This window comes from Pieris brassicae, chromosome 10 (genome assembly GCF_905147105.1).
Source record: "Pieris brassicae chromosome 10, ilPieBrab1.1, whole genome shotgun sequence".
Lineage (NCBI taxonomy): Eukaryota > Metazoa > Arthropoda > Insecta > Lepidoptera > Pieridae > Pieris > Pieris brassicae.
The window spans coordinates 2,236,847-2,297,794 of record NC_059674.1 but is presented as its reverse complement, the minus strand read 5'-3'; the positions used below and the strand labels follow the sequence as shown (position 1 = coordinate 2,297,794).

General features: G+C 34.1%; 3 protein-coding genes and 1 long non-coding RNA gene across 5 annotated transcripts; 2 read left to right on the top strand and 2 right to left on the bottom strand.

Moving 5' to 3' along the window:
- Positions 1-683: 683 nt before the first annotated feature.
- On the top strand, positions 684-2,366 carry LOC123715845. Its single transcript, XR_006754488.1, has 2 exons — positions 684-1,681; positions 1,802-2,366. It is a non-coding gene; the product is annotated as an uncharacterized LOC123715845 (long non-coding RNA).
- Positions 2,367-3,264: 898 nt separating this feature from the next.
- Positions 3,265-11,274, bottom strand: LOC123715844 (heat shock protein beta-1). Of its 2 annotated transcripts, XM_045671189.1 has the most exons (4): positions 10,937-11,274; positions 9,106-9,159; positions 4,531-4,711; positions 3,265-3,813 (listed from the first exon to the last, which is right to left on the bottom strand). In XM_045671189.1, the coding sequence occupies exons 1-4, from the start codon at positions 11,122-11,124 to the stop codon at positions 3,619-3,621; spliced, it is 618 nt and encodes a 205-aa protein (XP_045527145.1). In that variant the 5' UTR covers positions 11,125-11,274; the 3' UTR covers positions 3,265-3,618. The 2 variants fall into 2 exon arrangements, with proteins under 2 accessions (XP_045527145.1, XP_045527146.1); XM_045671190.1 differs by lacking the exon at positions 9,106-9,159 and having other exon boundaries at positions 10,937-11,250.
- Positions 11,275-24,596: 13,322 nt separating this feature from the next.
- On the bottom strand, positions 24,597-26,292 carry LOC123714946 (synaptobrevin-1-like). Its single transcript, XM_045669644.1, has one exon. It carries the CDS (start codon positions 26,091-26,093, stop codon positions 25,728-25,730), a length of 366 nt encoding a protein of 121 aa, XP_045525600.1. The 5' UTR covers positions 26,094-26,292; the 3' UTR covers positions 24,597-25,727.
- Positions 26,293-26,368: 76 nt separating this feature from the next.
- On the top strand, positions 26,369-35,350 carry LOC123714945 (T-complex protein 1 subunit beta). The gene is made up of 10 exons (XM_045669643.1): positions 26,369-26,513; positions 26,666-26,839; positions 26,906-27,041; positions 27,115-27,334; positions 27,777-27,915; positions 28,568-28,776; positions 30,397-30,571; positions 32,366-32,543; positions 33,585-33,788; positions 34,438-35,350. The coding sequence occupies exons 1-10, from the start codon at positions 26,511-26,513 to the stop codon at positions 34,608-34,610; spliced, it is 1,611 nt and encodes a 536-aa protein (XP_045525599.1). The 5' UTR covers positions 26,369-26,510; the 3' UTR covers positions 34,611-35,350.
- Positions 35,351-60,948: the final 25,598 nt, after the last annotated feature.

The following is a 60,948-nucleotide window of genomic DNA, read 5'->3' as shown; positions in this document are numbered from 1 at the left end:
GAATAAACATGGGCGGCAAAAACTTAGAAAATTTGTAAAATCACCACTAGCTCTACGTTACGTAACTGTATACTTATAAACAAATGTTTCTAAATTCACGAAGGACTGGTTAAAACATCCGCCTTGTCATTACATCGCCTAATGTTTTGTTTTAGATTGCCCTAGAATGAATATAAACATAATACACGATCTCTCGACAAACAATTTAACCAATTTATAAATGACACTCGAAACGATATTTAAGATATATGCTAGACCTAGTTTAAACGCTAGTGCTCATAGAAGTATATTATGTATAAGGTTAAGCAAAATTATTAGTGTATCTCAACGATTCGTTACCTATTACGTTTAGAATGTAAATGTTTTTGTGTAAAATAAAGTAATTTTTATTTTTTTTGTTATCGCTGCGTAACTTTTGGATTATAATAAAAAAGGAAACATTCTTTCACACTTCTGAAGTTATTCTTCACTTCTTTTAGCGAGTTAGAGTAAAATGATGAGAGAAATTTTTACTATGCGCGCGCAAACTGTCACTAAAAACCGACACTTTAAGCCGTGCAGGCCAAGAAAGGGGGAAAAAAAGTTATATTTCCGTTGGCGCAAATTAAGGAAAAATAATGAGTGTAAATTTGTTCTATTGTTAGTGTCGTTTTTTTTTTACAAATGTAGAATAAGGCAAAAGATTACATTTTAAAAAAGATTTTTTCTAACGCGTCTACATAAACACACACGTTTTTGTTGCAGTACAGTGTACTCAGTTATTTTTAAGTAGATAAACTTATTTTTTAAAAGAACACTGGTCCTGGCTTAAGGACGTAAGTTCGAGTCACGGTGTACCAATAGATTTCTTGACTTTTCGCACATTTAACAAACGCTAATGCAAAATATTGTCTCTCGTCTACAAAAAATAGATTACCATTCAATACTGGACCAAATATGCGTTGTAGCACCCCTGGAGAGCCTCGATTATTTACGAAAAGATAAAAAACATTTTCTAAATTGAGGAACACTGAACATTGGCACTTCGATTCGATTCGAGAAGGTTGATTCGATTGCCTGTAATTTACTGTAATTTCTATATTATTTATTAGTTATTAGCGCTAATGTGAAGGTTTTGTTTCTTCTTTGTACTATATTTTTTATAGAACAAGGAGCAAACGAGTAGTAGGGTCATCTAATGTTAAACACTTTCAATGACAGGCCCGCGATTGCGTTGCCAGCATTTTAGAATTGTTACGATCTTTCCTTGGAACCTAATTCGTAATGGAAATACTTCAGTGCGCAGCTGGTACCACATAGCGGTGGTGCGCGGCAGAAACTGCCTTAAAAACGCTCAGTTATGGAACAACGGATATCGGACGTATGTAGTTTCGTATTCTACCTCGACGTCTGATGATGAAACTCAGCTGCAGTCTTTTTAGCATTTTTTAAGCACATTTCAAACAATTTCCTTAAACATTCTAGACACATTTCTGTGCCATGACAGGAAGTAAGAGATTGCTATCAGCATAAAATTCTATTGTTCAAATGAACAATGCAACTGCGTCGCTCACAGAATTGTAACCTAACCTAAACTGTTGCCGTATCTTGCAATTTCCAGACTCATTCATAAACGTTATCTTAAAATATCGAATAAAATGTACGACAAAGTCATAGTGTTAAAATTCTATCTAAATTTAGCGTAAGTAGATACATTTTTCATTATTTAATTCGTCAAATATTGTTTTTATTGCTTAATTAGCTAGATTATTTATATATATACCATTTCCGTTTCCTCTACACTGCCCCCTTTGTTAATCAGCTAGGGACCTTGGACTGTAGCCCAAGACATACTGGAGTCATTATTCGCACTATAGACTCTCACTCTCCGTTCAGAAAACTTAGCGCTGACTACCGTACGCCAAAATGTATTAGATTTTAAGTTACATGAGGACAAAGTTCGCGCCAGGAGTTGTTTTCGAATCTCACTCTTAACAGGTTTTCTAAATTTAAAATCAGAATACAGTGATAGATTATTTAGTTATATTTTTGAATGTTACATCCATGTGTCATAAGTCGCGAATCAACTTTCAATATTTAATTTCCCATGAGAATATGGATGGATGAATATCTATTTGCAATTATGTAGTCGCATCGACAAGGTAAAATGTAGTGTAAACTAAAACTGTGTGGCCTCGATAATAGGACCTATTTACACCTGGTGTAAACAGCGTGCAAAAACACAATACTTTTATTATTCTGATTCTGTATAAAAAAACTATAAATCAAAGAATGTCAAAAGAATTTTATCCGATCTAGTGATTGTAAGATTAACCAAATGTTATAGATTGTAAGTTTTATAATTTAATAAATAATTTTATTCGTGTTTTTAGCATCTTAATTAAAGGCGAGATCTTTAATAAATTAGACATTATCAATCCCAATCATTACGTTCTAGCCTACGTAGGCTAGAACGTAATGATTGGGTTAGGTAACCCAATAAGTAATTTTAAATAAACTACTTTTAAAATTAACCTAATTTACTAAAAAATATATTTTAGATAAGAAAGTCCAAGAACTCTACAGTAAGAGAAAACCACTGTTCTTGTGTACAATAATTTCCACATATCAATGTTTAGCATTTGATACCAACGTGTACTCACAGTAATTCGAATGGTTTTGCCATTTTTAATCTGCTCACTAGACTCGCCGGAGGGCTCGCTAGTGCGTTGCCGACCTTTTAAGAATTGGTACCTTTCATCCTAAGTTGAATTGGTATGGAAAAACATCGGTGGGTAGCTGGTTCCACACTGTCTTAAAACACTCAGTTGTTGGACGTTCAGATGATACTGGTGGAATTTCGCATTCTGCCTCGAGGTCCGCTGATAAAACTCTTCGTGGTAAATGCGGTAGAAAATGCAGAGAAACCCCAAGCCCCGTAAGCGCTATAGAGGGGGAAGATTTTCTCATTTAGTGATTACGTCAACAGTAATTATTGACTTTTTTACACATTATTGTCTATGCTTGAAAACGAAATGCATTTTCGAGGATTCTTACAAAAAATAATACATTTATGTACTATTATTTTTGAGAGGTTTGCTTACTTTTGCTGACAAGAGGAAATGAGTGGGGAGGGATAAATTGCAATAAATCTGCTCACTAAATACTACGTAATACTTAAACCTCCCCAAAGTGACTGTTTGTTTGTTCTTTTCGTATCACTGTATATGATACGCGATTCAAAACTACATGGCTACGAAATAAAACAACAAAAAGTTTTTTTTAAATATTTTATTGACATCTAAAATTTCTGTAACAATTTTGTACTAAAATATAAATGTGTTTCAGCAAAAGCTTATTGTGATTCAGTACACTGCCTATTAAATTAATTCTATGCGAACGGAGTTTGTAAGTAGGCATAAAGGCATTTAGTTCCTATTAATAATTAGGGTCCATGAACACACCCAAGCTCCGTGTTAGCCGCTCTTTGCGTTTGCGTGAAATTCAATCACAGAGCAAGCATAACAGTATGTACGTATAAACAAAATTAGTACATACATTAGAGATTCACAAAATATCTCGATACACCTAATAATAAATAATTATGGAATAGCTGCTGTCAATTGACCGCTGAGATTCTCAGTGTTTCTGGATGGGGATGTTCCTGTCGGTGATCGCCAGTTGTGGTAACGGGGCCTCCACTGTGAGGACACCGTCGCGAGACAGTGACGACTTGATTGCTTCTGGGTTCGTGCCTTTGGGGAGGAGGAACTCTCTGTTGTACTCCCGGTATACTGACTTGGTTTCAGATTTCTCTTCGTGTTTGGCGTGTACCTGTAATGAAGATTTGAATTTAAAAACTGCACATGTAACCTTTTTGATCTGTCTTTGGCACTGTGCCAGTGTGTATATTTTAACGCTGTTAGCGACCTTTGTGACCGTAATTCTGGAAAATTCGAGATAACACTGTGAGATTCTTGATACATAACTACATGTTATGTTGGTAATTAAATAATTGGTGGAAGCCTGGCTAATATTGCAAACATTGTTAAACTGCAGAAGTTACTAGAAAGAAATTTAAAAACAAATGACAGTCGAGCGGGTGGAAAATGGTCACATAGAATGTAGAACATTGTGCCAGACAGAGTCCATAGCCCACCTCTGTTGGGAGGCTGGTAATAACATTTCTTTGTTGGGTTTAATAATGATATCATACCGAAATGTTAATGAATATAAAATTTATTCTGGACAGAAATATGAGACAAAATTAGGGAGTCCTGTGTTGTGTGTATATTACACATTATTCCGTGGTAGGTACATTGTGCACTACATTTTTTAATAAAAATAGTAATGTTACATTTATTCACCACAAGTCGTATGACATTATGTGTGAATTTATGAGTGTGTGTGCAGCTGAGAGTTGCTATAAGCGTACCCTGTGTTTGTGTTAGTTTGAACCTCAAAGTTAGGCCAAAATACGCAGGAGGCCTATGTAGAATCTAAATCCACTTCGGTAGTGAATTTATTCTTTTCAATTAGAAGTATACTTACCAATAATTTGTTGTCAACAGTCTTGACGACGATCTCCTCGGGGGTGTACTGGCTGACGTCAAAGCGGAGTTTCAGGCTCTTGCCATCACCTTCGTCTTGGATGAGGGGAGAGTTCAGGCTGTCCCAATGGCTGGGCTCGGCCAACTGTCTGCTGTCACTGTGCTGTGTTGATGTGGTAGAGCTACAGATAAAAAAGACATAGATTAAAAATACGATTACAGCTAAAACGTAGAGGAAACTAAGTCAATATTATCTAATAATTAATGCCAGCAGGCTTACTCAGTAATTTTCGAAAAAATCTTAACTGTATATTTATTACTTGAAACCCGTTCCAATATTTAATCGTTATAGTTTCAAGTTTGCGACATCAGCGCCAGAATAACCTTTACAGACTAACCCTGCTGGAGCTTAGAAATATTCTACGTTTTCGCTAGAACTACGATGTTTCTAAACTACGTGATTAAGTGGGCTTAATGCATTTCAGACACACATTGCATGTACTGTAGGTCTGGAATATGATGATGATACTGTGTGATGGCGTACACATCCAGTCAGATAGCTGTATACCAGTTATTTAACTTAATTAATTCTTAAAAGAAGTGCCTTTGTTACCATGGCAACGATGTGAAAAAAATTTATGTGGCTAATTTAGTTTTTGGTACCTAAATTTGGTTGCGGCTTTTAGGTAATTTCGAACGGTTTTAGGCGATTCCATTCGCTTTCGGTAAACACAAACGCATTTATGTAAACGAACGCTTTTAGGTTAATACGTATGCCATATTAGCCTCATATTTTGATGTTTGAATAAACAGCTTGGTCAATCGATTGGCAGATGTTTTTCATGATTGACCTAATACGATAAAATAAGAGTGTATATGTTGGGAAATTTTAACTTCCTTTTTATTACTATTTATTATTAGATATATACTAACCCAAGAATAGTTATTGAATCGTTGTATAAGTGAATACATATATGAAACACATTTCTTTGTGTCATATAACATTTTAAAGAGAAAGTTTAAACTGATAACGATAACCTCGCATCCAAACTCAATATCGAAACAAGACCTTCAACATTGTATATATTAATTTTTTGTCGATGACGTTATCGTGTAACTATAGATGTTTACTTCAAAATTGAACGGTTCAAAGCGTATTTTATTTACAACATTTTATAACTTTGCAACAAACGTGTTGGTGAAGCATTCGAAACGGCGTATTTTCGCGTTTTATATTATTACGACCTAGCCACCTATCACAAGCTTTGACACTAAAATGTCATTGGGCTGGTCATGTAACACGACACCTGGGCAACAGATAGACAACGCACAGGAAGGGAAAAGAAGAGTGGGCAGGCCAGCATGATACTTGATAGAAGTAGCAGGACAAGACTGCCTGACTATTGGCAAAGATGAGAGACCTCTGGAAAGGGTTGGAGAAGGTTTACCCAAGAGTGGGAAGTTGAAAGGGGTTCATATCCTTAAGGAAATGGACATAATATTATTATTATTAACTATTACTACAGCCATGTAGGGCTGGGGTTTTTACGAATAGATTGACAAGGTTCACGGGTTAAACACCCGTGCGAAGATAATTAATTCTAGCAATTCATTTTCGTTTCTTTGTTTAAAGCAATAAAGAAATTTGGTATATAATTTGGAAAATTGTATAAAAATGTAAATGAACAACATGATGGCGTGTTAAAGGACGTTGCACCGTCCAGTTGAATTCCTAAAAGGTTTTATAAGGCTTTTTAAATAACATCGTTTGCATGAATCTGATAAATATACCCCTTTCGCCAATGCGAAAGTGGCAATTCACATGCTATTTTGAAATATTCTGGGAACTGTCTAGACGTTTCATATACATTTTTATTTATTAATTAGTCGTGTATAGACGTGGACCAACCAAGCAATTACATTTTTGCGTCTCTATTACACTGATTAAATAGCTTATAGATGTGGTACTTTTGAACATACCAAGAAATCTTAAGCGAATCTATCTGGGACTGTTTCATGGACTTTTGATCCTTGTGGAACGGCATTCAAGACTTATTAACGCTTCAGTACAGACAAAGGTCAGTTAACTGTCTTGACATATGTCTCTGTGTGACATTTAATTAAATTAGTAAAGAGGCGTATCGGCCAAGTCATGAAATGATTTCCTTTATCTCTTGGGCCGCTAATTCACCGCGATGCTTTGGCTCCGTCGCTGGCTACGTATCGAAACAATTAAATTTGAAATGTATGGCAGTTAACTCACTTGGCGACAGTTCGGCAACGTCGCCAATTTGGAAGCACAGCCATTGCTTCAAAAACCTTCTTTTTTTCTTCATTCTGGAACCTTCGCCAAGTCAACAGCCATACATTTCAATACAAATTGTTAGGATTGTTTGTCGGCGACGTCACCATGGCATCCCGGTGAGTGGTCTTGATCACTAAGATGAACTAAATTATAACAAACTCATCCCTATAGCTTTGCTGTGTATTTGGGTGAGATTTCTAAAACAAAATAAGTATATTTTTGTTATAGTCAATGAAATCATATATCAATGCATTTAATTATCTGATACAACGGCAATTAAATAAAAGCAGAATTTATTTAGCTGACTATTAAACGTAATTTATATTGAAAATATGACTTGCACGCAGTTGATCATTGGTTTTATTTTTTTCCGAGTTTATAATCGTGACCAGTGCTGATGTCACTACGAGTTCACACAAGGTTATTGTCAACGAAATGATCTCATCAAAACTTATCCCAACAATACTTAATATGGTCATTATCGAAAACAAAATATTGACCTTAATGGAGGCAACAAAATATTTAATTTAGTTCATCACTTGAAAATTGTTTATAATATCCATAGCACAAGAGTTTGGCCGTTTGTCCACCGCCACCGTCACCGAGAACGGCCAGTCTCAATAAACAATGTATTTTGTTGATCAATGTTTAATAACTAGTGGCGCTACTTGGACATGGATTTTCGACATAATTTGTTTTTTCTAACAGGCAACCCAGTGGTGGTTTCTGACTGGCATAGGCCTTTTTGGGTCTAATGCGTGCCATTTATCACGTATTATTATATGTAATTTATGTAATATTTTTTTATGTTATAGGAGGCAAGCGGTCAGGAGGCTCGCCTGATGTTAAGTGATCCCTCCGCCCATGGATGGACATTGCCCAAAAGGCTCCCAAATGCGACAACGCTACCTTATACGAATTATTTAAGTAACTACGCCATTGCTCAGCTGGTGTTTTCGTTTGCGTGAAACTGTCATGTGTGCTGTTAAAGGTGAGCAATTATTTTTTAACGAAATGACCGTTGACTAGTTTTACAACGCAAACGCCGATTTCAATTTTAAAGGATAGCGTCTCCATTACACATTTTGTGTATATCGTAAAATAAAACGTTGTTTGCAGTGTTTTAATCATAATTTTCACAGTTTACTATCTGCATATATTGATTATAAACTTAGTCTAAAGCAAAACATTGGTATCGCTTTCGATATAAAGTCTTATCGTGGTACATACGAATGCTGTTCAGTGTGTACCGAGAACTAAGAGAAAAGAAGAGATTCTAACAGAGCCATCGTAGGGTTTGAGGTCGGTGGTCCTTTTTTTATGTTGATCATCATCATCATTATAGTTCGACAAATATTGATATTTGTATGAAAAAATAAATGTAAAATGTTTTTGAATAAATTAATTAACGCGTAGCAAATAAGAATTATGTATATTTCGTTTACTGCACGGTTTTTTATGTAACAGGAGGCAGACGGGCAGGGGCTCACCTGATGTTAAGAGATACCCATGGACACTCACATTGCCGCAAGTGCGTTGCCGACCTTTTAAGAAATGATACGCTCTTTTCTTGAAGGACTCTAAGTCGAATTGGTTCGGAAATATTTCAGTGGGCAGCCGGTTCCATGTAGTGGTGGCGCGGCAAAAAAATCCTTAAGAAACGCTGAGTTGTGGAACAACGGACGTCGAGGTGCTACGGATGGTATCATGTAGTTTCCCTTGACGTCCGATGATGAAACTCAGCTGCAAGTATTAGACCGAACAACTCCTGTGAACACTCTCCATGGTAAATGTGGTAGAAGATGCAGATCGTTTGTATAGTTCTTAAGATATCCCATATATAGATAGCATTATAGCGTCGCATAATATACATTTATTCATGCGTGTAGTAGAAATAAATGGTATAGTAAATATATAGAAAAATACAGTTAAAACTTAACGCATTACCAACATATATTGGTAATTGAAAAGAAGAATTATGATAGAACGGAAAACGAAAGACGAAAAATGGCGCGTTTCGCTTGCTGTCAATCAGAACGATGCCGTTGTCAAGAGCGAATGTCGCTGAAGTGATGGTGTAGACAGATCAACGATAAATCAAATTTTCATAACCTATAAAGGTTATAAATATATTAATGGTAGGCGAACCCACTTAGATTCCGCGCTGGCTTTTTGGCTACTATCTAATCAAGCGAAATGTATTTCGTCTTCCATGTTTCGTATCTACGCATTACTAAATAAGTGCAATGTGTAATACATATAAGCAGTTACCTCTCTGAAGACTTCGTTACTCCACCGGAGGAAACAGATTCGAAATTGTAAGACATGCAAAAAGCAATATTAACTGTTAGTTTTATATTGGAATTAGCGGGTTTGCAGTCGCTTTCGTAAAAGCGCGGGTTTTAATGGTTATTTGACAGTTAACATTAGCGGGACCACAGACTAACGCACTGTGACAGGCGTGACTCGCAATAATTATACGGAAATGTCATTAGCTGTCCAATCACTTCCATTAAAATACGACGGGTTATTTGGTCATAGATATGTTTGTCTGGAAGGCCAAAAAAATATCGATTTCATGTCTTTTGCGTTAATGCGTAAGGGAAATTACTTAAATTGGGACAATTCTCATTTAACGCCTAAAGGGGAGGTTATGTATGTAGTTCCGAGAACAACCATTGGAAGAAGGGGCAGACACATTTCTGCGTCTGCTTTGTTCAGCAGGTTCATGTTTTCTGTCAGCGATAGCAACTCGTTTGTGTTTGTTAATGTTGCTTTTTTTTAAATAGGTCTAAGAGTGATTTTTTTTTAATACTTAGGGTACTACTCTAGTGATTACCATAAATATGCGTAAACTCAAACTTTATGTAACTGTGTAATAATTTAGGTCATTTCCCTTTTAAATTACACTATTAGCAACCATCAATCATCCGACAAACTTTTTCCCTGAAAGCGGAAATTCCAGATAATAAACTAATTATAAATTATTACATACATAACATGAATATTGTAAAGTATAAGCTCAAGCGATTTAAGCATACAATAGTAATAAAGAAATAAATACATATTATGACTATTGGCAGGTCGCAATTAATCTTGCATTTTTTAATATTGAAATATAGGTAATTATGAAATATTGTTATATATTTGGTGCTCATAATCAGCTTTATAATTATTTAAGCAAAATTGTTGCTGGTAAATAATTGAAAATTTGCAATATCTCAAAAGCATTTAATAAAACCGTAATTCAATACGTCACGTTCCTACTACTTTTAATATTAGTTAATAAGGCATAAGAATGTTTATTATTATTATAAAATATTTAACGTACTAAATAAAACTTAAGTGGCAAGAACTTTGTTAGTCTGACGTAAAGTGTTTACATAATCGAGTTCATTAACCAAAATCAATAAAGGTGATTTAAAACACGGCTTCACAATTATTGCCAACACTGAATTCCAGTATCCAACATCTCTTAAACATATGTTCCAAGTAGGTCGAAGTTATAACCATTATTTCATTTTACGACAATGCAATATTGATAGCAAAAGTAACCTGATTTTGATATTACCTTCAATACTATATATAATATAATATATCGCTTTATAAGTTGCAATCTATTTGTTTTATATCAGTCAACATTTTTCTATTGATATTTTAGCGATTACTTACGTTTACCGGCTAAAACTTTAAGGTTATTTTGATATAACAAGCGTTTACAAATTAAATTAGACGAACCGTATCTCGTATTGTCGTGAGAATTGCGCATAAAATTTACATTCTTAACAAACTGTTGGAAACCGCCGGCTATTTCTATTTATGACATCATCCCGGCTTACGTATCGTTGCACGCTTTAAATGGGCCGAGATGTCTGCATTTTGCCGTTCCGCGGAATGCTCCCGAATAATATGTTTTATAACTTTCATGGTTTTCGAGGTCGTATCAAGTGGGCGAAACTTACGAAAGCATATATCATTAATTCCACTCCCGTTTTGGTAACTTGGAGCGGCGATGCAATAATATAACTGGAAGTTGAGACCTAATTCTTATTGCATAATCGCTCCAAGATAATCGTATTAACTAGTAAGCAATACAAAATACCTTGTGGTGCTCTTGAAGAAGTTGTTGCTCTCCCTGTTCATAAGTTCCGATCGGAATTTGCTCATCTCTTCCTCCATTTTATGCATTTCAGCGTCAAATCTCTCCCTAATGCTAGAGAACTCCGTGTCTATTACGGAAAAATCTCCGAGTTTGATTGGGATATTCCTCTTAAGACCACTGTCAGCCATTTTCACGTAACTGTCGTAACTAAACAAACACTGGTAACGTGTAAACACAGATCACGCTCGCGTCGCGTTGGAAGACAAGGCAACACTGATCATTAATTGTCGACTCGGCGCCAAGGGGCTTGCGCAGAGTTTTAAATAGGTACGTGGCTGAGTCGCTCGGCGTCATTCGTCCCACACTGTTTCTCGCTCATTCCACTACTCACAAGTCACTCTCATTGTATGAAACAAAGCTAGTGATGAATCACTTGCTGTTTATGGCATTCATCCACGTTATTTGTTATTGAGACATTTATTTGAAGGTTATATGACGAATTTTGATGTAGGTCAATTATAGGAATATCCATATTAGTACATTTTGAAAAATGGGTGAAGGATTTTTGGAATTGAGACGCTGATCCTATAACTTTATTAGTTACTTTCGTCAGCGAAGTCTCTTAACTTAACTAGGCTTATTGTAATCTTAAAAGTTAAGCAATATAATTTGTTTATAATATTAGCTGACCTTTCATGAAAACCCACACTGCGTAGGCTTTGCAGATCATATCCGGGCTTTTGTATTATAGGGCTTGAAGGACCCTGATTTGAAGTCTCAATAAAACATGTCAGGTTGTTCAGTCCAGCCTTTTATTACTTTACTTTTATACTTTTACTTATTCATATTTCTATCATCCCATTATTTTTGAATATCTTTGTGACCTTTTCGGCAAAGGCCTCCCCCAAATCCCGCCATTCCTGTCTACACTGTGCCACTCTCTGTCATATACCACCAGCTGTCTCTCCACCATCTAAATTGTTTTCCTCTATTGCGGTTATTGTATCTGTGAAAAAGGTCGTACTTTCTTAGTGGAGCACTACAATCTATGACCTTGAAATCAAGGATTTGTAGCTTCTTTGGTAACTTTATAGACCTGAAGTGAGCCGCCATCGATTTTGGGTTTCAGATGTGGTGTCCTCACGATGACTTGAAGTTTGCGTATTGATCAAAAAATACAACATTCCTCAGGTTCGGTTAAGGCTTTTTAATTCTTTAGACCAGATCGGTTGCCACCTGAATTTGTGCATTTTACTTTATTAATCACTATAAAATAATTGCTAGCAAATAACTTTTATGTAACTGATATATTTAGTTGTTTCTACGACCGCTATAAACATTTCCATCTGTTTTATAGGTATGACGTCTGTGATTACGTAATTTAGTACAAATACAGTGGTCCTTGAACAGGTGACATAAATCAACCTCCAAGCAAACAATTTGTACAATTTATAACATGTATTGTAAATCATTATTGGACATTTTATCACCGATTCTCCTTCACTCGGGACAGCTTGGTCGGTATGGATCCGTGAAATTAGTAATTAATTTTTAAAACATGAGCTCAGTGTATTTGGAAACTGTTGACAACTCTGCATGCAGCTTTTTGCCCAGATCGGCCTTCTTTTTACCAAGGAATTATTTCGTGTGGAATCAGGCCCAGGTTTCTCGGACTACATGCCATATTTTTTTGTAGAATAGAGTCAAAGGGTGCCCATGGAGTGTCATAGCCACAGGGCTCGCGTGTAAGGCCGTTATTCGTACGCTCTTTACTTGACTTAGGCTCCTTTGGATTGGGTCAGAAATACTTAAGTGGGCAACTGGTTCCACACAGTGGCGCTTTGCAGCAAACAGCGCCTTAAAAATCGCTCAGTTGTGAAATGACGTGGACGACGTGATACGGGTGGAATTTCGTATCCTGCCTCGACGTACGATGTTGAATCTCAGCTGCAGGTATTAATCCATAGAACTCCTAATATGTCAACCGCTAACCAGAGGTAGGTTTTGATGTTATACTCTTGCAAGCTTTTTTTGGTTATACACATAACTTGAGTTAACGTACCATTTCAAACAACAAACTCCTAAGGGAAATTAGAGAATTACCACTGATGAAATGCAAAACTCTCGTTAAATGTAAATTACCCAATAAAGCTTCTCATAAATTTGACAATTATTTAAGTGATCCTAATCCTTGGCATTGATTTACTGGAGCAAACAATTTGTATGACTCAAAACTTGTCGATTAAAAAGAATTGCGGAGAGTTACTGGTCGTTGCTTCTTGTCTGCTCTACGCCCTTGACTTGCAAACTGGTAGTAATTGTTAATTTAGAATCAATTTAACATCTTTTCTGTTGACGTTCATAAGTATAAATATATAAAATCGACTGTCAGAAATGACGTCATGTGGTTCTACGGTGCCAATTCCATTTATGAATAATGAAGCTTTTATTGAATCAATTTTAAATTCAATAACGTTTTTATAAGATAGGGGACAAACGGGACGAGAAAAAAGGTTTCGCATCCCATGGACACTGATGTTAGTGGGTGCGTTGCCATTGATGAAAGACCATATATGTATACTCTTTTTTAAAACAATTGGAGGTCTTTGAACTCCCAGGGAAAACCTCAACTGGGAGTCGACTTCTCAGTTCCACTAGTTGCAAAGGAAGATGTCTAGTAAAGCTGAGCGTGGAAGACTTCCTGGATGCGGAGGAAAAATTAGGCTAGTACGGTGTTGAAACGGGGTTTGGGATCAAACCTTCAGAACTCTCTCCACAAGATACTACGTAGAGGAAAAATCAGGCCGTTCATAATACTTTGGACATTGACAATCCGACAAGCCCTTCGCTGAATTAAGTGAACAGGAAGAAGTTGGTATTACGGAGCATAGGCCTGAGCCACAACTCTGAAGTTGTGAACAGTATTCCATATCAAGTCGTACTTGAGTTTTGTAGAGCATTTGTTAAGTCACTTAAAATATATATTATTATTTAAATCAATGTTATTCCTTCCATTAATTGTCTATATAATATATATCCGTATCCAGCGGCTTATTATTATTATTTAGATTAGAGAAGTTGGCTCCAAAGACAACTTCGCACCCACTCCAAGAACCGCCAAGAAAAGCATGAATCGCAGATGAATTTTGTAGATTGCGTCACAATTATTATCGTAGGTGGTATTTACATTAATATTTCCTTGAAATTATACGTTAAATAGAACGGAATTTTTCTCAATGAACCGCCCACAAAACATTCTTAAGCTGTTACAACTCGCCGAGTCGTTTTGGCCACTTTTAATGTACTTTGATGAATTGTCACTGTTTTCGTATATTCGCGACATACTGACAAACAAAAAACTGGTTATGTTTTTGACTAATTTGTTAGTTCCTAGTACAATTTTTGTATTGGGAGAAGGTAATTCGTTATAATAAGACGGCTTAAATATTTTACTACTAAATATCATAAAAGAAAAACAGTCGCGCTTAAAACCATTTAGGTCTGATTTAGATGTCTACTTTGTGTGATTATTTATTATTAACAAGTATGTGATCAGCCTGCTGTGCAAGAAACCATCGACTTTTTGGGTCAAAGCTTGCCGGTTTCCTTACGATGTTTTCCTTCTCCGTACGAGCGAGTTTAAATACGCACAAAAGCTCCATTGTTCCAAAGGACTATCGCAGCCGGGGATCAATCCTACAACCTCAGGGATGATAATTATACGTTGCAGCCACTAGGCCAACACTGCTCTAACATACAGGATACCACGGCTCGCTGATAAAGAATATGAAATACAAGGATCACAAAATTCACGATTCAGCGGGATAGGATATGGTTATGAAACGTTTATATATATTGAGGGTTTTCAATAATCCAGTTTTCCAATTAAACACGTTTAAATTTATAGTTGTCTTATTTACAGAGGTCCCCGCTTACAGAGGTCGAAATGTGCCGTTATTCCATTTTTAGGGGTGGAAATGTCAATAAAAATGGGTATTTTTGATGTTATGAAAAAACAGGTCAACAACTTTAGCAGTATATAAATTCATACAGGAAGCTCTTAATATAACAAATAATAAAGAATACGCAATCGGTCTGCTCCTAGACATGACTAAAGCCTAAGACAAGGTACAATATGAAATATTGTTAAATAAACTCTATGGGATAGGTATCCGCGGAAAAACTAACGAATGGTTCAAGTCCTATCTTGAAAACAGAAAACAATTAGTAGAAATAGAATTTTATTATAATGAAACAAAAATTCTCCAAAATTACCGCTCTGACAGTAAAACAATAAAAGCCTCAATACCACAAGGAAGCGTTATTGGGTGCCTTCTTTTTCTCATTTATATAAACGACCTTCCAAAAACCATAGAAGGACCTGGTCCATGTGTTTTATTCGCTAATGATATTTCGATTATAGCCCCCTGTCATGATATCACTAACATACACTCTACACTCAATAATATTCTAACAAAAACTATAACCTGGATGAATGCACACAATCTTGAAATCAATTTTGAAAAAACCAAAACAATAGCATTCCATCCCCGTCAAAAAAAGCCACTTTCTCTAAATTTCTCTTTTAACAACCACACAATAGAACAAGTTAACGAATTTTCATTACTAGGTATAACAATAGACACAAACATAAACTGGAAATCACACATGCAAAAAATAAAATCAAAACTATCAAAATTTTTATATGCTTTCCGGGAAATTAAAAAGACTACGGACCTGAAAACCGCTCTAACTACCTACTACGCCTATGCGCATGCATGGCTAAACTACGGTGTAATAATGTGGGGAAATAGCACCGACGCACCAGCACTATTCACAACTCAAAAAAAGTTAATTCGGATCATAGTTAACATAGAACAAACAGACAGCTGCAAACCACATTTCATAAAACTAAACATTATCACTCTACCCTCATTATACATATTGGAAATCTGTAAATTTGCCCATACACACAAAGAATTTTACATCACACGCGAAGACATACAGGACAAGATATACACTTCGACACAAAAAACGCCTAAACCTACCATCTTCCCAATTACAAATACATGCATCAAGCCCACTAGTCATGTCAATCAAAATTTATAATAAACTACCGGAGACACTAAGAAATGAAAAAAAGATACATATATTTACAAACAAACAAAAAAATCTTCTTATACGTAAATGTTATTATAGCGTTAATGAGTACCTAGAAGATAAAAATATAGCTTAATTTCATGATTATTAATCCCTAAATATACAAAATTCAATAAATAAAAAAATGTTATTCTATGTAATTGATACTAGCCTGGAGTGTGAAGTTTTATGTGCTATTTTTTATTGTGTTGCTATTAGCTATGTTATATAGGTTTCGTAATGCCTTCTTTTGCTGTGCCCTAACAGGGTCCATAATATTGTACCTAGCTTTAAACCTCATAAACATCTTTTGTAACGTTATGGAATGCAAAAAAAAGAAAACATGAATACATGAAAACATGAATATAGGTATGAATGTACATACATAATGTATTGCGTCGAAAAAAAAATACGGTAAAGTTTATGACTCAAAGTAATCGGTTATGTTTGTTTGTATTTGATTGCTAGTTGCTAGCAAAACATGAGATATGTAGTACTGACAATCAAAGTATGCGCGAAAGACGACGAGAAATGTATGTATACAAACACGTCAAAACGTGTTGAAACCTGATTAATTTGTCTCACTTATACAGGTAATCGAGCTACAGAGTATCAATTATAGATGTAAACATCGAAAAAGTCTTAGAATTCAAATCTTATTTAACCAGGTTCAAAAAGTCCCATTAACAGAGGTAATTTAATGAAAAAGAACCGGGACTTCGTTGCAACTCTCAATAATAGAGGTTTCTCATTTACCCAGGTCCCACTTAACCAGGTTTCACTGTATATATATATTTATTATCGGTCACTTAATTAAATATACATTTTCAGGTCTAAATAGAATAACGCATTCACATGGTTTCCTTACCGTTGCATCTAGAACACTAACATTTTACAGTTATCTATAAACGCACGTTCGTATAAGGCTTCATCGGATGCTATTGTCATTTGTTTTCATCTTTTTCATTTAAAGTGCATTCCATTGTTTGCTAAAGTCGTGTTATATTATTATTTTTTACCCTTTACACAGTTTTCTTTAATTAGGATATTGCTTTATAAGCAAAATATTATTTTGTTTACTCCACTCCCAACTTTTGTTCACCTTTTCTGTGCCATGCACCACCTTGTCCGTTCTAGAATCTTATGTAACAAACATGAATTTAATATTAAAAAAGTGAATTGTTCACTTAAGAGAATTGATAGGACGAAATTACTAGGAAATTGTTAACGAAACACCGTAAGTTTTTTAAACATAATGAAAAATTAAAATTACAAATCATTTAAAAAATCTAACAGCCCCCTTATCAATCAAATTACTCACCTGTGGAGCATGGGCTCGATGGGTAACACTGGTTATCTCTGTAATTCTTTGTTCTTATGTGTGAATAAGTTAAACAGTATCGAATAGTACATAAGACAGACACATAGACACAGATATTTTTCTAAGAACTTCAATATTATTCCTTTAGAACCATACTAATAAAAACTATTTACGTAACTCAGCCATGTATTCCTTCAGATTATAACACAAATTACAAGCAAATAGATATATTAGGTCCTTACATATGAAATTGTGGCGTTTTGTCGTACTGGCCACTTTGACCTCAAATACTTTGGTTAGGAATTTCAAATTCAAATTTGTACAGCTATTTACTTATGTATTTGTGCTTCGATGACCGTCATTCATTTGTTTTTTCCTTCTGTTTTTTTTCTGTTTGCGTCACTCATTTTACAAAATGGAAAACTTAAAGTATCGCATTATTTACCAGTACGAGTTCCGCCGTGGCACTAGTGCTGCGGATACGACTCGAAGGGTGAATGATGTGTATGGCGGTCATGTTGCAAAAGAAGACACAGTTCGTTTTTGGTTCCAACGTTTTCGTTCTGGAAATTTCGACCTGCAGAACAAGCCCCGTGGACGCCCTGAGACCCAAGTTGATAATGAAGTATTGAAGGCTATTGTGGAAGCGGATCCATCGCAAACCACGTCCGAGTTAGCTGCAGGCTGCGGTGTTAGTGATAAAACTGTTTTAATTCACTTGAAGCAAATTGGGAAGATTAAAAAGCTTTAAAGGCGGGTACCTCACGAATTGACTGAAGCAAACCGGCAAACGCGCGTCGACTGCTGCGTTACATTACTGAACCGGCACAATAATGAAGATATTTTAAACCGAATCATTACCTGTGACGAAAAATAGATTCTTTACGATAATCGGAAGCGCTCAGCGCAATGGTTGGATCCTGGTCAGCCAGCCAAATCCTGCCCCAAGCGAAAATTAACCCCAAAAAGTTACTTGTAAGCGTTTGGTGGACTAGTGCCGGTATTGTTCATTGCAGTTTTCTAAAATCTGGCCAGACTATTACGGCTGATGTCTATTGTCAGCAATTGCAAACCATGATGGAATAGGCTAAACAACCTAGGCTGGTCAATCGCTCCACGCCACTGCTACTTCACGACAACGCTAGACCATACACTGCACAACAGACGGCTACCAAATTAGAAGAGCTTCAATTGGAATGTCTAAGGCATCCTCCCCGGACCTTGCTCCAACAGATTACCATTTTTTTCGAAATTTGGACAACTTCTTGCTAGAGAAAAAATTTAACTCTGGGGGATGGGACAGTCCAAAACAGCTTTTATTGATTCCCGTCCGACTGGTTCTTTTAGTAAAGGGATCAATGAACTACCTATGAGATGGCAAAAGTGCATAGAAAACAATGGTTCATACTTTGATTAATTAAATATATTATATTTAAAAATATTCGACTTCTTGTTCCTCCCATACAAAACGCCAATTTCATATGTAAGGACCTAATATTAAATGTGACTAAAAATGCTTATAAAATCTTTTATTAATAATGGCTTTGTTATTCTTCCTTTATATTAAATTTTTATTATAATCATCAATGAATCTTAGAACTTATAATTTAGAATTTACTATGAATGTGTTTGTTATATTTTTTTGTATAAATAGGTAAAACTGCTTTATGTTTATGTTGTGTGCATTCCGTTTTTGGCTTTTGTGTATAATGTTATTGTTTGAATAGTGTTTAATAAGTAGCTGTACGAATATTTTAATAAAAAAAATACTACAGATACCGGCAACTTGAGCATTAAACAAGGGAGTGAGCTTGCGCATCGAAAAGAGTGTGGGACACAAACCTCAACTGCTTTACCAATCACGCAATCGACACGTCACTCTTCCGCCGCCCCCCTTCCTATTGATACCTCAAAATCGCTTCTGCGTAGGCAAGCACATTTGTTCAAGATGTTTGCCGGTATCTAAGTTAAAGCGGTGACGCACCCACGAGACGACTGGTATTGTGACTGACCATGGGCCGTGTTATTAGATAAGAGTTTGTCGTTTGCCTATTCTATTAAAAAATAATCTTTATTGAATAATGACCGGTGATTTTTATATCATGAAATGTATTTAGGTAAGAAAAATTGATTTTGCAGTTAAATTAAAAATCAAGTCCGCATAGTTACATGAACGTTCAAATGACCTTCAATGTAACAATTTACAATGCACCGCTTATGCATTGTAAATAGCGAACCGTATCATTACAGACTTGTCTAGATAACCTAGATTGACACAGAATATAATCAAGACAATGAGCAATTTTTTAGAATATTTTAAAAAACATTCAGAATAGATTTTAAAAGGTTAGTCAATTTGACGTATTTAATTTGTGCTCTGTGGTACATCTAAAATAAATGTCTTGTAAAATTCGGACCCGCTGATGCGACAGTTTAAAATTTAAATATAGAGAATATTCCTTCGATTTAGGCGCCAAAATTTATTTGATTTTTACTACCTAAATTTCAATATTTAACTTGTATAAGACGACAATACACGAATATGTTTGTCGATTGAATCTGAATTCTTTTTGTAATATAAATACATATAATTTTTAACAAACATGAGGGACATAAAACATTTTTAACGCATTTTGGGTACTTCCACTTTTTATATTTTAATGTCCAATATCATAAAAGAAATGTATTTAGAAATATCTTATTTTAGATTTGGACCTCGTTCAAGGGATTCCACAATACAGGTGTATCCCGAAACATAAGAAACAATATTATATAATTAATATATGCACTTGACTTATCAAAGGAGTTCCGGGATATACTTGACTTATAGTCTATCAATTTTAAAAGATATAATCTATGGCTTAGATTTACATACTCTTAACAATATCCTTTTTTCCCTGTTTAGTTTTATCTTAATAACTATGGGTAATATGTATTTTTGCAATTCTTGTCTACCTTATCTAATTTAATACATTTAATTATGATAACTTTTTATTAATTAAAAATAGTAATCTTAATACGATACATATTTTATAACGTTCCATTACGAGTTAGCACTGAGTACATAATTATTACAATAAAAAAATTATAGTATTGAGTAAGCGGGGTTGGATGGATGGTGTTAAAATATCGTTTTAATTTTTATAAATATAGAGGACATTTGCGTGTTGACACCTGCTTTCTTTTTCCACTAAGATCCTTTGGATCCGATGGACGTGTCGATCATCTTCTAATAATTTCTTTTCTAAATTAAAACTCTTTCTGAGCGTCAACTGAGGGTACCGAGTGTTTAGGAGTCGAAGTCATCACGAATTGATATCGTGAAAATTATATGGGGTATGAGGCTGCAACGGCCTGGTCATCGAGGAGTACCGCGAAGGCTCTTAGATGGATAACCTGGAGCTCGGCAAAGCCGTTGCAAGCCAAACTTATAATAGTGTTGAGCAGAACCTTCAAACATTAATTAGATTTTAATAATAAGTTATTATATAATGTCGAAAATAAGAGCTTCGCTAAGCTAGTTCTGTAGTACATAATTTTGTTCAAATTGTTGTTAAAACACTACGGTCTTACAATCAGAATACTAGTTTATGTTAGTTAAACGTCTGATCACGAGTAAAAATAGCAGCCAGCAATAATTCAAGGCACGATGCGAGCCAGGAATGTGATGAAAGTGATAAACAATGAGGTCATTGACATTTTTTTCTCGACAGGACATCTGCTATTTAAAGTTAAAAGTTTTCACATTTTATTAATAAAATAAAATGACGTAGCTGGTACCGGTAAAATAAACTCAAAATAAATAAGTGGTTTTACACTTATGTATTTATAGATTTTCCCCTCAATAAATTTGTTGCTAGGCAACCTCATTGTAGACAACTATGGTAATTGTGGTCGGAGTGACGCAGTTGCTTTTGTTTTGAAGGTTTTATGGCCCACGTAATTTCTGAAAAACACTTAAAACGTTAGTAAATACTGTTATTATGTTTATATCTGTAAAATAGGACATATATTACACGGAAAAAAACGAATAGGCCAGTGCTTATTTTGAATATTTAATAATAAAAATACAATATGGAGGTAAAATTGTAGTCGAATAAGCAACAAAACATTCGTGTACGAACTGATGGCATATGATATGGCGTTTTAAATGGTAAAGTGCAGTGAGGATCTTGGTTAAGACAATATTGAGTTTATCCGTCTTTTAATGTAATTGTATATACAAAAATGTAGTCAGAAAACTGTCACGTTAAAGATTAAAAGTTCTAAACATAATGCCGGAAATTAAGCTTAATGTAATGAGTCATGAACTGGTTATAAATTAAAAATGTATTGGCCAAACGAGGTTCTAATAACAATGAGTACAGGTGAATGACACCGCCAATTAATTCGAGCGGGTTTTATAGACGCAATACTTATCGGTAACAGTCCATAAATGGTGTGCTGTCCTCTCTGCGTATACGTCCTACGCCTTACTTAATTAAATGCGAAAATTCTTCTTATTTTATTACAATGTCGTCACACGACATATAATTTAGATAAGTAATGGATAACTAAGAAATAGTAGAAGTAGTGGAACAATTCTCGAGAATAAAAGTTATAATTAAACATTCTTGCTAATTGAGATATTGCTTAAAAGTTTTAATGTCGAAGTTAAATTGCGTCAACTGTTTTGCATTTCAGAGCCAAGTATTGTCAAGTGTCAACATATTTACCAGCTGTCACAATAAACAAATATACGTTTTTTATAATAACATCTACTAGCTCGCCGCCGGCCGCGTCACATTTTTTATTTTAAATCTTGATCCAGGCTCCTCTATCGCTCTACAGTTAAAAATATTGAAAAATATAACGCACAGATACAATAACGTTTCCTATGCATAACGGTATATGTTCCTTAAAGATTCCTAGGTAACACTGAACATGTTTAGAAAGTGCTTATTGTAGAAAGAACTTAGAAAAGCACTGAGAAAAGCACTGCCATAGTCAAATATTCAACAGTCCGTTTTGCGGAATGCGCTAAAGCATTGTCGTGGTGAAGAATTATCCTGCTTCGAGGGCTCTGCTGGCGATTTTTTTCCAAGAGAACAGGCAAACAGCGATTGACATACCAGTCTGCAGTAAGTGTCCTTTCATTCAGCACAACTGTCGCGAAATGAGGTCATTTGCCGACCAATCTTCAAACTTGCTATGAGGCAATCATCTTTTTTCCTTTCCTTCTTCCTATCTTTACCTTAGTTGGCCGATCATCCAGTCCAAAAAGTTGGCCAATTGGTTTCGGGTTCGTAAAAATATATATACAGTTTTCGTCATCTGTGACGATCCCAAATACAGCAATTGAGTCACCGCCGTTCAACTTACCTATCTAACATTTGGTGACACCAGACCATGCTAAGGTGTTTTTGGTCGACCTTAAATGGTGAATCCATCTGGTACAAAGGATCCTGATGCCTAAATGTTCGCGTAATATTTTTTGAACTTGACTCATACCAATGCCTAGGCTTGCCTGTATCTGCTGATCGGTCACTCTTTTATCTTCCTCTATCAGGCGTCGAACAGAACTGATGTTATCTTCAGTAGTCTCTGTTAAAGGACGTCCCTCATGCGGATCATCATTGAGATTGCTACGTCCACGCTTAAACTCGTTAAACCAATTAGTAAATAGTAGCACGGAGGGGGTTTCAATAAGAAATGCTTATCACAATCTTTCATAGGTTTGTTCTTGAGTAAACCCACAACCAAAGTCATAATAAATCATTGACCGAAAATTATCTCGCGTTAGGTTCATTTTCACGTGTAACAAGTGTTGTATGTATGATATTAAATGAATGCAATGTACTACATTAGGTTACCAAAGAGTTCTAAAATTGACATTCAAAAAAGTTTTCGTTACCAATGTTTCTAATTGGCCAGTTCTAAACATTTTCAGTGCTACCCACGTACGCTTTCCTGATTTAAATTTAAGGACTAGAATTTTAGCTAATTATTGAAAGCTACAAAAACACTTTATTAACTACGAATACGTTCGATTGTGTATGAAATATACATACCCGTTATGAATGTTATTTCCTCGTACAGACACGCACTGTAGTAACTAGCAATAAAACACATGAAAGTAAAATATGTACTAATCGCTTGCATAGTTGTGCATTATTTATACTTTTATTCCGTTATATTACCTGTACTTACAAAACAATATTTTGAGCACCTAAAACTAGGAATACAATCCCGCAGTGTATTTAGAGGTAATAGAGCTTTTACAGAAACATTACATGTGTTGCTTGATTTTTTATAAATCTAACAATCGAGAGGGTTATCCTTAGTACAAATTTTTTAAATGTTTCTGAAAACTATCTCCGATCATTAACTTGCCCGAATTTGTACCCGAAATAATAATATGCGGACGAGCGCGACGTACTACTCTTAACACTGAGATTTTAAATTCAAATCACCACCTAATGGACATATTTCAATAAATGCTTTAAGAATCGCTCTTACGGCAAAGAAAAACATTGTGAGGAAACCGGCATGCCTTAGACCTAAATATCCATGGCTGTGTTAAGCTGAGCCTACTTTTCTATTTAAAAAAAAACTGAACAAAAATGAGTTTAGGAAAACTAGCTTTAGTCATTGAAGGTCAGTGTGTGGCGGATAATGACCTTTCTATGAAATAGACCGAAACATCAGATCTCTTCCGTAATCGCACCCAATATTCTTGAATTACAAATCTCACGATATGCAATGCAAATATTTTATTATTTAACTTTGATTGTGGAGGTAAACAAAATATTAAAAGTTGTCATAAATACGTATTACGTAGATAAATGCAACTGGTATTGTTAGGAATGTACATACCTATAAAAAAACAACTTTCATGTTAATTTTTGCCTAATAGGAGGGAACATATTGAGACAAAAATGCAGTTTCCTTTCAATTGTCTGTTGTTCATATGTAAAAAATAAGCGCATTTGACAGTCCTTTTTTCTTTACAAAATTTGAGGTTACATTTTAAATGTGAAAAACTGGTCTTACTCTTGTTCATAGGCCATTTTCTTTAAGCCCTGTACACAAATTGGGTTAAATTGATTTAAATATAAAACCATATAGAGAGGTTAAGTAATATACATTTCATTGTTTTAATATTAATCATCGCTTATCAATTCTAAAGTGTATATCTTATCTCAAGAGTAAAATAACATCTAAGAATAATACATTTATTTTGCCTTTAACAGTATAAGTTTACAAAGATTGGATTAGAACAACAATAGGCAGAAGATTAAACTGTGGTCTAATTTTCTATAGTAATCTATTGGTCCCCTTATGTGTTTCTTATAAAAATGCATAGAAAACGTTAGATTTTTTATATCTATATAATTAACAGTACTTGGTACTATTTAAAATTAATTGACTCAGTCAGTATGTTTCAGTTTAAATCTGTCTCTTAATTTTTTACAAACTAGCAAATACAATAGAAGTTTTTCATTATAAAATATATAAAACCTGTTTGCACCAAAGAATATAATCTATGCATTTCATATTTACTTAAAACATTCTTACAAATAAATAGACTGTATTTGTGCTTTGATATAAAAACATTTTTGTGCATAAAATTGTGTCATCAAAGATAAGTAACATCAAAACATCTGTGATCTCCTGAAAGGTTATTATGTACATTTGAAACAATAGAAATAAGTTGTTTGATTGAGTTTGGCCCAGACACTACTCTCAAAAAAACATTATAACCCTCCAGTGTAAATACAATTTTTTTTTCTATAATACCACTCAATATACATTCTTATAAATACTACATCAATTTAAAGCAACATCAACAATTTCAACACTGGCTGTCTATAGACATATAATTTAAACGACATATCAAAACATTTTAAAATTTATAGTAAATGTGCAACAGTTATTTATATGAAGGGTATATTCTTTACAAAATAGTTTCATTACAATCAGTCAATTACATGTATAAAGTGGTTTTAATCAACTAAAGTGGCTCCTGAATTACCATAATAATAGCAATATACTTATTTATTATTTGCTGAACATTGTTATTGATAGATAATCTAAAGATCCACTAAACCCTTTTTTTAGCTTTTATCTATAACAATAACACTGTCTCGTAATTAGATAATTCATAGTAATTAGAATAGGGAGTAGATGACTCTCAAGTAAGAAGTTGATAACAATCTTACATTAGCTGAAGGTGGCAAATATATTAGAAAATGTGTTACAAATTGAGTATGGGCTGGTTCTTAGTGAATGCCACTATTTACATCAACCTATGGAAGAGCCCCTTTAGTAAAACGTTGGGATCCTGAAAAATTATCGTCCTGATGGTGTCTCTGGAGATGGATTGACTGGCGGTGGAGCAGAGGGTGAGCTTGAACCCGATGTGGCCCACACAATAATAATAATGAGGAGGACAGCTCCCACCGCACCAATTATCAACATCATTTTAAGATTTTGCCACCAGTACTTCCTCTTAAGCTTACCAGCCTGTTGTTCGAATTGCGCCGCTCCATGTTGTAGAGCATCTGCACGATTGTCCAGTTCTGACAACTTTTGGTCGCGTTCCAACACTTTCTCGACATTTACACGCATAATACCAACGACCTCATCTACTTGAGCTTGTGTCTGAGCTAATCGTTTATCGCTTACTCTCGGTCCGGAGGTGCCTTGGTTTTCCATGATTAACAAACTACGTACGGATGTATTGAAACAATGTAATCTTTCAGATTTAGCTGTCGTTGCTTATTTAATCACGGATATGACTGGATGGCAAATGTATAAAAGCACCTACAACAACAAATATTTTCCTCAATATTCAAGAAAATTAGGATGACGTAAAAATTACTCAGACTACGAGCACAGACTCTAGATTATTTAGTCACAATGCCGTTGCATACCATAGACTAAACTCTATCCTACAGATAATACTGTTAAATAACAATGGGTACCTTATTCTGTTAAAAATATGTGTACCGTACTTGTAATAAGAGTCTGTGGTTCAGATTTGCGGTGTTTCTCTCGTGACAATTTTTGGTTACTTTTCAGTTTTAATTCAAAGGATATTTAATAAATAAATTGAAAAAGAAAAACTTCAATATGGTGGGTAATAAGATAATTCTATGATTTAATAAAGAAATTGTAAAGATTTCGTACTTTTTTCCGCAATTAGCTGTGAAATGTTGTTTCTGTAGGCCATTGTATTCGCTTGCACATGTTCACAAATTATTAAATTTTTAAATGAATACTTGCAGGTTTCACTTAATCCCATCAGAATATTGAAGAATGAAGCAGAAGAAGAAAAGGGTGAGATAGCTCGGATGTCCAGCTTTATTGGTGCCATTGCTATTGGTGATTTAGTTAAAAGCACTCTTGGCCCCAAAGGAATGGACAAAATCTTGGTCTCTTATGGTAGAAACGCTGGTCAGGTATGAAATAAAACATTGATTTTAGTAACTGTGACTTTTAGTTGCTTATAAATTTGATTTTTGCAGATAGAGGTTACAAATGATGGTGCTACTATTCTTAAATCAGTGGGTGTAGACAACCCTGCGGCAAAAATTCTGGTTGATATGTCAAAAGTACAAGATGATGAAGTTGGAGATGGAACAACATCAGTTACTGTGCTTGGTACAGTTTAAAGCTAAATTGACTCAGGATAGTTGATTTTGAATATCATAATAATTTCTTAAATATATTGCAGCTGCTGAACTTCTTCGAGAAGCGGAAAAACTAGTTGAACAGAAATTGCATCCACAAACAATAATAGCAGGTTGGCGCATTGCTGTTGATGCTGCCAAACAAGCCCTTTCAGATGCTAGCTTTGATCATGGCAAGAACTTAAATGATGCAGCATTACGAGCTGACTTGGAAAATATTGCCCGTACTACACTGAGTTCCAAGATTCTTTCCAATCACAAAGAGTAAGTAATCAGACAATTAACCTTAATATTGAATTTTTAAATCTAAACTTGTTTAGACGGCAAAGACATCATCCATCAGCCATCTTAGTGAATATCATAATATTAAAGTGACTTGTGACTGGTGCAGAACTTTATGGCATACATATTTCTGTGTATTCCTTTGTTTTTAATTTATAAGAATTTTTTAGATGTACTTTGTGTGTTAGCCTTGAAACAACAAAGCTAACTTGATTCTTAGAAGAAAAAAATTAAATGGATTGTTTTTTTATGATTACGTACCACTTCTGTACTAAGTTGAAACATTAATTGTGTAAAAGAAATCAATCCCTGATCTTCAGGCTCGATTATATGTGTTAGTAGAAAAATGTTAACACATTATCATAGAGACATGACAGGTTATTTGAAGTCTTAGCAATTACAATTCATGTTTACCTTATTCCAGGCATTTCACAAAATTAGCAGTTGATGCAGTATTAAGGCTTAAAGGTTCTGGCAACTTGAAAGCAATTCAAATTATCAAGATCTCTGGGGGTGTTCTCGAAGAATCCTTCCTGGATGAGGGATTTCTATTGAATAAGAAGGTAAGGCTTTATTGCATAATTTTGCTTGCATCATTTACAGTATCTTTGCTTAATGGGTATGTATGTATACAATGTCAGTCTCTCTTACATTATTCATACTTCCGTATAAGAAATAAAATATAAATAGAGTATAGTATAGTACATAAATAGGATTACATTAAGTCCATATCAGATGGAGTGAAGGCATCCTCCAAATTCTTCCACTAGTCTCTCATTCTCGCCACCATTATCCAATACTTCTCTTTCAATCATTTCAAAGCTACAGAAGTGTATTTACTTAGTAAAGTGAATAGTGATATAGACTGTCATCTAACAGTGCCAATTCTATTACTATTGTAAAAATTATTTCTATATGCACAATGGTGCTATATCGATAAGGAAATCTACTTAAATTTACTATGGTCTAAAGCAAAATCATTGTTGCCACATGCCTCATATCCAAAAATACATACATAGTAGTAATTGTATATTGGAGCTACAACCCAATCTAAGTCTTGGCCTCGGATTGCATCTGTTGCTTGATCAATTTTAAATACACCAGTCTGACATGTCGAGTCTTGGGACTTGAATTGCCGGTTTGAGGAAACCGATAGAAACAAATGTTTTTTGCACACAATAGAATCCAGTGTACAATGTTACTTACAAATTTCAGGTTGGAGTACATCAGCCAAAACGCATTGAGAATGCGAATATATTAATTGCAAACACACCTATGGACACAGATAAAATCAAAGTTTTCGGTTCAACGATCAAAGTGGATTCTATGGCGAAAATCGCTGAACTTGAAGTAGCTGAGAAGGAGAAAATGAAGGACAAAGTCAACAAGATTCTGGCTCACAAGTGCAATGTCTTCATTAACAGGTTTGTTATTTTTGTATTCATTTATAAAAATTCATAAAATTATATTAACAACACTCTTCTTTACAAACAGTTAAACTCTCGAATCTCGTTAAACGTTTCGTTCATCACTTGTCTGACGGAACTTTAGCGACTTGATCGAATATCAATCTTTAATTAACTGTCTAGAGATTCGTTTGCCTCTCTGATTTAACTACTTTACTGCGACATCTCTATTACATCAATTTTATTTAGAGAAAAATAATTCGAACACTAATTACATATTATGCACCTGTATTGTAATAACTTTAAATAAGCACAGATAAAACTGAAACAAATAGGATATACACTTTTAGCAATATATAATATCCTACTAAAACTATTTGTATCAATATTACTTCACAGCTTCAATGCATACAATTTGTATAAGTTACATGTACAATTTTATTTCAAGTTTTGCATATTTGCATAAATAAAATTTGCATATGTGATTGCTATTTAAGTTAACAAACTGGTAAAGTTATGGAGTAACAATAGCCAGAGTCCAGACTAAGCTAAGACTATTGTTTTTGTGTCTTGCTGTAACAACAATCTGTGGTTAATTAAGTGATTGCTAGCTGTGAATCCAAAAAAAAAACAAAAAAAAATTAACTTAACAATAATGTTTCGGCCCTAAAGGAGTAATCTGTATTATAGACTTATTACTAATTTGAGGAAATGATGGTCTGATGTGAGGTATCCGATCAAAGCATTGAGTGTCCGTTGTCTGCTTCCTTTTATAATGGTGTTGCGTTAGAGGGATGCAGTGCAATATGTGTACAGACTACAAACAGTATGATGGCACCATACACTGAATCTCTAACGAAGTTATACCAATTACTATGGATATACAACTTCTCCATCTGTCTTAGCTTTGCTCTTCAGGCCAGCTAGACAGTGGTTAGACTGTTTGCAGATCCTTCCTCCACATCTTTTAACTGCCAATGTGACAACTCAAATCATTAATATACAGACACACATATAAAAAAAAGTTTTGAAATTCCTTAGTTTTAAACAGTACCAATATTTTAATTGTTATACAGTTTATTTCAAAAATAGTCATTAACGCTATTCTTAATGGGATATAAAGCCTATTTTTGCTCCAATTAATTTCTATAAGTCCACCGTATTGATTCATGTGCCTCATAGCAAGTTACAATACAAATTATGAAGATGTTGACAGTTTCCACTGGAGAGGTTTTGAGGAACTATTTTACGAAACGCGAGAACTTTTTATTTATTCAATAACTTTTTTTCTCTTTAAAAGACAGTTATTAGTTATAATTTAGTATTGACTTTTATTAACATAACTTTTACACATTTAAAGAAAACACTTTTTTAACGGATTGAAGCTATGTATTATTATAAACTTATAATATGTGAAATAATTATAAGTTTATAATATAAAAGTGTTTTCTTTAGTTGTAATTTGTTTAATATTTACTTTCAGTTTTCTTTCTTTATCAAATAATAAGTAAATTGACTCATATTTTTCATGTTTGGTATATTTTGTTTAACAATGTAATCTGTTTTGACTTTGTATATTGTCATAGTATTTTTTTTAATATGGATATCTGTAGCCCTAATGTAAATGTTTATTTTCAGGCAGCTAATCTACAATTACCCGGAGCAGTTGTTCGCTGATGCAGGTGTCATGGCGATCGAGCATGCTGACTTCGATGGAATTGAAAGATTGGCACTTGTCACCGGTGGTGAAATTGTCTCCACATTCGATTCTCCTGATAAAGTCAAGTTGGGACACTGCAAAGTCATTGAACAGGTATCCTAATATGTGTTACCTAATGTTTGGGTTTTGTTAATAATGTTAGTTGGAAGTTGGTTAGTTGGTGCTTAGTGTTGTCCATTGAACCTCTCGGTCAGATTACCGGTCTCGGAACGATACACTCTCCGTGTCACTTAAACGTTGTACCTAGTGTAAATTGATTTTCCAATAATAAAAACCACTACGCTGGTAGGGGGACTCACCGATCCGCTATCTCCTCCCCCTCTGACTATTTCCTGGAACAACATCTGGCTGCCAGCTTTGATTTACTCCTTGCTACAGTAATGTTCGCAGCAAATCTTAATATATATAAATCTCCTGTCACGATGCTTGTCCGCGATGGACTCCTAAACTACTTAACCCATTTTAAATTAAATTGGCACACCGTGAGCAGTCTGGTCCAACTTAAGAGATAGGATAGCTTAGATCTTTAATTATAGTCGCAATTTTATTTTATTGCAAATTATTTGTCTATAATTAATTGACAGTCACAATTATCTGTTCACTCCAAAAGATTCTATCAAATGTCGATACTTCTCGTCTGGATTGAGTAAGTAGCATACCATCAATAGATGGCACTGCTATGGTAAACCGACAAACGTGTCATATAAGCTTCAATTCAATATCATGATTACCACGTGTTATTGAGGCTAAAGTATAAATTTAATTTATTTTGTAGTAAACGAAATAGCGTGAAATTCAATTACTACTCAAGTCAATTACTACACTATTCAAGTCATACTCGTGAACGGGTGCTACTTGTGGTGACTGGTTGTATTTGAATTCGTGCATGCGGTAATGTTAGTTATTTTCGACTATGTATTTGCGTGTTGTTCCCACGAAAATGTAAGTGCGTGCTCCTATTTCACCATGCCTCTTGCTGATAGAGGATTTTTGACAATCTGAGACAATTCTTTGTAAATATTTATTTTATTATTATTTATTAGTTAAGATGTCATGTGGAACATGGTGTGATGGTTGCAGCTCGTTACAAACGTTGTGTAAAACAAACAAAAAACTTGGCGATTAAAAAGAGTGGCGGAGAGTTTATTGCCAGTTCTTTTCTTCCGTTCTACGCCCTTGATTTGAGAACTGGCAGTAAATGTAAAAAAATTTTTTTTTTGACGTACATTGTCTTACCTATATGAATAAATTATTTTTGACTTTGATATATTTGTTATTCTTGCATTAGGTCACTTGAGTAAGTAAATATTAAGATTTACGTTTTTGTAGGTAAAACAAAAAATACGTAGCATTATATTCTATTGCCCTAAATTTTGTCCCTGTTTCGGTGGAGTACTTTTTTAGTAGCAACACTTACGAAATGTCAGAATTCTACGGAATGAAACACTTTAGTATAGGGTTGGATGAAATTTGGTAAATTCTGCTGATTTTAAACTGTGGTAATTAATAAGGGACGACAATGTGTCCTGTAAGAGATTAGTGTTCTGTATTTGATCACTTAGCAATTTGTACTAACGTAACACCGGCCAGAGATTACAATTAATAAGCTTTAAATTAAAATTATACTTTATTTAAAAACTACTCTTGAACTTGAAATTTCATTAGAGTTTTGAACTCGCGTTTTGCATTTTCAGATTAAAATATGATTAGCAAAGAACGTTTACGTTTTTATTTGATTTCACAGATTAGTAAAAAATTCGGTAATTTTACCAAAAACAATAGAGTGACTGACATTTGACTTCAATGTTTTTGAATACGATTATCTATGCTTGACCGCGAATTGCTTAGCCCTTAGTTTGAATCTAAGGATTACTTAAATATTTCCAGGTTCTGATCGGTGATGAATGCCTGATTCGGTTCTCGGGTGTCGAACTGGGATCGGCCTGTACTATCGTGATCCGTGGAGCCACTCAACAGGTCATTGATGAAGCTGAGCGTTCCCTTCACGATGCTTTGTGTGTACTTGCAGCTACTGTTAAGGAGCCTAAAGTTATATATGGAGGAGGTATGTTATATCAATATAATAATATTTATCTATCTATATTTATCTATAATATTTATAGTACCTGTGATTAGAATGCGTGACCGAACGGTTGAGAGGCGCAGTAAGCCAACACTGACCATTAGAACAGAATAGCAGGGCAAAAAATAATACAATAATAGTGTTACGAGCTAGGGGATCGGATAGAAAATGCCGTGGATTTATTCAAGGGTTTATTTCTTGAAAAATCAATGTGGAATTTATGGACACAAATCAATCGCAGAAATGCACTTATAACACGCACAAAAACACAGTCACTAATTACTTCACTTATGCACACTTCACACTGTACTTTATCACTTGTATTCACTTTATCGCTTCGGTGTTCTTCTCGTGTTATCGCATTCAAAACTAAAGGTGACTAGTCGCGTTTCGGCTCGCTTATATATCCCTGGGAATAATTCTAAACAATATTCGAGAACTCTCTAGGCGGGCTTGCTACTGAGTAGCGATTGCGCAATTCTAGAACGTCCGCACTCTTTGTCTCTTTCGCACGTTGCTCCGTCCTTGTCGTACGGCGTTCTAGAGTGCTCAATGTAGTTTCGAGAAAGTTCCGATCTTCCTTCTCTCTCTCTCTCGTATCATGTCGTCCTTGTCTCACACCTAGAAAGTTTGGTCTAGAATATTCCTTCATCAAAGGGGTATACCTAGGCCTGAAAACGCCTGAAAACGGGTCTCCTGAAAACTGCACTACTCTACTACACATGTTCTGAAACCGACTAAAAAAAGGTTTCAGCTTTAAGGTTCAGGTAAGGTTTAGCTTCAGTTTCAACATTATGGAAATTACGATTTTCTAATATGTGATTGATCCTCTCCTGAAACGGTCAGAAATCAAATTACAGCCTGCTGAAAAGTTCTCTAACTAGTAGAAAAATCTAGAAACATTGCAGTCGACCCGTCTTCGTAACAAGAGCAAGAAATAAGTTTTATTGATTTTTTCCTTTCGTAAATGTTTGAGCCTTCTTGTATATTATGTATGACTTACTATGTACGTACGATTTTCAGGTGCAAGTGAAATGTTTATGGCCGAAGCGGTGTCCCGTGCCGCGACCCGTATCGCTGGAAAGGAGGCTTCCGCAGCTGAAGCGTTTGCGATCGCTTTGCGGCGTCTGCCGGCAGCTGTTGCTGACAATGCCGGTTATGACAGTGCTGATCTGATTGCACGGCTCAGAGCGAAACATGCACAAGGAGAAAAAACTATGGGATTAGGTGTGTTAAGGAATTTGATGATGGCATATATTTTAAATTTAGAATTGTAAATAATGTTCTGACGGTTGGGGTTTCAAAAATAAGTATTCGATTAACAGATTAATTTTGAATTAAGAACAGTCTAGACTCTTGACGTGATGCAATTATATTAATTTTGAATCTAGAATTATAAATAATGTTCTGACGGTTGAGGTTACAAAAATAAGTTTATTCAATTAACAGATTAAATTTGAAATTAGAACAGTCTAGACTCTTGACGTAATGTTATTATATTAATTTTGAATTTAGAATTGTAAATAATGTATGATGGTTCGGTAGCTTTTTTCCATTAACGGGTTAATTTTAAAATTAGAATTTTTTAATTTAATTTGTTTTGAATTTAGAATTCATATTGTATTTTTGAAATAGTTCTCCTTTAAATTGTCTTAAGAACAGAAAAGATAAGACAGTTTACTCTATTAAGAGGACAATAATTTGTAATGTCTAGATTTGCATAAATCTGGGGCTTATATTACGTAATTCAAATTTATGATTAACAATTGTTTGAAAATTTCGTGCTTCGTACAGATATAATTTTCGCGTATTTAAACACTATTTGTTTGAGTAAACCAAAGAAAAGATACTATTTTTACCCACTTTTCTTCCGCAGATATGGAAAAGGGTATCGTTGGTGACATGAAGCAGTTAGGTATAACAGAATCGTATGTAGTCAAACGCCAAGTGCTGCTCTCAGCCGCCGAAGCAGCTGAGATGATTCTTCGCGTTGACAACATTCTGAAGGCTGCCCCGCGCCGCCGTGGACCAGATCGCCGTCCATGCTAAATCTTATCGTTTTTAGTTCAGCTCGTCCCAGTAATTTTAGCATTACATTGAAAGGATTTTACTAAAGCAGTTGATATGTTAACTATATTATTATAAATTAATGTCAATAAGATGACCTGTGGTAATATTTTTTTAAAATTATTAAACGCCAGGGTGTTTATTCTAACCTGTCCAAATTCAGTGTTTTAGTATTATGTACTGGGACAGCTACACTTAGCCTTAAATGCTTGTAAAGTCATATTGACTTAAAATAATTTTGGATTCTGCCTGCATTTGAATACAAAGGATTACTAAAATACACGAAAGTGGTCATAAATTTACGAGGTATAGTAGAAAGGTCTCGGTCGAAGTTCTGTCAAAGGTTGTCTATGGAATAGAGACGAATCATAGACAAAGTGCGCCATCTTTTGGTTTTACACGGCAAGTTTTGTCACAATGACATTCTATATAATATTTAAATCAGCGCCATCTCTTGAGAATAAATGGAAACAGAAACAGCTGAATTGTAAAGTTGCTTTAACGCAAAAATTTTGTATGTGTGCATTTCGTAAGTATTTTTCGAACGTATCCTTTAAGATTTTTCAGCGTTTTTGTATAACAGCAGAGGTGTCTTCATTTAAACATTAATATTATTAATATAAGGTTTAAGTTTCATTTCGTGAAGCTCACAAATATAAGTTTATTTCTTTAACATTATTTTTAGTTCGCATTATTATGTACTAAATAAATTCTTCACAATTCCTGGGCTTTTATTTTCTCGTCTTAATATATAAATAATAAATTTGCGGATATATGTCCATTACAAAATGTTCACGAGTTTCCTTACTGTCAAATGTTGTGTTCATCCCGGTTAATTCCACTTTAATCAAAAAACGTATGATAAAGTTTTCGAATCGACAAGATAACCACAGTATTCGAATAATGGTATAATTTAGATTTTAACAAAAAGGGTTGTCAAATATTGACGATTTTTTCTTTTTGTGTTACTTAAAAAAAGTATATATAATATTTTTTTAATATTAAAATAATAAAGGTAATTTGTAAACACGATATTCATTGACTGTTTGGCGGTTCAAAATGCCCAGGTCAGCTAGTTATAAATACAGTAAAACCCGCTTAAGACGATTTCTCAGGGACCCTACCAAAAACACGTCTTAAGCGAGAAAGCGTATTATGCGGGATAGAAAAAATAAAACGTACTACATGCTAGTATGTATTATGTTCTAATTTTGGTATATATAGATATTAAATTATACTTTTATGAATAATATTGAATACGTATTGTAATTATAATTACGATATTTAAAATAATCACTTATTTTGGTTTGACAGAAAGATTTAGATGCATTAGCAATTAAAACATTTTCAACATAATTCAAATTTTGCAGTGCATCTTCGCTTTGATCCAAAGAAGCTTCGTAGCGTATTAAATCATTAACAGCTCATAATGCCTGGGCGTTGACAAAACCGGAGTTGACTCATCTTCGTCTTCATCATTACCACTTACGGCCTCGTTTTGTGTGTTATTTACATACTCAATAAGATCTTCAGTTGATTGAATTTTGTACGTTGCTACATTGTCATCAAGGGAAGAATATCCAGGAAAACCCTGCAGTATCTCGGGTTCTTCACGTGCGGTCCGGGGGCTCGCGTTAGAGCGGTCAGTTAGACCTCTCGGCTCGAGCTTGGGCGTATTAAACGAGATGAGGAATCGTATTAAGCGTTAATAAATGTATGAAAATATGTCTCAAGTTGCAGAGACCGGCGTAAAGTGGCGTATTATGCGAGAAATTCTATTAAGCGTGATCGTCTTAAACGGGTTCTACTGTATATCACAAATGTAAGTAAGTTTGAACAACTTTAAAAGGTAAAAGGACTTAAAATTTGGTCGGCGGGGGCAAGTCTTGAGACTTCACTTTGTGACAGGTGCGACCCGCGACCGAATTTGTATGGGAATGACATTCGATCAAATTCGTTCGTCGTTACGTAAGGATCGGTAAGTGATTTCGTCTCAAGTCGAGATTTTTTTATTCGCCCATGGCGCAGGCTATAGTGATTCGACCATACCGCCCAGTCGTTAATTTTCCTTTTAATTATATATTAGGTCCTTACATATGAAATTGGCGTTTTGTGTGGGAGGAACAAAATATAAAAAAAAATATGTGTTTTATGTGTGTTTAATTGTGTAATTAGTCGAATATTTTTAAATATAATATATTTAATTAATAAAAGTATGAACCATTGTTTTCTATGCACTTTTGCCATATCATAGGAAGTTCATTGATCCCTTTACTAAAAAAACCACTCGGACGGGAATCAATAAAATCTGTGAAGGCGATTTGGACTGCCCCATCAGAGTTAAATTTTTTCCCTTGCAAGAAGTTGTCCAAATTTCGAAAAAAATGGTAATCTGTTGGAGCAAGGTCCGGGGAGTACGGAGGATGCCTTAGACATTCCAATTGAAGCTCTTCTAATTTGGTAGCCGTCTGTTGTGCAGTGTGTGGTCTAGCGTTGTCGTGAAGTAGCAGTGGCGTTGAGCAATTTTTCATCACAGGTAATGATTCGGTTTAAAATACCTTCATTATTGTGCCGGTTCAGTAATGTAACGCAGCAGTCGACGCGCGTTTGCCTGTTTGCTTCAGTCAATTCGTGAGGTACCCACCTTTCAAACTTTTTAATCTTCCCAATTTGCTTCAAGTGAATTAAAACAGTTTTAACACTAACACCGCAGCCTGCAGCTAACTCGGACGTGGTTTACGATGGATCCGCTTCCACAATAGCCTTCAATACTTCATTATCAACTTGGGTCTCAGGCCGTCCACGGGGCTTGTTCTGCAGGTCGAAATTTCCAGAACGAAAACGTTTCGTTTCCGCAGCTCTAGTGCCACGGCGGAACTCGTTCTCGTAAATAATGCGATGCTTTAAGTTTTCCATTTTGTAAAATGAGTGACGCAAACAGAAAAAAACAAATGAATGACGGTCATCGAAGCACAAATACATGAGTAAATAGCTGTACAAATTTGAATTTGAAATTCCTAACCGAAGAGGAGGTATCTGAGGTCAAAGTGGCCAGTACGACAAAACGCCAATTTCATATGTGAGGACCTAATATTAAGTTCATTTATCGAGAATTTAAAACATTGAGATTCATTGTGATTGGTCAATCGTTGCATACGCGGTGACATGATACGTTATATTACATCGGGTACGAAATCAATCGAACGGAACGTTATGCGTCTTTCGTTATAAATTCTCAGTCAGTGATAAATGAAAAATATTACAAATCTGCATTCCGACAGGGATATTGCGTTACAAATTGTGTCCCCTAAGATTGTAATGGGCATGATATTAGAAAATGCCAAAAAGACGTAAAACTATAAATGCACAATTGCTTCAGAATACGTTATTAAATAGAGGTTGAAGGAAGCAGTGACGGCGATAACTTCGACTCAAATTTCTGCCTGGCGATTGACATTTCATTCATATTTGGAATCAAAAAGTCGCACGGGTCGAAATCCGGAGAATACGGTGGAAGGGGCAGTAGTTCGTAGGCTAATTCTAACAATTTGGCTGTGGCGACGGCGGATGTATGAGCCCGTGAGTTACCTTGATAGAAGACCAATCTTTCTAATGTTGTACTCATTAAACCAATCTCGTAACAAACAAATAATAGTGTATATAAAAATATTAAACTATGCCGTCCGTATAATATGGATACGACCCGTAAAACAATTTGGTTGTCCAAGTCGGTTTACGGACGATAATTTTACATGTTAACGTCATAAGAAAACATTGGGTACGTTTATAAATTGAATTGAATAATTTTTATCATTTCATTGAATCATTTTTTTTATATAAAACAAAGGAGTTAATTGAAAATATATATATATATATATACTCGTTAACTATTTGAATTTTTGTAATAATCAAAATAATGTAAGATATTATATCGCTAATTAATTTTTTTTAATAATAATAAACAATGGAATTCACATTGACTTTTACTTAATAAACAGTTGACAAAAAAAGTTCATGTTAAGGTTGTACGCTGCCACCGTCTCTTTTTCGACGATGGAGTCGAAGAGAGATCACCTCACAAGCCAAACACTTGCTCCGCGCTTTCGCTTGCACCCTCGGTTCAAGCGGAACGTGACAATAAGTCATATTACGCTCGGCTCAGGCGGAACGTGACAATTCGTCATGTTTTTTCCGTGCGTTCATAGATTTATATGACGTTATCGCTTTAAGAAAAAGGAATAAGTTTTAACTAAATTGCAAAAACACATAATTTTTTTAATCATATTTATTATTATTATATATTTATTTAGATAATAGTTGGTTTGTGTAAGTTGACGAAAGCTTGATGGGGACTTAGAAAACACATCGTTTCGTCGAGTTTACAACATTACACAGTTGATACCATCTGTTAATAAAAGCGTTGTGGGACGTTAAGTGTCTTGCTCACGCGGAACAATGTTAGACACTAGAGGGCTAATAACCCGTAAAGAAAAAATATCCATATATCGTTTGCCCCAGGGATGAAAGTCGTAAAGCACTATTACGAATGTTTTATCTTTTTTTTTCCTTAGGTAATTTTCAAAATTATAACAAACATATTACTACAAAAAACAAGAGCATGTCTTCTTTATTCTACGGTAATTATTTTGTACACAATGTTAGTAATACTCATTTACAAACTCATAATATATCCGCGAAAAGATTGGTATTACGTTCTAAACATTCGTCAAAATGTATTGTCGTAATGAGCGGTTACTGTGTCGTCCGTAATTATGTTTAAACAGGGAAACAATTGTAAACGCTTTTGCTCTTCAGTCTATATATTTAACTGTACTATACATTTACATATTTTTATACTATTTGCACTAAATACAAATTTCAATCGTCGTATAGGAAATGTAGCTTTCATTTGATATATTTGTATATGTGATGTACGCACTTAGTTTTCTACTAATAATAGTATTATCTTTACGAGTGTAGCATACACATTTTTATCGTAGGTAACGGTATCGTAGTGCGCTTGGTGACTTTGTACTGGATACAAATATTATGTTTACCTCTTTATATTATATGTGAATTGCAACAAAACGATAAAATACAATTAATTTACTTAAAAATGGTGGTTAATTTATCTACTACCTACCCCATACGAGCGATATTCAAATCTTTTTTATTCTATTTTTATATCACTGGGAATTAGACATAGGCTTCTGATACAGAGTTATCAAGAGTCTAGCATATGTTTTTATTAATTATTTTTCACCAATAAATTATTGTACAAAAAGAGACTGATTTTCAAAACAAAATAGGTATGTGGAAACACTCGAACTGAAAAGAATTCAATATTAACACATTTCAATTTCTTGTAATTCGATATACCTTTATTATTTGATTTATCTTCGTCCGAACAATAAAAGCCTTATAGGACCTTTGGAAATCAAGTTTACGGAATTTTATTTGTCGTATGAATTTCCTGTACCAATACTCGAATGAGATTAGAATTTAAAACGAAAATTGCTTGTTTTGCTTATACTCTGTGCAATATTTATAATTATAATTTTAATATTTATGATCTATGAAAGATTTATTTATTTATTTACACACAATTATTGTGTTTTAACAGTTACCAATAATAGCACGACACAATAATACCTATACCGATAATTCTGCAATACATATATAGACCTAGATCTAATAACTAATAATGTAGCAAGCAACTCTTGTGAACTCAACCAGTGTACAAACAAATAGGTCTAACTCGATAGAATTTCTATTTATTATCTGTATCTATGACTCGCGTCAATGGCGCTTCACTAACCAAGTTGCAGTTTGCGCGCGGAATATCAGAAATTTGAGACTTCAGGTTTTTGCTTGGTACCCGTAGACCCATTATATCCCCATAGTCTCTCCATTAGATCCAGATTATGAACCCGACACATAACTATCCTAATAAAATACACTGACAAACCAAGGTTTCTTGTGAGGCGAAGCTGGTCATAACCCACACACCCAGAAAAATGGACGGCCACATAGGCGGATACAAGGGATACACTCCATACAGTCTCTACCTATACTGTAACGGATGAATTTTTTTATATTAGATTGTATTTAGCCTCATATGGGCCCACACTATCGCGTTGCAATCCATGTGACTTCTATTTAACGCATTATATAAAATGTATGTTTCAATCATCATCATACATATTACGAAATGAAGGATTTAGGACCTTAGTGCTTTATTTTTCATTTCAGGAAATTAATTAATTTTTATTCATGATATGTAAATTGTAAAAAACTTAAATAATTTACTTGCATCTGTAGAATCCTAAGAAACATGTCTATTATTTTTCACGGTACTAAATATTCTAAATTTAAAATGAAATCTGTATTACAACTAACGCTTCTATTACAATTATTTATACTGGCTCATCACATTAAAACACAAAACGAAACATGCCCTGAAGCATTTCAATTTATCTAATTTCAATTTAATAAGAAAACCACACAGGACACGTAACTTCACCCTATTCTTCCATGCAATGTAAATAATTTAACACGCTCGAAGGGCCCCAACGAAGATTGTATTACGTGACTCGAACCACAGGAAAAAGGCGCCAATACGCCATACGAGGTAAAAACACGACAAATGAGAAACTTCGCCGGGATCATGTCAATAATAAGGAACGCTAAGATTCAAATAGCAGAGACAAGTTTAGGCGCGAAATCGAAATCTCCTGTCAAATTGATAAGCATCTAACGGATATCGATGTCAATTACTAACTCCAAAGACAATTTTTCCAATAGAACTCTGTAGGTTCTTTTTAATTAAGAATTATTTAAAAAAATTAACGTTTTAACTAAATTTAGTTTAAAAACTACTGCTACTAAAAACAAAAATACAAACCAGGTAGAAAATGTAAATGTAATACTTCGTTGAGACTTATTAAAAAAATATAGTCTATCTGTTATGTTCTTATATGTATGTCTTTATCACATACTTTATATACGAAAATAATATAAAATTTGGCAACATTCGTTTACGATTTATATGCAAATAAACCTCTTACTTAGATTAAAAGATCTCGCTTCACAACAAACCTTTTTACATATTGTCATATTGTCTTAAGGCGACTGTTAGACACGAAACTGACATGTTCATTTTTAACACGCACCCTTTCCAGAAAATTTGGATAAATGGCAATCCCGGTTTTATTATTCATACGTACATTCTAACAATATTTTCTCAAGGAGTAGAGAGACAATAGAGTGGAATAGACAATCTTTTTACAAGTATTTGAAATTAGAATTTAATATTTACGAACAATTTGTTTGGCACACATGACCCAATTTATGGAAATAATGAACTGCATAGATTAACAGTTTTAATTGTCCATTGAGTGAACTGACAAAAGGTAAGTTTTGTCTGTTTAATATTGTTTTGTATAAGATGTAAATGTAAATAATTTCCGTATTAGAGTAATCTGTAATGGTAGCTTATTTTGAAAAAAAAAAACTGGGAACTAAAAATTAAGGGCTACACATTTTCGGTTATTCTTAAAAATATTTTCTATAGTTAATATATATCAATGTATATACAGCGTGTCCCCAAAATAAAGTATCAAGCGGTGGTTCAGAGATAGAGCACCTTAGAGGAACCCAAACAATAGTATGTTCTACGATTTTTTGTAGTTTAGAAGTTTTAGTATCTGTTTTTGGTAAATAATAAAAAATGATTCACAAAATCTAATTACAGGGAACATAGCAAATCGAACGCTTAACGCGTTTAATAGAACAATGGCACTTAAGTAGGTGCATTTACTTCAAAAGCATTTCATTAAAAGGCAGACGGTGAAAAACTAGGTATTCGAGTGAATAATGTTAACTAATGACGAATGTTGGCAGTTGTTGAAATGTTGAATGGCACAGGTCGTACCGCAAAAAAGTACCGGCAACGTAATTGCGAGACGGAATAAAGTTATAAGCCTCTTCGTTCATTAGGGCGGCTCTATTACCGTTACAAGTGACAGCAATCGCACGGTGTCGCGCACACGAATCGTACAATTCACACAGTAGGGGATTTACAAATTTTCAAGGTATAGTGTGTTGTTGTTTCCGTCCTCTACAATTGTCATGCCCAAGATTATTTTCGAACAATGTCCTTGAAATTACACATACAATAATTATTGGGTTTGATTTTTGAGGACAAAATAATACACAGACTATCTAGTTCGTAGCCTCCAATCCAGTCTCCAGTAGTAGAATTGACATGTATAGGGGAAGCTCCTTACAAAAACTGTGTAAAACAAAAAACTTGGCGATTAAAAGGAGTGGCGGAGAGATTATTGACAGTTCTTCTCGTTCATCCTACGCTCTTGATTTGAGATCTGGCACTAAATGAGTTATGCATCACTCATAATTACATCATGCTACTCATCACATGTTATAGCAGTTTATTATTTTAATTAGATAAGAAAACTAAACGTCTCTCTATCAGCATGGCGCTGTAATAGGAGACTGTACATTACTTTGGAAATACCACGTAACTAGGTGATGCAAGACGGAAAAAAAATTGTACATGCCCGATCCAAGTCCAAGCAGTCACCATTAGTAATTGTTAACGAATACGACGGATGATTAGCCAAAGCCCCCCTCACCATATCTTAGGGAGATAGTCAACTTGACGCTATAGAACGGCGCTCGGATGGTATATTGGGAGTAAATAGTAGTTGCTACTGATTGACAAAATGAAATCAGTTTTAAGCAATAGCACAGTCATCATTTTAACAGACCATAACTTTTTACTATCGTAGAGGCAATGAGAGTTATGTTAGACTCGGTCACTGTGCTGGAACCAATAAAACCCCATAACGCCTTCTGGATTTGCACAGAGCCGCGATACAGCGAGGCGTTTTCCCTACCAGGGCTCATCACAAAACATTGTTAGGCTCATTGTCTACTTAGTAAATATATTTTTGTCCTAGGCACGACGGACAACCTCATGTGGAGGAGCTGTTTCAGCTCAGAGGAATCAGTCACACATGTAGTCCTGGAATGCGAGGCCTAACCAACGAACAGAAATCCTCGAAGCACTGTGGTCGCTCCGTGTAGCCTGCGAAGTGCCTAGGAGATATTTGTGGTTCTGAAAGGAGCTAGTCTGGTTTAGTTAACCTGGTGTTCCGCACAACGAACCTAATGACAGACCACCAATCCTTTAATCTTTAACCAGGTTTTACCAGTAGCTATACGATTAGCGTTTCCAACCTCAATAATGATTTTTTGCACCATGTGATACCAAAGTCACTATATCTATGCTACAACAGAAAACAACGAAATTTCATACAAGTCGTGGTCTACGGGCGCTGCGATTAGGAATCGTACGATTGGTTTCGTAATAACCCTCCCCTTCAGTGTACGGTAATATTTTGTGGTCATTAAAACTTAAATAGTAATTCTAAATACCCTAAGCAATGGTTGAATGGATTAAAAAGCTTCTAATGTTAATTTAAGAGCAGGATTAGTCTAGTGGATATTAAAGCGATTTTAAAATCTGCGGTCGTTTGAACATATTTATTGATAAGTGTCGCACTTCGACCTAACCCTAAGTTTGACATTCAGCAACGAGGGTAAGCGCGCACTATTACTCCATTATGTCAAGTATTATATATATATAATATATTTACTCTTAACGGTAACTCGATTTTGCATTAGAAGATACAAAACGTAATCAACCGTTTTTTTCTGAAATAAGAAAATATTAGGCAAAAAAATGTTTTATTTGATAAAAAAGTATTTTCTTTTAAAAAAGTATTATTTTGATTTGTGTAACTTTCGAATCGAAGCAGTTATATATACGTTGACAGTAGCAAACTTCACCAATGCTACAATTAATCAAAAATAAATTTTAACAATGGGCTATTTGACGATATGAAAATCAAAGTGTTATCGACAGTAATCGGTATAAAGCAATCTCTTAAAGCGTTATTTAAATCAATTTATTTAAAATATTAAATTCGATACATAAGTCACATGACACAAAGCGATCACAGATTAGTCGAATCGACCATGAGCATGTAGCATTGTAAATAATGTGCCTGTCCAATTAGAGAATTGACTTATAAAAACTTGACGTTTATTTTTGTGTTCTGGTACATCACAGGGACTGGTACGCCGCCATCTTGGCCAGCGTTTGGCGGGCTCTTGACATTGTTAATATTTAATTTGATTTTAAAAAGATGTATAAGTATTATACGAGTAAATAGATATATAACAATTTGTATAAGTTTTAACGTCTAATGAATAATCTAAAATTGTCTAAAATCTTATTGGATGTCGTTTTCATTTTGTATCGATTACTTAGAAGCTAGTTAGGAGATTCACCAGTGGTAATTACTAAGCTATTGTAATCCAAGTAAGTTAGTAGTTCTGTGAAAATAGTTTTCTTTTCTCCTCGTTTATCTTTCTTAAACAGTGGAATTGGCTCGGGATTTAGGGAGATAATTACTTTGTTGGTTCCTGCTATTATTGCTAAATAAGCGATGTTTTCTTACTTCCATATTGAGTAAAGCAGTTTTATTTAATAAATATAGGGTAACATTTGTTAGAAAAAATATATGTCGAATTCGGTTATCAAAAATGCCTAAAATTAAAACAAATACTAAATTTATATTTATGTCAGCGGGTTCGATATTAATTTAAAACAAAACACGTGTCGAATTATAAACCTCTTTTGGCTCTCGCCTCTCTTAAAATATTATCATTTGTGTTTGATTAGTCATCCTTTCAATTCTACCCAAAAATAAATAGTAAAAAACAAATAAAATTTCGCTTTCGTTTAGTATTCCTTAATGTCAATACGCAAGTATCCACTTTCCACAAAATTGTTATTGGTTACACATAAATTCGATTAAAAAATGTATCTTTTACTTTTTATTTTTGTTTAGTTTATCTGTCACGATGTCTATTTTTATATTGTATGTGCTCTGTGTACACAATTAACAATTTACAATACTGCGAATCTTTATTTTATTTGGTGTCGTATTTAATAAACGAAATCGCGTTTGCAGCTAGTGTATGTTGTCCCAAATTTTAGGGATATACATAGCAATAAGCTTTAATTGGCCTAGTTTGGACGGAGATCGTACTAAATAGAGATTTACATGCGTCTAATCCACGTTGATCCGAGAAATCCCAGAGCACACCTTTACAATGAAAATCTTTACTCCTGAATATAAAACTATGTATTCCATTCATATATAAATAAAACGTGTTTTTATTGATAACAGACTTAGAGTGATTTATTAGTATGTTGTCTCACTCAAGAGAGAATTAATTTAATATATGAATCATAAGCATTACAACCTGCAGCTGAGTTTAAACACTAGACGTGAAGATATAATACAAAATTCCATCCGTGTCACCTTGACGTTCATCAGTTTTTGTCACGGACAACCACTATGTGGATACAGCTGCCCGCTGAAGTATTTCTGAACCAATTCGACTGAGGGTACATCGACAAAAGAGCGTACCAAGTCTTAAAAGGCAACGCTCTTGCGAGCTCTAGCTCTATTGTCAACGGTACTGTCTACCAGGCCAACTTAAACATTTAACTGGCGCATGTGCATTTTATCCCTTGGCCTAATATCTCTAATTCAAAAGCAACAAAAAATGTTTTGCAGATAAGTTTATTTTTGCCATAAATCATATTTACAATTAAGATACTTTTAAGATTTTCTAAGAAAGGAATATTCCTTAAAACAACACGACAAAAATCATTAACAGTTAGCTTAATAAACGAATGTGAGATTTCAGTTTCACGTTATATGATAAAGTGATATATGACATGACAAGTGCCTCATTTCATTTGATACAACACTCAAATTGTCTTCTATATGTAGAAGCTTTGATGTGGAACTAGACAACGCATTGTCGTTTATTAAGAGATAAAAATCGATAAATGGTAAACCCCTATGAATAAACCTGCAAAGGGGATGCCAACAGCGCATTAAAATTAGTAGTATTCATTGTAGTAGGGTCGTTTTTGAACCCAAAGGATTATTAAGTAATAGCTATCATAGATCTTAAGTAATTGTTCCATGAAATAAAAAAAAGTTAGAATTTACGAATCAAAGAGCAGTCGTTTAAAAGACGTTATTACTTACGATTCACAAGATTTATCGATATCGATTAATATAATCCAACTGGATCAAGTAGTTTGGGACATGAGCAATGGTGGACCAAACCCCAAGAGCCTTACTTACCTCACAATCTGGCAAGGGAAGAAGACCGATGCGGCGTTGGTGGGATGGAGTTGTCAAAGACCTCGAAACAATAAGTGTTCGAATTTGAACGCGAGAGGCACGGAATAGATTGCGATGCCGATACATGTTGAGGCTAAGGTCCTGGAGCTGTATATACTGATGATGTATATCGAGCTGACGCTAAGACTGAATTTGCTAATAGAATTTGATTCTGTAAATACATGACAGAATAAATCAACGATATGTTATATATTGAACTTCTCTCGGAGGTTTAAATGGAAATGAGCATATTTCTAGTGGGCATAAAAGATGAATAGTTGAAATAGACTGGGCCTACTGGATGGAGGACATAGGACATCAAAAGAAGAGGACAGATGATGTAATTGAATTAGGAACTAGGAAACTGGATGAAAGTTATGACAAGCGAGAAATTGATAAATATAGAGGGAATACTATAAAAATAAATAAAAATTTTATAAAAAAAAAATACAAATACTAGAACACTAAATTTTTTTAGAATGAGTTCTAACACAACTGATAAGAAGATATATAAACTAAATAATAATAACTTTAATATATTAAACTTATCTTGGATATATGGTGACAAATTTATCGCGTAGGTAAGCCTTCCCTAAGTAGATATTGTTTTAGTTGTAAGTCGAGCTTCTGGGACCCTCATACAGTTTTGGCATCTGTTCGGTACATGATGTATACGACTGTTAGACAGAGATTATTTCTTGGCACTAAGACATGGCGCCTGTTCATATTGTTAGCTTAGATATAATGCCGTTTCTATAACCGACATTTGTACGTAATGAACGTAACGTAATGAACGTTGCAATAACGAATAAATAATAATAAATCTTTTATTTGTAACAAAGTGATCGATATATTTACTGTGCACAGCCGGGGATCGAACCTACGACTTCAGGGTTGACACTCGCACGCTGAAGCCACTTGGCCAACACTGTTCGCCAAAGTTCTACTTACTCAACAAAAATCCGACACAATCGGGTTTTTAATCTGCCCAAAAATTTTTTTTATCTATAGTAGTTTTAGTAACTATACACTATATCACACAAATCTTACAAAACTTCTTTACTTACACTGTTAATTTTTACTATCATTATTTATTGTCTATTATTACATTGTTTTTCTTATTTTGCTTCTGAGGCGCAAACTAACTGTTGTATTTTTTGCAGAATGACTAGCACTATGGAACAGGTCTGCCCCACAGCATAATGCTGAGCCAGGGGCTGTTTACCACCACAACAACAATGTTTTGTTATTTTTTGATTATTATTATTTTGTGTGTTTCATAATAATAAATGTTAACAACATTTAAAATGTAAATTAAGGATATTGAAATAAACCAAGGCTTTACATTGTTTACATCCGTTAAAGACGTATGAAAGTATATAACTATTAAATAATACATAATATTTATGAATGTAGACCGTTTCCATATAGGTATTTCGCACACACATGCCTTCAGTTTTCTTAAGTCCTTTTTAAATTTATTGTTATGTCCTAGATTATTGTTATTTTTGAGCATAAAATTATACACAAATCATTCATTTCGCTGCTTCCAACCAGTAGTAGGACTGACTATCAGACTCCTCCAGACTACAATTTCGCTCTTTTCACGTGATCTGAGCACGCAGACGTGGATTACTGGCTGGGGGCTAGATGTTTTACTCTAGAATATGGTGAGTGTACACCAATGCAATGCCAAGTAAGAGGGGAAAGTTATAGGGAAAATTTGTTGCAAACTTTTATCGGTAAAATATCAAAAAACTTCAAAATCTATTGGATTTCTAAGTGATAGCAAAAAGGTCTTCTCAAATTCGCCGCACAAAAAATCTGCCGCCCTAGGCTCCAGCCAACTCAGCCTGCTGGTAAATTTGCCACTGTTTACATGAACACGACCGATGCCAGATTTAGTTCCAAATACGTCCATAGAGCGCTTTTTATATAAAAATGTATTTATTATTTCACTAGTCATTGTTCAAAAAGCAATAACTATTTCGATTGTTCGAAGAAATCACTTATTTAAGTGTATAATGGAGAAAATGTCGTTTCCATTCATGTACCTAAGTACTACTTACAACAGAAACGCAGCCTTTAAGCTGACGGCTTAAAAAGCTCTTCACCTATTTTAGCGCAACACCACGAGGAAATGTACTTTAAGAAAGCAAAAGCTGCCTCTTTAAAAGAATTCTCACTCATTCATAGCTCGCTAGTCACACACTTTCGACAAAAACGAATATAACTAACATAACTAATTCGTAAAATATTTATTTATTAGGAAATATACTCGACTATAATGAAAAAAATATATATTTATAAATATAAGTCTACTGTACGTGTGTATGAACACCACTTTAAACAACTGGACCGATTTGAATAACATTTTTTTGGATGCGTTTGGGCGACACCCTTGATGGTTTAGAATCACAAATCGGACAGGCAGGTGACGCTGCAGTCGGTAACAAGGTGATTTATACATACAGCAAATATGCGACTGGTATATATGCAAATCTGTGTATGCATTCGTAACTAAACTACTAAACGCCGGTATTGATTGATGAATTTTTTTTTGTCTTCAAATAGAGTCGAGAATGATTTACATTATTAGATTTTTTTTGTATGTAATACGTGTGTATCGTCTATCGGATCAGCTAGTAATCTTCGGCAATAACCTTCTTCAATACTAATTTATTCCAACCTAGTTTGGACTGGTTGAAGATCATCAGATCACATATATGCTGTAAAAAGCAGCTTCCTTCCTCTGCACATTTAAATAAAAGTATTTAAATGAATCAGAGCAGTTTTGGCCTAGTGGCTTTAGCAAGCGACTCATTCGATCCCTGGCTGTGATCGACCAATGCACTTTCTTCCAATGTGCGCCTATAACATTCCAACAACGGTGAAGGAGACATAAATGACGACGTGTGTCAGGCACAAGAGGCTGATCACATACTTGCCTACTAGATTTGCAAGAATCAGGTCCCAGATCCAATTCTCTGGAGTCTCTCTCCATTGCTGATGCATTTAAAACATTGAGTTATGTAATTCGTCAAAATCCGTAAACAATTATAAATTAATATGCTTAGCGTACAATCTTCTAAATTCTAAAAACTAAATACAAAAAGTCTCAATGAAGAAACATTAATAATCATGGGATTTCTGAATTTCATAGAATAGTAACCCCAGCCTCTGAGCCTCTCATCTGATGTTAGCTGATGCTACCAACCATGGACATTCACACTGGCTCGAAAGTGCGGATGAGAGTTAGAGAATTGGTGTGCTCTTTTCTTGAAGGAGCGTAGGTCAAATTGGTTCGGAAATACTTCAGTGGGCAGCTGGTTCCACATAGTGGTGGTGCGCGGCAAAATCGTGCCCAATTGCGTTCGTTGCCCTGGTTACTATTTACCTATGTAATACTATTACCAATATTATATACATTGTACTACTATTATTATGTTATGCGATTTACCTATGTATGTTTTTAGTATTGTCTTTTGTTACCAGTCTCTGTGACCACGCACGCTGTAAAGCGCGCGAAGCAACGGAAAAATTTAAATTTATGTAAATAATTATAAGTTTATAATAATAATACATATCTAAAATCCGTTTAAAAAGTGTTTTCTTATATTTCATATGTTTTTTCTATAAATATATAGATATATTTTTTGCCCTTATACTTCTTCTTCAGTTGTAGTCTTAAATTCTGACGGTCGTGTAAGTGGCGCCGTACAACTTTCTCCACTGCCCCTGTCTTCGACAAGTCTTAGCGCCTAGGTGGTAAGACCTGTAAGGGCCTGTACGTATCAGTCCAGCGAGTAGGGGATTGGCCTCGAGTTCTGGTGCCCTCTCCCATCACGAAAAGTTTTCAAAACTTTCAATGCGTGTAACATGTCCAAAAAAACTCAGGATATTTTTTTACCTGTAACCGTCTTAGTATGGACACGCTTGTTCCAATACTTGTTTACATAGTCGTAAATTAAATATCCTATACTATATAATGAAGGGTCGTAAATACACTGCCTGCGGTGCTTAGCCATCACCCACGGCATTACTCGATGTTTCACGTTCAACATCGCAGCCTGCTTCCGTGAAATTGAATTAACAACTCATTAGTTACGCCAATGAAACACTGGCGTGACCCATACTTTGTATAGAATATATATTTAGACATATAAGTGAAACTTTGCGCTATAAGCTCGAATTTTTGTATCAAGGCATTCGAAACATATATAGTTATAATAACAGTTTGTGCTTAGTATTACGTATAAAGATTTAGAGAGAAAAATTTACCGTCACATTTTAGGATTACGCGCCATAATTTTCTTGTCCCTACCACGGTTGATTCAAAGAGATATAAAGCCATTAATAACAAATATATATAATAACGATAACAATGACTATCATTGTAATTATAGAATTATATTTATACTTTCATTAATTGTAATAGTATATATTTACAATTTATGAAATTCTGTAATAATCTTAGTAATAATAAGCTAAAATGAAATAAATGTATTATTTTTATTCATGTCCATGATAATAAAAGCTTTTTGTTAAACTTTACCTAAATTTAACTTTGTTTAACCAACTTCTGTAAAGTTACAAATAGTAGATCATTTATTTTAAATAAGGTCATAAAGAAGTTTCACTTCTTACCTGTCCACGCACACATTTTTCATTTTATAAATAGTCTCTGAACATACAATTTAACATTACGTTCTAGAATAACTTAAGACTAACCTAATTTACAAATAACCATATTGAACGTAAGAAAGTATTTAATAACACTATACAGTCTCTATTAGGGTCATAAACAAATAAAGTATGAAAAAGTATAAAGTAGTTTTTTTTTGTTGTAAAACAACAAAAGCATTATAAAAAAAAGATAAAAAAATCATGGCAAGAATAGTGTCAGAGATCAAAGCCTTAATTTGTACTGAACTAGATATTTTAATTATTAACTGTCCACAAAAAAAGTAAACCCTCTAGTTCAAAAAGAATATTATTTTATGTTCACAGAAGAGATTTCTTTTCGGTCGACTATTAATTAAATATTACTATCAATTAAAGTGAGCTCCAAATGAATTAACAAAATAAGAGATCATAAAAACAAAAGTTTATTGCTCAATTTAATAAAGTTTATTGCTTAAATTAATAAAGTTTATTGCTCAAATTAATAAAGTTTATTTCTCAATTTAATAAAGTTTATTGCTCAATTTAATAAAGTTTATTGATCAATTTAATAAAGTTTATTGCTCATTTTAATAAAGTTTATATCTCAAGGTAATAAAGTTTATATCTCAATTTAATAAAGTTTGTTGCTCAATTTAATAAAGTTTATTGCTCAATTTAATAAAGTTTATTGCTCAATTTAATAAAGATTATATCTCAATTTAATAAAGTTTGTTGCTCAAATTATTCAAGTTTATTGCTCAAATTAATAAAGTTTATTGCTCAAATTAATAAAGTTTATTGCTCAATTTAATAAAGTTTATTGCTCAATTTAATAAAGTTTATATCTCAATTTAATAAAGTTTATATCTCAAGTTAATAAAGTTTATTGCTCAAATTAATAAAGTTTATTGCTCAATTTAATAAAGTTTATATCTCAATAACAATCGATATAAATATATTCACGTATATTGCAATAAAACACTTACCGTACTATCGACCTCACACAAAAGTCGCATCTTTGACGTTAAAGTAAAATAATTTAAATATTATGTTACAGTGGAAAACAATATTTTGATTCAATTAATGAAAAATCAGTAGGCGATGTATTTAAAATTTCAAATTATCATAATATAATTTTGCTCATGAAGTTCGAAACCTAGGCTGGAAACGGTCCACGGAAAGGTACCAAAAGGATGTTTATATTTTAATATTTTTAAAAGTAATGTAAGTATTGCCATGTACTTATAGTATATAAATGAAGGTAATATGGCTGGTTTTCATTTTTGTTAGATTTAGTTAATTTTGAGACAACGCACACATTTTTTAAATGTTCTGTTTATGACCCATTACAGGGAAGACACTCTGTTATTATGATATATTTTTACACTTAACACAGTTTTGTCCCGTTCAGTCTTCACACTAGGCCTAAAAGTCTAGAAGTGCAATAGCCTCGACATCCACGTGTTGGTGGTCCCTTTGTTCGTGGGATCCAGCAATTCTTTTGATTATTGTGGTGACGTTCTCTACATTAAGGTCCCGATGGAGGTCGTCATTGCGAATGTATCATTGCATTGACTAATACAGAAAAACACTAAATATCCAAGTGCCATAGCCATCAAACATACCGTTTAAAAGGCCGACAACACTTACGAGTTTAATTTGTTTTAAATTGGTAAGCATAGATAATTGTTAACCAAATTGTCTTATCAATAAAACCAACGCAGAAATGTGACTAACATACCTATTAACGTGAGTTTAAATATCAATACCACCGATAGTATATAAAAGTACCCACTAATCTAAATATTTTAAAAAAAATCCTCAATAAAAATGCAGAAATATTTCTACCACTGGCCCAAACCTTAAACTCCAACCACGAGGATGTATAATTCAAAAAGGTATGTGAAAGTTTGTCTGTCACAATATTTCAAACCGTCGAAGCGCGGTTCCCTAGGGCTGGTGAGGGTAGTCGCGAATTATAGGCACTTAGTTTAAGCGATGGCCCGTAGGGATTCTACGTGTTTCGTTACACTCACTAAACACCGAATCTACGATTAAACATTAAAAATATATTCACCAATTTACTGGTGAGTTTGTGGAATTTCGATAAATATTTCACCGTTACAGATTTATCATAGTACCTTATTATTGTGCTACCAGCTGTCAGTAGAGGTTTCCGTTCCTTGAAGAAAGGATAAAACCCTTTCCTTAAATGTCGGTACACATCCGCAAGCTCGGCGTTGAAGGTGTCAGGTTAGCACTTTACTCAAAGTGACCCACCTGCTTGTCTCCTGTCCCAACAAGTACCTTTGTTAGAAGTATATCCCAATTGAAATGATTATACACCAGTTTTAAGCAATTTTAAATGCGTTATAAAAGACATTTTTGATGTAAACAAGGTATTTTTCGTCAATAACTTTTCTATCTCATCTTTTTGACATCACATATAATAACAATAATTTTAAAACACCTTAGTAATATTAATATACAGTATGTATTGTTATTATCTATTTATTATTTATTTCGTTTCCTTTCGAGTAGACTCTTGAGCCGTGAGGTTCAAGTACACAGGCGTTAATTGAAGGTTTATGTTGGCGCCTGGTAAATAATTCCAGTGACCTCAGAGCTGGTGCATTCCTCGCAAACGATTAAGAAGCGCATTACAGAGAGAAAATGCTGCTTGCTTGCTGCTGACCAAACTTTAAAATCGACCATTTTTTTAAATTATTATTACTATGTAGGTTAGATTGTAAAAAATAAAATAAATAAATTATGTAATGTTATATAAAATCTAGGCGTCATTTTTGAAATGGCGTCGTAACGAATTCTTAAAACGTCCACAAAAAAAATTGCGTCTCACGTGTGTGTATTATTAACTGAAGAGTAATTTTGAATTATATTTTATTCGAATATTAAGCAATTGCTGAGATGACTCACGTGTGTCCTAAAATGTTAATAGCTAAAGGTGCGCAATACACCAATAGCTCACTAAAATAATATCATGTATGTGTGAAAAGATGTAAGTTGTATTTATATTCACTATTTATGAGTTAGGGTACATCTGTAGAGCTTAGGGATCCGTAGCGTTGTTAGGTTCTTACATCTCACCCTCTCATATATTTAGTTATCTAGAGCAGCTTGCTCATACATACATTACATATACTATACAGATACTCCTGACATTCAATACATATAAAGATTAAACACACATTTCACAGTCCACTAGCTAGCAAGCTGTACAATAGACATGAATACAAATAATACAATTATTTAATTTTACCTTATGGTACTACTAAGATTATTACATAATTTCATTAACTGTTATAGAATTATTACTATCATTGTTATCGTTATTACATATTTTTGTTATTAATGGCTTTGAAGCTCTTCGAATCAACCGTAGTAGGGACAAAAATAAGATGGCGCCTGACGGAAAAATGTGACGGTAATTTTTTTTTTTCAACGCCGATAATGATGTTTCACTTCAATAACCAATCAATGCAGTTGAAAACCCTATTACCTAAAGTATTTCCTGGTAATCTTCAGTCTATAGCATTCGTTTCGAAGTACGCATGTCGCTTGAAAAGTAAAGTTTGATATTAAAGTAAAGTCTTAAGTCATAATTTAAATAAAATATAATCTATACCAGCGAAAAACGAACCACATTAACCTATATACGTATTAGACGCTAATGAGTCCAATCAAGACATTTTGCTGCCGAGTGAGCACAAGCGTTACCTAATCCATCCTGTTTAAATTGAAACAGCACTCTGAGCTTGTGAATAATTTAAACATTACATGCAAAGGTGATTGCGTTCGTGTTTATTTGTCGCATAAGATGACTTCTATTATAAAAGCAATTATGGAAATTTAATGAGAATCTTGTTAAGGTTAAGTGTCTATACGGTTACTCTGTTGTTGTTGAAATAGATTATAGAACTGTTGATGTCAACTGTCATTTATGTTACTATTTTGTTTTCTCTGTATTCGCAAATTACCTACCCAAAAAACGCACTTTCTTCGCCCAATGCCAGAGGCCATTTAATCTTTAACCATTTTCGTAAACTTTATACATTCCTGTGTTGTTGTATTTATAGATATTATTGTCTATTATCGTTAACGTATCTACGGGAAGAGACCAGCTGCCCACGACACAGGAATCCTAGTACGGTTTGTTTTTGTTTTTTTTTATAATTTTTATTATGTGTCTAAAACACAGTAGTTTTTTTATATTTTTTTCTCCTTCTTTCAATTACTTAACTTAATATTATTGAAATGTTTTCAGTGTTTGTCTATGGCAATTAAATCTGACATATTGTGTTAATTGGCAATGTGCACTCTCATTTGACGTTTTTTTTTAAATTCTGGATTAAAATGGCAACAATCTCTTTTTCGACTAATTACCTAGCTGAGTTTGAACAGCTCAGCTTTCCATAGAATTCACTTATTAATTTTAATGGTATTCTATATTATATATCTGATTATAAAATTTTTTTTTTCAGCGTTTAATAAGATTCTCAAGAATTGAATTCGAATGGTAGTTAGCCCTCATGGCGTAGTACCAAGTACAAAATATTGAGTTACAACTTTTCTTATTTCCCATTTCGATGAAAACTAACAATGCTGTATAATATTTTACTGCATTGTCTCTAAATTCTAAATACTTTAGGCAGCTTTAGGGGTGAGTGCAGTGTCGCTATTACATCGAATTAAATACATAGAAACGCTTAAATAAAATATTTTATTATTATTCAGTAGCTGACACTGAGACATGAGTTAAGGATCAAAGAAGGAACAATGATAGGATCTCCAAAAATTAGAAAACTTTTTTTACACGTGTTTCGCAGTCAAGTTAACTCTCATAAGGAGTTTTTTTTAAATTATAAATTGTTATTAATAAATGCGTAATACATAGCTATGTTTATTACTTAGTGGTCTGTTATGAAACCGACATAATTCGTCGTCAAATCATCAATACAATTCTAATAACAAACAAAATAAGCCCAACGACGCCTAAAGAGAAATAATCCTTTTGAGTTACTAAAACGAGCGTAGCGAATATATTTTCTATTGTCAAAACATTATAGAACACCAAGACTATCACTAAACATTACCTTAGTTTAAGTTATTTAATAGTGTAGAAAATAAATACAATATAATATTACTTATAAGCCATTATTATTGTAAAGGCTAGATACGTTTAAAGTCGTACTCTGTTTTCTGAACTTTATTCTAAGTAAAAAAATTCATTAACAAGAAAACGGAACAAATGTTTTAAAGAATAGTTAGAAAGAGAAGAGTATATAATAAGTATAGATACTACATATTCTTTAAATAAGATGTTTCTAGTGAATTGTATATCTGTGGAAGTCCTGTCGCGACAGTGTCCCAAGTTAATGTTGCGTGTAAAGTTATGGCCCAGTTTCTGAACTGCAAGCTCTAACTTCGCGGGGGCTATATGAGTTCTAGAGAATTCACGTCACGCACTGTTAATTTCCACATTATTTGTTTTATTCTTTAGAATAGTTAACGTGTAATATGAATTAAGTTTTAACACTTATCGCACATATTAGATGAGCTGAACACATGGATGGAAGAGTACAGAGACTCTTAGACGGAGGCCAGCGAGGTCGCGTTGGACCAAAACTATGGCTGATACGACCTCCAAACCATAGGACGCACGACTGCTCGACTATATAACTTTTACGGTTTAAGATATTTTTTGAGGCAAGGTGTTCCTGATCCTGATTTTTTTGAACCGGACGATATGTGTTATCATTATTACATAAAAACATATATTCGATCAAAATCAGTCTCGGAAAAAATTAAACTAAAAGGCAGTAGTGGATTAGACCATCAGACATAATTAACTATGAAGATCCGAGTTGTCTCTGACCGTTTTGAGTGCTGACGCTTGATAATTAATATTTAAGATGTGTTGTCTTCATCTCTTTCGTATCCTTCATTACTGAAGGTCGTGCCGTCTTCAGAGGACCTAACCGATACGTCGACTTGCTGCCTCCACACCTCTCTATCCTCACCTTGTCTCAGGGCATTAGGGAGGCTGAGACCCACAATTACTTTTGTTTGGTCACACCACCGGGTAGCCGTTCGACTCCGACTTCTCCTGTCATCACTGCTTCCTACCATTACAAACTTGTCCAGACTATTTAGTTCTCTCCTGGCAATGGGCAAAGTAGTGATTAATGTTTAGTTAGTATATTTGAAAGTCACGTTTTATTATGATTACACACAATATCACTTTATTTAAAGGAAACTCTGAAAACCAAAAAAAAAGCGTAACAAATGTCCGAGTTCATTTATATGAAAATTTTAATTTCAATTGTGTTCAAGTTTCTGTCGTATTTATAAAAACAAAAGACGTTTAGTAGAAATAGGCCAGACCAATTCATTATTCAGGCATTCAGCCCTAATATGAATTGAAGACACGTTCGCACATTTCAAAGCAAAAACTCATACGAATGACTAAGAGAGGTTCGCATTTTTTCCTTTCTTTTTGTACAATCCTTCAGCTTAGTGGGCGTTAATTGCTTCGTGTGAATTGTTACACCTGCCCCTAATGGGTAAACGTAATAAACAAGCGACTCCAATTTTAATGAGGCAACTTTAACGTAACGTAATCTCTTAGTAATATTAGGTTGTTACAAATGATATTGGCGATTTGTCGTACGGGCCGCTTTGACCTCAAATATCTCCTCTTTAGTTAGGAATTCCAAATTCATTTTTTTACAGATTACAAAGAAATTACAACGTTACGTTTTTAGAAAATTATGATTAATTTTAATTGTTTTACTTTTTCTATTCTATTTATAGAATGGAAAACATGAAATATCGCGTTATTTACGAGTACAAGTTCCACCGTCCTGTGTCCACCACAGAGCTGCAGAAGCGGCTCGAAGAATAATGATATCTATGGCGGCGGTATCACGAAGAAATCACAGTGCGTTTTGGTTCCAACGTTTTCTTTCTAGAAATTTCGACTTACAGAACAAGCCCCTTGGAAGGCCGGAGACCAAAGTTGATAACGAAGAAGTGAAGGCTGTTGTGGAAGCAGATCCATCGCAAACTACGTATGAGTTAGTTACAGGCTGCGGTGTTTGTGATAAAACAGTATTAATCCACTCGAAGAATTCGGAGAAAATCGACAAACGCGCGTCGACTGCTGCGTTACAAGGAATTTTAAATCAATCATTACCTGTCATGAAATGTGGATCCTGTACGATAATTGGAAGTGCTCATCGCAATGGCTGAACCCAGCTGAACCATCTCAATTGTTAACCGAAAAAGTTACTTGTGTAGTGAGCGTTTGGTGTACGTTGAATATGGTATTCAGCCGGGGTCGTTCACTGTAACATTCATAAATCTGACCAGACGATTACGGTAGATGTTTATTGTCAACAACTGCAAACTATGATGGTAAAGCTAGCTACTTAACAACCAAGGTTGGTTAATCGCTCCAGGCCACTGCTGCTTCACGACAATGCTAGACCACATACTGCATAATAGACCGCTACCAACTTAGAGAAGCTTCAATTGGAATGTCTAAGAGATTTTTCCAAATTTGCATAAGATCGCAAGTTAAAAAATTAAATTCTGATGGTGTAGTCGAAACCGCTTTCAAAGATTATATTGATTCCCATCCGAATAATTTTTTTTTAGAAAGAGGATGAATGAAATACCTATAAGATGGCAAAAGAGCATAGTGTTCGCTTTTAATGTTTATTTAATTAAATTCTAAACATATTCTTAGCAATCTTACTACAAGTGCGCATGCGCAATACTTGCTCATTTGACTCGTTCGGTTGTTTACGAATTGTCTCGAACATCCCTGAAGTGAGATGGTCGAGTAGGGAAGAGATTTAAAAAGAGTATGTGAGACATGCGGCGCGATTCCTTTGTTTAAGTTTAATAAAAAAAAATGTTGTAAAAACTGTAAAGTCAGTGAAGTCATTTATAGTAAATCTAGTCATTATTGGAGTGTTTAATTTACTACCCCAAGAACTAGATCCACTAGCTCTTACAATAAGTATCAATGTAATATACTTTGATTAATTATATATATTCTATTTAAAAAAGCATGTGTGTGTACCTATGTACACGCGTTATACATCTTTGGAGTAACAAGATAAAAAAAAATATTATCGTTATCCTTATTCTACGATTGTAGAAAACTAACGATAGAAAAGAGGTATTTAATACATTGAAAGTTTATTAAAACGCATTATCTAGATAAATAAAAATGATTTAAATATCGCAAAAAATCTACATAGTTAAAGTAATGGATTTTTTTTATTTTGAAAATAATTACAGGATGAAATAATTTTTTTACTCGAAACGGGCATAAAGTTAAAACTATTGCCTTAATATTTAAAAAAATGTTGACTAACTTCAGGGTGTCGGTTTTTTGTGACGGCGTGCAGGTGTCGATGTGCGTGCGCTTGGTAAAAAAATACTCTCATCATTTTTAATTTTTCAAGAATAACTTCAAAAATATCTACTTTTTGTTCCTACCATACAAAACGGCAATTTCATATGTGGTCATATATCAAGTGTTATAGAGTGTCTTTCAGCATATGAATTTTTATTGCATTCTTTAATGTCGCCTCTGGGGCGCGTTAAGTAAAATATTTAGGCGAATGACAATATGTTAAAAGAATAGTTTTATTATAAAAATAGATCGTAAATTTCCTGTCTGATTTGAATACAGAATATATTTTTTTTAACTATAATATATTTAGTTAATCTAATCTGTTTTGGCTGTGTAAATTGTCTAAAAGTTTTTTTTTTATAATATGTATATGTGTTGCTGTGACATTATAAATAAATAACGAAACATAGACAAAAAAGTTTCGTATCACGTATTTCTAACATATTCTAATTTCAAAAAAGTCTTAGTCTTGGATTTGTTATTTACTTTGTGTGACATGTGACACTTTTTTCTTTTAATACTTTAAGTACACAGTATTTATTACAGGTGTAGTCTATGTCTACGTAACAAAGCTTACTCAATATTATAGACTCATTGTCGTGACGTCTATTCAACGTTCCCGTAGAATTATTGCTAGTGTAGTTCAGTGAGTCGAACCACTAGTCAAACTTTAGTAATTTAACTTCAAAACAGGTTGGTGTTGGTGTACCGAACGTTTGTTCAGCCGCATTTCACTACTCTGTGACATTTATGTCCAATGGACTGATTTTGTCAGACTTTTACAATCTGTCGATTCTTTTGAAAAATATATTATAAAGTCTTTATAATTAGTTTCCTACCGTTTTTTTCTGATTTCAATAATCATATATAATTACACAATATCAGGTGAGACTCTAGTTAGTCCGTTTGC

Excerpts from the sequence above, each read along its gene's own strand:
- LOC123714946 (XM_045669644.1), bottom strand. The coding sequence starts at position 26,093 with ATGGAAAACCAAGGCACCTCCGGACCGAGAGTAAGCGATAAACGATTA.
- LOC123715844 (XM_045671189.1), bottom strand. The coding sequence starts at position 11,124 with ATGGCTGACAGTGGTCTTAAGAGGAATATCCCAATCAAACTCGGAGAT. Across the intron at positions 9,160-10,936 it reads TTCTTCAAGAGCACCACAAG|GTCTTACAATTTCGAATCTG; the intron begins GTATTTTGTATT and ends TGCTTTTTGCAT. Across the intron at positions 3,814-4,530 it reads CTGTTGACAACAAATTATTG|GTACACGCCAAACACGAAGA; the intron begins GTAAGTATACTT and ends TCTTCATTACAG.
- LOC123714945 (XM_045669643.1), top strand. Across the intron at positions 27,916-28,567 it reads GATTTCTATTGAATAAGAAG|GTTGGAGTACATCAGCCAAA; the intron begins GTAAGGCTTTAT and ends TACAAATTTCAG. Across the intron at positions 30,572-32,365 it reads ACTGCAAAGTCATTGAACAG|GTTCTGATCGGTGATGAATG; the intron begins GTATCCTAATAT and ends AAATATTTCCAG.